The sequence below is a fragment of the Tiliqua scincoides genome, chromosome 5 (assembly GCF_035046505.1).
Source record: "Tiliqua scincoides isolate rTilSci1 chromosome 5, rTilSci1.hap2, whole genome shotgun sequence".
Lineage (NCBI taxonomy): Eukaryota > Metazoa > Chordata > Lepidosauria > Squamata > Scincidae > Tiliqua > Tiliqua scincoides.
Window position 1 is genome coordinate 127,991,417 of NC_089825.1, and position 70,235 is coordinate 128,061,651.

Here is a 70,235-nt window from a genome sequence, read left to right on the forward strand (position 1 = left end):
TGAGGCTAAGAGGCAAAGAAGGAAGGCCCATAGCCAGGGAGACAGACCAGGGACAGACTGCACTTGCTCCCAGTGTGGAAGGAATTGTCACTCCCGAATTGGCCTTTTCAGCCACACTAGACGCTGTTCCAGAACCACCTTTCAGAGCGCGATACCAGAGTCTTTTGAGACTGAAGGTTGCCAACATCAACTAGACTGTGGCTCAGTGGCGTAACTAAAGCATCTGACAGCCGGGGCAGGAAAATTGTTAACACTCCCCATTACCCATACCCCCCATAACACCCTCCCCCCAAAAATTTTAACATCACCATACCACATTTTAAAAACACACCCATACAACACCCCCATAGGCCTCTGAAAGGCTCTCTGACTTTTCACCGAGACTGAGCCTAAGAAGACCTCCTGGAGGTCTGCGAAAGGTACTTCTGGTTTTCGCTGAAAACCGGAAGTGACTCTTGGAGGCCTGCAAGACTCCCCCACAAGGCATGGTGCCCGGGGCAAAGTAGCCCTCCTTAGTTACACCACTGCTGGGGCTCTGAATTTGAGGTGCTTAGTACAAACAACAAGTGAGGGGCGGGGCTAAATTGATCCTGTTTTCACTAGAATGAGAATGCTGGGTTCACTAGACCTTTGGTTCCCTCTAGCAAGATTCCTTTCATGTCCTTATTTATCTAGCAGTATCTCCTGTACATAGCGGCACGCATCACCACTTTCACTCCTATAAGATGTGATCACATAACAGCTTAATACAGCATAATTGTTTAATATAACTTAAATATTTCTTTACCCAGCATGTAATTAATCTGCGGAACTCCTTGCCGCAGGATGTGGTGATAGCACTGTTACCCTGCACATGCCCAATCTCATCTGATCTTGGAAGGTAAGCAGGGTCAGGCCTGGTTAGTACTTGGATGGGAGACCGCCTGGGAATACCGGGTGCTGTAGGCTTATACCATGATCTCGGAAGCTAAAGCAGAGTCAGGCCTGGTTAGTACTTGGATGGGAGACCGCTTGGGAATACCGGGTGCTGTAGGCTTATACCATGATCTCGGAAGCTAAGCAGGGTCAGGCCTGGTTAGTACTTGGATGGAAGACCGCTTGGGAATACCGGGCGCTGTAGGCTTATACCATGATCTCGGAAGCTAAGCAGGGTCAGGCCTGGTCGGGACTTGGATGGGAGACCGCCTGGGAATACCGGGTGCTGTAGGCTTATACCAAAGTCTTTCAAGACTGAAGGTTGCCAACCATAGATACCTTTGAAAGGGAACTGGACAGATATATGGAGCAAAGTCCATCCTAGGTTACAGACCATGATGGATACGTGCAACCTCCTAGTTTGAGAAGTAAGCTACTTCTGAGTGTCAGATGCGAGGGAGAGGCTGCAGGATGCAGGGGTCTTCTTGTCTTGTGTGCTCCCTGAGTATCTGGTGGGCCACTGTGAGATACAGGAAGCTGGACTAGATGGGTCTCTGGCCTGATCCAGCAAGGCAATTGTTCTTATGACCCACCCCCAAAAAGATTCACTTTACCAGCCGCTTAAGCCTCTGTAGCTACAGTGTTGATTGGGCAGCAGTGCTCTCCCCTCCCCCAAGTTACAGGTTGTTTAACCCTCAATATTCATAGTCTAATCTGCCTTATCAGTTTCACAGCCCACCAAAAATTGGGTCATGACCTCACTGGTTGGCTACAGACTCACAGTTTGAGAACCACTGGCCTAATAGACACAGCCCTGTCTAGGAACCCTTGATGATGCTCTGAAAGAACAAGAGCCCCTCCTAGGTCAGACAGAAGGTCCACCTAGTCCAGCTTCCTGCCGTGGCCACCCAGATGCCTCCAGGAAGTCTCAAAGCAGGACATGAATGTTTAGCTCCTGGAGGTGGAAATAGCCAGCAGATACACAAGGGGACCCCATGGTTACATCAATCACCCGAGTGTACAATTCGCCCATTTGTAGGGGAGGTTCAGGCAGAAAGGTGAGGAGGAACCAGTAGCATAGCTAGAGGGGGGTACAAAGCACTAAGTTTTGCACAGTGCCTCTCCTCTGCTTGCAAAGCACTACATGTTGCACAGAGCCTCACCAGAGGCATGCAAGTGGCCCCCTCCTCTTTGGAGCCATTCAGGGCCTGCAATGTGGCCCAGAATGGCTCCAAAGGGGGGACCACTTGCACGTCTGCAGTGAGGCTCCATGCAACACATAGCGCTTTGCAAGCTTAGGGGAGGCGCCATGCAAACTTAGTGCTTTGCACCCCTCTAGCTACACTACTGAGAAGAACAATGTCCCTTTATCATGTTGAGCATAGGGGGGTTTTGCTCACCGTCTTCCAAGAGCCAACACTTAAATCTAAGAGGAATGTAGCTCCGGCCACAAGGATTGGGCTCCTCCTCCCCCCCACCTATCTGCCCCAGCTCCCAGAATTTAATTAATTAAGGGGAACTCCCCATTGAAAAATACATTGAACCAGCTCGGCATGATGCCAAGTGGTTTCAAATGCAGACATCATTAACTCTGGCAGAAAGCTAACAGCCTAATCACACACAAAAATTGTTTTCCATTTAAAACACATTAAAACATTGATCAACATCAACAAGATAATGAAGCTGAATTCCAGGGCAGTGTCTTTTTAACCAGCTTTTCTCACCATAACTTAAGAATGTCTTTAGAGCTGTGAAGGGGGTTATCTTTCGACCCTGGCAATGAATGTCACTCAAGACCTGGGATCCTCCTTTAGCACAGGCAGCTAACCCCATTCGCCTCCTCTTTTCCTCTAGGGCAGGTTACCAATTTCTGGGGAACGGTGAATATGTTTGTTAGCTACCCACATCTTCCAGATGACCTTATTATCCCCTCAGACAATCTGGTCTCTTCAGTCCACAACATTTTCCTTCCCTAGCCTCCCCCCAATAAGAATCCTAAGAATACCTAATAGAGTGGGGGTCCGGAAGCCTCAACATTCTGCGCCAATAGCTGCTTGGAATTAAAGACCCTCGCGAAAGGCTGTCTTGTCTTTTTGGGTTCTGGCAGCTTCTGAGGGAGGGGACAGGAGAGCACTGTAGGGCAGGGAGAAAAGGCAAAGAGGGTGTCCTGCACTTGTTAACCCTCATCATCAATAGGTGTTTGAAGAAGTCCCCCAGGCAAGAGGGATTGTTTGCTTACCTGATGAAGGAGAATCACCTGGAGAGAGAAAAGGGTGGACCTTACAAAGAGCCTCAGGCCTTTAAAATGTCAGGGATCCCTTCTGCCCCATTTGGTCAGCTCCTGTCTGAAGGTCTCTTATGCATCGTCAGTGGCAATGGCCTCATACCTTATGATGCCCAGGCCCGCTGGGATGGGGGAAATGGGCATTTTGACAAGCTGTCTAGGGTGGCAAGCATGGCTCGTGAAATATGTGTTGCTAAGTTTTGCAATGGGAGGAGTGATTCATATTTGCTTGGGCGTCCATAAATCGTGCCAGTAACGCCACTGCCCCCCCCATTGTCCCACCTGTCACCCACCCCCACGCCTCCCCAACACAATAGTGCTAATGACATTACCAGAGACTTTGTGTCCAGCAGGTGCACCAAATCAGACCCTTTAAAAATACCCTGTTTTACTCCATGCTTAAGGTAGTCCCATCTCTCCACCCCTTCCCCAACTCTGCGCATCGTGGGCCTGGTTTATGAGGCACAAGCAAACCTGGGGGGGGGATGTCTCCAATTTGGGGGTAGCTGAGATCAAAAGTGGGGTAAGAAGTTGGATATCAGGGCACTGGGTGAAGCTGAAGGCACACCAACAGATCTCAGGGCAGTTTGCTGAGATTCTGGGGTGGGGGGTAAGGGAAAAGAGCGAGGACTTGCAAGAGCAAAGGGGTGTATAAGTGGTGGAGGGACTGTAGGTCAAGGCAGAGGGGCCCTGTCTCGGCCGTATGGCTCCATTTTGCTCCCCCTGCCGGGAATGGCTCCAAAGGGAGGGGCCGCTTGCCCGCCTCGCTGAGGCTCTCTGCCAGACTGAGTGCTCCACCCCCCCTCCAGCTATGCCACCAGTCAATTGGGGGCAGCCATAACAGTTTGGAGGGGTCTGAGAGTCAGAACCGAGAAACACGAGAACATTTATGTGGGGTTGGTGGGTCGGCGGTTTAGAGTTGAAGGCTGTTGAGGAGAATCCACCAAGCAGGGGGTGGGACGCTGCTACAATGGTGGAGGAGCCACGGAGCCCAGATTCTGTCGCAAAAAGCATGTAGTGATTGCATAGATACATCACCCCACACACACAAGCACTCCCCCCCCCCCAAGTGCCTGGAATGTGTTCACCTCTTCCGGGATAACAGTTGTCCTCTTCTCTGGGTATCCACTTTATACTGACTAAGTGGACATTATGTTCAAGGAACAATGCCAAATTTAATTCCTCCCAGTGGCTCCTGCTTGCTTGCATGAGGAGACAAGGCCAGGCCACAAGATAATTAACTCTCCCCCCCCACCCCCGAAACTGTCCCTCGCTGCTTTTTGTCTCGATATAGAACGCACAGGATTCCAGAAAGCAGGGCCAAGGCTGGGAGCCGTCAACAGCAGCTGGGTGTGAAGAGGGAGATTTTCCAGAGACAAGAGAATGCAACACTCCCGGATGCCAGGCCGAGGGGCCCCCTCCCCATTTCTAGACCCCAGCTCCCACTCAGCTGGCCCAGGGGTCCCCCCACTGTCCCATCCTAGAGGTGGGCATTGGCGACAACGGCTCTTATTTGCCTAACAATTTGGGAGGCACAGGTCCATAAAGGTTGCAAGAATGTGCCCCCTCGCTAGACGTCTCCATCAGTGTGCCTAATCCCCTCTCTAAAACTGGCCACGAGCGTAGACAGCTTTGAAAGGGGATTAGACACATTTGTGGGAGAGAAGTTGAACCCTGGCCACGAGTCAGGGTGGCTTCATGCCACCATCATCTTGCTGGGGTACAGCAGTGGAGCAGGGCTCTCTTGTTTGCTGTCCATGGGCTTCCCTAGGGTATTTGGTTGGCCATAGTGGGAAAGGGATGCTAGACTAGATTGGCCCCCTTGGGCCTGATCCAGCATTCAGGCTCAGCCTAGGAGTGGTTCAAGGGCCTTGACCAGTTCCCAGGCTGGACAATTGCTCCTACCAAACTGTGCACCGGGGCTTGAATATGAGGGGTGAACTGTTTAATTACTCAGTGGTAAGGGAGGGGTATTCACTGCTGAAACAGAGACGCCTGCGTTGGCTCGGTCATGTTGTGAGAATGGATGATGGCTGGATCCCAAAGGATCTCCTCTATGGAGAACTCGTGCAAGGAAAGTGCCCTACAGGTAGACCACAGCTGCGATACAAGGACATCTGCAAGAGGGATCTGAAGGCCTTAGGAGTGGACCTCAACAGGTGGGAAACCCTGGCCTCTGAGCGGCCCGCTTGGAGGCAGGCTGTGCAGCATGGCCTTTCCCAGTTTGAAGAGGACACTTGGCCAACAGTCTGAGGCAAAGAGGCAAAGAAGGAAGGCCCATAGCCAGGGAGACAGACCAGGGACAGACTGCACTTGCTCCCAGTGTGGAAGGGATTGTCACTCCTGAATCGGCCTTTTCAGCTACACTAGACGCTGTTCCAGAACCACCACTCAGAGTGCGATACCATAGTCTTTCGAGACTGAAGGTTGCCAACATAAAAAAGGGAGGGGTGCTCTGTACATGCCCTGAGATCAGCTTGTTTTTCTGATGACATTGTTTGGACCATGGTATTGGAAAGAGCCAGCGCCATGATTGAAAATGAAACCCAAGGTTCACTGGAGGTTCCAGCGTGAGGACGTCCCATAGCTTAATCACATCTTTGATTGCTAGGAATAGTCCTCAGTGAACCTCATGTTTGAGACCAAAGGTTGGCAGGCTTTGGGCTATAAGAACATCTTAATTTCTTCCTTGAACCTCAAGGTCCACCAGCTGGAGCCAATGGCTGCCTATGCCCTGTGAGATGCTCACGGGTCATGGAGGTCTGCACCGAATGCACAATGGAAAAAGCTTCAGAAGCTTCCAGTTATCTTATCTTGAGCTGCAAACTAATGTGTGCCGATGCAGTCACAGGCTTAACAATGCATTGCTAAGACAACACAACCAATTTTGCACATGGTGGTAGAATCACTGAATAGACACGATGCTGAAAACAGAGAATCCGAATGAATTTCTGGGTTACAAATGCAATCAGCAAATCAGACCCTGGCACATCTCACCAAATACAACACCACAGCAGAAGATGAACAAAGCATATACAAAGTGCACAGTGGCATAGCTAGAGGGGGTACAAAGCACTAAATTTTACAAGGAGCCTCACCATGGGGTGCAAACAGCCCTTCCCCTTCAGAGCCATTCTGGACAGTGGGAGCAAATTTTCAAATTCGCCTTCAAATAAAGTTAATTTGCCTCCATTTTGCTCCCACCACCCAGAATGGCTCTGAAGGGGAGGGGGCCATTCGCACACTGCGGTGAGGATTCCTGCAAAACTTAGTGCTTTGCACCCCCTCTAGCTACGCCACTGAAAAAGCATTGCCATCACCCCACTGTGACAAAGTTCCCCTTAGTTCTGTCACTGAACTGCAGTTCTCAGTTTTCTTTAGAGAAGACATCCATGTTAAACCAGTTTCCAAATGGGTTTAAATTCATAGTATAAACGCAAATCTGATTCTACGTACACAGTTTTTCCTGGAGGTAAGGTGGGGAACTGGATGTGTTCTTTTGCTTATGGCTGCCGTAACAGCTGAGAATTCTTTTCAATGGTATGCATATGCTTACTATTATTGTTGTTTAATTTTAAAACTACTCCTTCCTCTTCACATGGAGAATCCACGGTGACGCTCCGTCAACATCAATAAAACAGTAAAACAGTGGGCAATCAAACCGCAACTGAGAGCAAAATAACTCTGGGCCTAAAGAAGTTCCCTGAACATGTGCAATGTACCCTTTCCTTACGTCTGAATCACAGCAGTCTGTCCGTCCCCCCAGAACCTGGGAACTGGGTGATGAGGTTTGTTGACCCAAAGTTTATTAAGCCTCAGATACATCCTGCGCTTTAAAAAAAAACAACCAAATTGTTCCCCGTAAAAAGCTGAATTCTGTGATCAGACTGAATTGTGTCAAATGTCTGCTGCTAGCCCTGGAGAGAATCAAGGAGCATGTCCACCGTGGGATCCCCTTACTTTGCTACCCTCTGAGGAACTGTTGACATCTTTAGCCTGTATTGGTGAGGGCTAGAAACTTGCAAAAGATGAGGTTCTCCATTTCCATGTCCAGATCCAGACTATGCAGAAGCCCACAGATTTCACATTTTAGAAATTAAGCTCTACAGCCGTGTGACCCCCCTTTCCCATTCAGCACCCTAATCGAGCCACTGCCTTTCTCCCCTACTCAAAGACCCCGTCTAACATAAGAACATAAGAAGAGCCCTGCTGGTTGGCAACCTTCAGTCTCGAAAAACTATGGTATAAGCCTACAGCACCCGGTATTCCCAGGCGGTCTCCCATCCAAGTACTAACCAGGCCTGACCCTGCTTAGCTTCCGAGATCATGGTATAAGCCTACAGCACCCAGTATTCCCAGGCGGTCTCCCATCCAAGTACTAACCAGGCCTGACCCTGCTTAGCTTCCGAGATCATGGTATAAGCCTACAGCACCCGGTATTCCCAGGCGGTCTCCCATCCAAGTACTAACCAGGCCTGACCCTGCTTAGCTTCCCAGATCATGGTATAAGCCTACAGCACCCAGTATTCCCAGGCGGTCTCCCATCCAAGTACTAACCAGGCCTGACCCTGCTTAGCTTCCCAGATCATGGTATAAGCCTACAGCACCCGGTATTCCCAGGCGGTCTCCCATCCAAGTACTAACCAGGCCTGACCCTGCTTAGCTTCCGAGATCGGGCAAGTGCAGGTTAACAGAGCCCTGCTGGAACAAGCCAAAGGCCCATCTAGTCCTGCTTTTTGTATCTTACAGTGGTCCCCCAAACGCTTCAGGGAGCACACAAGACAACAAGACACAACCTGTGTCTAAACAGCATCTTGGCTGTTGCTTCCCCCAGCCTTGCTGGCTCCCCTTTGGAGCGGCTTTCCCTACCCTGGGCGATAACAAAAGAGGCGTCCGGAGAAATGCTCTGGAAACAACCCAGTGACACAAACAAAGCAGGTGTTAATCTCCAAACCCCGACAAGACCGCAAACCCCCCCCCCCTTCCTGCTTAATCCTACCCCTGGGCTCATCCTGGCCCCAGCACCTGTCCCTATTCTCCATCCCTCCTGCAGCCGGTGGACAATAGCAGCTGAGAATCAGCACCGGTCCAAAGGCCTTGAGAGGTGTGAAGTTCCAGGGACATGGCTCATTCCAGCCCCCTCCATCGCTGAGTGCCCTCGCAAGGCCTCGTCCCCTTAAACAACCCTCTGGTCCAGTCAAGGTCAGAGAAGGTGAGAATGGTGGCTTGGTTTGGGTCTAGGGAGATGGCACATTCCAGCATTCCCCCCCCCCCAGCATCCACTGAGTGCCATGCCTTGAGACAACTGAAGTGAAGGCACTCAACGCTGGACAGTTCCATGAATGAACTCCTTGGACAAATTATTATGTTTGCAAATTCTACAAAACATGTTGGTTGGGGGGGGGGCAAGGAGCATCCCCCTCCTCCTTTAGTGTTCCTGTTCTTGTTTTATAAGCAAAACCTTTCCTCCTCCAGCTATCCCCACCAACCAATACATTTAAAAAGCTGGACGGTCACTTACGGCCTGATGAAGAACTCTGTAAAACTCTGCAGTTTGCTCTGTTGGCACCAATGCAAGTTTGCCTCCGTTTTGCTCCCCCTGCCTGGAATGGTTCCAGAAGGGAGGGGCCACTTGCATACTACAGTGAGGCTTCCTGCAAAACTTAGTGCTTTGCTCCCCCTCTAGGTATGCCACTGGCAAGAAGTCCTCTTACTCTGGAGTGGCAAGAAGTCCTCTATGCTTCCATTCTCATGACTCATTCAACCATCTGTACTCTCACCTTTCACCTTTGTCATATCTGTTGCATCCAGATGTGAGCCTCTTCTAGAATGTTGCACACAGAGAGAGCACAGGTGTCTATACCCCAGAAATGTCTGTATTGCTTTCACAAGGACAGCCTTATGTACGCAACTGCCTTATGTAACAAAAACTGGATTTCTTTGACTCAAAACTGACCAATGAGACTGATTGTTCCAAGAGCCAATGAGGTGTTGTTATGACACAGCAGGGAACCAGTAAGGTGTTAGTATGAGTCAGCTCTCATTTCCACCTATCAGATCTAATACTAGAACTCTGATTCAGTTGTGCGAGTGTCATCAAGTTGGCCACTAATTTTTTGTTGGTTACTGACTGGTTGGGTGACCTGCACTGGTATATATTCAAATGAATGAATGAAATTAATGAGTAATTAAGTGCAGTAATGCCACTGCACTTGTTGTTGTTGTTGTTGTTGGCAACCTTCAGTCTCGAAAGACTCTGGTATCGCGCTCTGAAAGGTGGTTCTGGAACAGCGTCTAGTGTGGCTGAAAAGGCCAATTCGGGAGTGACAATCCCTTCCACGCCGGGAGCAAGTGCAGTCTGTCCCTGGTCTGTCTCCCTGGCTATGGGCCTTCCTTCTTTGCCTCTTTGCCTCAGACTGTTGGCCAAGTGTCTCTTCAAACTGGGAAAGGCCATGCTGCACAGCCTGCCTCCAAGCGGGCCGCTCAGAGGCCAGGGTTTCCCACTTGTTGAGGTCCACTCCTAAGGCCTTCAGATCCATTGTGCATATGATATAGTAATTTATTCTGCATGGTTTGGGACAGGAGGAGGTCTGTCATGGGGGTGATGCACTGAGCTTCACGACAGCCGATGCAAAGCTTCGTGCCAGGGGCAGCCCAGATCCTTGGTGCCTGAGGCAGTACTCCGAATGCCTCTCCTTTGACCCAGCAAGTGCCTCCACTGCTCCTTGTCTCACTCCTCCTCCTCCTCAGAATGAGGGCAGCTATAATGAAATGTCTGCCCCTCCCTTATTTTTGGACATTTCTAGTTCCCAGAGCCCCTTTAGGAAGATGTAGCCGCCCCCCCCCCATAGAGACTGCCTGGCTTCATAGATATGGGATGCTCCTCTGAGGTCCTGTGTTCGAAACCTCGTTCCCAAACTATCACATGAGCAGAATGTGGATTGATCTGGTCTGGTGCCTGCTGAATGCAGCAACTTCTAGCCGGCCCTCTTGCTGAGACTGGTGTGTGCCCACTGACTGACCGGCCACGCCCACCTGTCTGCATAGAGGGGAGGGATGGAGCAGCCAGGTGGTTCCCACTCACCGTCTCAGGTCACCCCAAGATCATCAAACCCAGGCTTCTTAGGACGCCTGGGTGTGTTCTGCAGCGTCTGCCATTGGAACCAACTGCTGGTTTATGGGAGGCACAAACCAGTACAAGGCCGGCACTCCAGGGACAACTTAAGTAGCAACAGGGTGGCATTCCTAGCAAGACACATTCAGGGAATTAATTTTGTTTTGTTTGCTTTTACCACTCCAAGCCAACCAGCAGATGTCCCCATTGTGGCGACCCCTTCAGGTTTTGGATGCCTTTCTCTTAAGAAGCTCCCCCTCCTGGGCACTACTAGTTACTGCATCCAATTTTGTCAAGCTCTTTCTTCGGGTCGATCCAGTCAATTCCAGCAGCCTTCTCGCCAGCCTGCTTGTTAAGATCAACCCACCCCTTTCTCGTTTTGTTTAATTGCTTTTTCTTTTGGGGTTTTAATAAGGTGACTATTTTGGACACCCTGCCTGCCTAGTCAATGTTCACAGCAAGCAATTGGGTCTTCAGTAAGAACCTCTGGGTCCTGTGCTCTCTTGGGAGGAGAGAGTTTTCCCAGGGGGTCTTTCTTCTACCTCGCATCCTCAGTCTGAGATGATGGCAGTGGATATCTACCAGTTCCACTTCCCACTCACTCACTGATCTAGTAACAAGTGGCATTGTGCGGGGGTGCAGACCACTCTGGGTGACACACTCAGGATGGGTGACACACCACTACAGGTATTTTCAAACAATACAAGCTTGTTCTATATGGTTCAATGAAGAATTTAATGCAGAATGCAATGCAACAATTTGTAATGAAATATCTCTGTTCTAGCAAAGGTTATGGCCAAATAACCGGAAAAGGAAAACAAAACACAACTGCCTTATGTAACAAGAATGTGGACTTACTTAACTCAAAACTGACCAATGAGACTGATTGTTCTGAGAGCCAATGAGGTGTGATTATGACTCAACAGGGAACCAATAATTTTTCAGGTATTTATATACCGCCTTTCTTTGGTCTTTATTCAAGACGGTTTACATAGGCAGGCTTATTTAAATCCCCGTAGGGATTTTTACAATTGAAAGAAGGCTCTATCTTTCAAGAGCCACAACAATTCAGATGTTTCTTTCTGATCTGGCCTCCATCCTCCCACGCTCAGAGCAGATGGAATAGCTCAGCTTCAGCTTGTCAGCTGCTTCAAGGTCGCACTGTGCCAGTGACCTCGAAATGGCGACCTTGTGGATGTTATCTTCAAGCAAACAGAGGCTCTACCCTCTAGACCAGACCTCCTGCCCAATAAGGTGTCAGTATGAATCAGTTCTCATTTCCATGTGCCAGAGCTAATACTAGAACTCCTATTCAGTTGTGTGAGTGTCATCAGGTTGGCCAGTGGTTGTTTTGTTGGTTACTGATTTGTTGGGTGACCTGCACTGTTGTATAGTAAATTAAATAAAAGGAAGTTAGTAGGGGTTGCACCACTCCTAGTGATGACAGTGCATTTAGGATGTACATCACTACCCACTCTGCCAAAGATCTCCAGCAGCTCATGGATCGTTTTAGCAAGGCCTGCCAAGATTTTGGACTGACAATCAGCCTGAAGAAAACACAGGTCATGGTTCAGGATGTGGACCTCCCTGCATTACAATCTCTGCACATGAACTGGAGGTTGTCCATGACTTTTTGTACCTTGGCTCAACGATCTCCGACACTCTTTCTCTCGATACTGAGCTAAACAAACGCATTGGTAAAGCAGCTACCACGTTTTCCAGGCTCACAAAGAGAGTCTGGTCCAACAACAAGCTGACGGAACATACCAAGATCCAGGTCTACAGAGCTTGCGTCCTGAGTACACTTCTGTACTGCAGTGAGTCATGGACTCTTCACTCACAACAGGAGAGGAAACTGAATGCTTTCCACATGCGCTGCCTCCGACGTATTCTCAGCATCACCTGGCAGGACAAAGTTCCAAACAACACAGTCCTGGAACGTGCTGGAATCCCTAGCATGTATGCACTACTGAAACAGAGACGCCTGCGTTGGCTCGGTCATGTCGTGAGAATGGATGATGGCCGGATCCCAAAGGATCTCCTCTATGGAGAACTCGTGCAAGGAAAGCGCCCTACAGGTAGACCACAGCTGCGATACAAGGACATCTGCAAGAGGGATCTGAAGGCCTTAGGAGTGGACCTCAGCAAGTGGGAAACCCTGGCCTCTGAGCGGCCCGCTTGGAGGCAGGCTGTGCAGCATGGCCTCTCCCAGCTTGAAGAGACACTTGGCCAACAGACTGAGGCTAAGAGGCAAAGAAGGAAGGCCCATAGCCAGGGAGACAGACCAGGGACAGACTGCACTTGCTCCCGGCGTGGAAGGGATTGTCACTCCCGGATTGGCCTTTTCAGCCACACTAGACGCTGTTCCAGAACCACCTTTCAGAGCATGATACCAGAGTCTTTCGAGACTGAAGGTTGCCAACTACTATTGTAATTTATGCTGAATGGTCTGGTATGGGAGGAGCTCCATCATGGGGTAATGCAACGAGCTCTTGCGCCAGGTGACACAAACCCAGGTGATACCTCTGCTAGTAAATCAGTGGAGAGTAGGAAGGAGTCACTGAGTACGAACCTCTAGGCGCTATTCCCCTTGGTCAGCATCCACCTTCCCTAACAGCCCACCACCATCTGCCACTTGCTGCCTCTGCTCTTTCTCCCACTTTCTGGACTGGAAACATAAGAGCAAAGGAAGAGGCGGGTGGAGCAGAAAAGGAACTGTGGAGGAGAGAATGGTGTGCCTGATCTTTGCTAGCCCACCACTCTCCTCTCTTCTGCCCTTTCTCTTCTGCCCCACCCCCCTCTTCCTTTTCAGGAGGTCTGGTCTAGAGGGTTGAGCCTCCATTTGCCTGAAGATAACATCCGAAGGTCGCCAGTTCGAGGCCGAGCTATTCCATTTGCTCTGAGCGTGGGAGGATGGAGGCCAGAATGTGAAGCCAGATCAAGAAAGGAACACCTGAAAGTTGTGGTTTCTTGAAAGATAGAAACCTTCTTTCAAATTGTAAAAATCCCTACGGGGATTTAAATTAGCCTGCCTATGTAAACCGCCTTGAATAAAGTCTAAGGAGAAATCTGAGGACCAAGAAAGGCGGTATAGAAATACCTGTATTATTATTTATTATTTTCAATCCAAGGAATGGGAGAAGCTGGATAGCACAGACCAGGGCAACCTCTGCCCCCGTGCAACCTGAAGGCAGTGGTGTAGCAAAGGCATCTGGTATCCGGGGGCACTTTTTTTTGGTGAAAACTGGAAGCGCCTTTCTAAGGCCTCCAGGAGGCCTCTGAGGCCTGGGGAGGCTGCATGCAGCCTCTCTGAGTGGCCAACTGCTTTTTTTCCTGCCTCGGGTCCACCACTGGAGATGCGGATTGGCATCCCCTCAAGGTATGGTACCCGCCAGGCAATGTCCCCCCCATGTCCCCCCTTAGTTACATGACTCCAGCAGGCTCCCAATTTTGCCACCCCTGTGAGCCTGCACCTTGCCTCTGGTGGAGAACGGAAGAGGGGAAGGAGGTGTCCCCTTCCTGCTTCCCTCAGCTTAGGTCAAGCTGCCCTTGGCACAAAGCCTCCATCCTCTGCGCCACTCCTGTTTCAAATGGTTAGGAAGAGCACAGCATGCTGGGAAGCCCGAGACGAGCTCGAGGTAAGCGAAGCTCCGTGGGCAGGCTCCGGATCACCCCTCCCTACCCACCTGGTGCTTTTATAAGCATCCAGGTGGGTAGGGCAAGGCAATCTGCGACTGCAGCAACACTGGAGAGAGAAGGGGGCTGCAGCTGGGGCACAATCCTCTTTCAACTTGCTCTCGGAGCACCTCCTAGTGTTGCAGGGTAGAGAGGACAGCGGACTGATTGAAGGGGCTCATCAGTTCCCCTTGGAGAGAAAGGCAGGGTGAAAATGCAATCAATCACTCAATCGGAGCTAGGACAGTAATCCTTCAGGTGTCAGCCTGGCAGATTCAGGTTCAAATCCCCCCTCAGCCATGAAGCATCCTGGGTGACCTTGGGCCAGTCCCCGTCTCTCAGCCTCACCTACCTCACAGGGTTGTTGTGAGGACAAAAAGAGGGAAGGAACCACGTACACCACCCTGAACTCCTTGGAGGAAGAGTGGTTTGTATAAAAATGTGAAAAATAAAGTCCAGCTTAGATGGTGAGTTTGAGTCTTGCTTTCGAACCAGTGTCGTGTGATGGCCAAGGGAGTGAGTAGTCACCTCAGGGTCAAGCATACCCGTGGAGAGGGTCTTGTTATGTTTTCTTTTAAAGTAGTAGCTGCGAATGGAGGAACTTAGATCAGGACCACAGCACTGGGGGAGAGGGGTTTAACCCTCCCCTCCCTTGCCCTGCAGGAAATCAGACAAGTGGGACAGGGAGACTTTAACCCTTGAAAAACTGTAGGAGATTCTATCCGCAGATTTCCACCCGCACCACATCTAGGCTGGCTTCCCGCCATCATGGATTCTTGATCCGACGGCCTCCTTAGGCAAGATGTCTCTCCAAGCCTAAACAACTCCTGCCCACCCGTTCGCAATGTGGAAATAATATTGACCTGTCTGATGGGGTTGTTGTATGGATTGCAGAGGTAATGTCTGTGAAGTGGCTGCATTACTCTGACAAGGTCAGCACACAGAAGCACCCTGACAACTGTTATTTATTTTGTGGCACCGTTACCTGCCTCCACGGTCTGGCCAGCCAGCCCTCTCTTCTTCCTCCCTTGAGCTTCTCAAGCACCACTCATCTTCTCTGCTGTTCTTATCAAGCAAAGATATTCCTGGTTTTCTCTCCGGTTGGCACAGGACTCTTCCCTCTTCCTCCCCCTCTTGTGCCGTCTGATCTCCCGTCCAGTTCAAATGCTTTCTCCATTCTGCACAGTCTTCGGCGCACGGCCTGCATTCCCTTCCTTTGTTGAATTTTAGACTGCAATCTCCTTGGGGCAGGGGCCTGTCCTCTTGTACTTTGCAATGTGCCATGCACATCTATGGCATGATATTGATGAAGGATATTCATCATTCCACCCTCCCTGCATCCCCGTCTAGCATCTCTCCACCCCCCCCCCCCAAGAAACCCACAAGCTGTCATTCTGGCTCAGTTCCCCTCCGCTTATCTGCCACCCTCCAAGTGTGTGTCCACCTCCCCCCCTCCCCCGTGGAATGTGCCTCTCCTCTGAGAAGCAAGGGATTGGGGGTGGGGGGAGAACAGATGAAGGGATGAGAAGGCGCTCCATTCATGGTCAGGCTGGTCCTCTGCTGAGCCATCTCTCCGCTTCCTTGTCATCGTATCACTCACAGCTGTGATGGGCCTGGAGGAGGGGGAGCCTGGGATGGGGGGGGGTGATGCTATTTTGGATGGAAGAATATAAAGGGAGGGGGATTGAAAAAAGGCTCAGATCACTTGGACTTCGGACTGAGCTACCTGCCTTCCTGGAGTGAGAGATGGGGGCAATGTATAATTTGAGGGAGGTGATAGGGGCAAGTAGAGTAGTGGGCTGGAGGGGAGAAATTAATGGGGGTTTTGAAGGACTTTGGGGGCAGGGTTAGGATGCAAGGGTTAGAGAAATGTTCTTCAGCCAAGGCTGGGCTGCAGATATAGCTTCCTTTGGGCAGAGAGGTGGATAATATTTCCAATTCTTTCTTGAATGAGTTGGCACAAGTTTGATTTCAGGTTGTAGAGCTGTCTTTCTGGAATCAGCAACATTGCACCGACATTTCTGGGGTGGCAGAAGCTTCTGTGTGCAATATCTCTGCTGCATGTTTACGGATGTTGTGGACGTGACATGGATACATTGGGGCTGGAGAAATAGAAGGATTTAGAGGACAACTTGTCCTGGGTGAACTGATCAGCTTTGGACATGCCCGATCTTGTATGATCTTGGAAGCTAAGCAGGGTCAGGCCTGGTTGGTACTTGGATGGGAGACCGCTTGGGAATACCGGGTGCTGCAGGCTTATACCATGATCTCGGAAGCTAAGCAGGGTCAGGCCTGGTTAGTACTTGGATGGGAGACTGCCTGGGAATACCGGGTGCTGTAGGCTTGTACCATAGTCTTTCGAGACTGAAGGTTGAAAACCATTTTTCATCAAGCCAGAAAGGGGGATAGGCAGCATTTTAAAAAAACAAAACCATTGGTTGTTAAGGGTGAGATGAGGAAGGAAAAACTTCATGGAATAAGCATGCCCCAAGGAAAGAGGACATCGCAAGGTGGGGGGGGGGGAATGGAGGAGATTTTCTGTTGAGAAGGAATAGGTATTTCTGGTATGGAGGGGGCAGTGCTGCTGGAGGAAGCTACAGAGGAAGGAGTGGGAGAAGCAGACAAAGGGGGGTCAGTCACAACTTGGATTCCTGAGGTGCATTTTGGGGTGCACCGTGAGAAGGGGTCTAGCAAGGGCTAGTCAATGGGGCTAAACAAAGAGTGGAGGGCAATGAGGTGAGGAGAGGGCAGGGAGGGAAGCTATTTGTGGCCAGGGGCAGAAAAGTCTGGGGGGGAGGTGAAAACCACCAAGAATGGGACTCACAGGGGGGAGGAAATAAACCTTCTTATTCTCCCCTAGCTGCCCCCTGCTAACGGAGGGTTGAGACCCCACCCCAACATCTTTTCACAATTATGTCAGGACTTTCCAGAGAGGCAGCTGTCCGTCCTGAACGCCGCACCCTCCTTGGGGCCGGCAGCCGTTTCCAGCTGGCTATTCCCCCTGCCCCCCCCCCGCCCCGGTGTCGATAACTGATTCCTTGGTTCTGCCACATTCATGACACCCTTATAGGAATACTTAGCATTTTTGCAGAGCTTCTGAGTGTGCAAAGCACTTCGCAGGTGTGAGTTTGATGTAGCCCTTAGAACCACCCTGGAATGCAGGCCAAGATTATTATCCCCATGTTGCAGCTGGGGAAGACTGAGGCTGACAGGGGCAGCTGCCTAAGGCCCCCTCATGACGATTCACGCCAGAGGCCAGGTTCACACCGGAGAGGTCCAAATTTGCAGCTCAGCCTTCCAGCCAGCCTTCTACTAGATCCAGACTCCCTCCTTTTTCCTACCCCCTTCTTTTCTCTGTCTCTCTAGATCTTTTGCTGCTTTTCTCCTCTGAGGCTCTAACAGGTAGGAGGAACCCCCCCCCCCCCATGTGAGAGTGGTGGCAGATTGGGAAGGGGAGGTTGGCAATGCAGCATTTGGGGTTTCATTCTTCCAGCTAGTGGGTAGCAAAATGGAAGTCCCCAGGGCTGGGGTTGGGGGGTAATGGTAGACTGGTGGGAGCCAAGAACGTTTCTTGCTTGGCATGGCTGGGAGTTGGCACGGGGAGGTCCTGGCGTTACTGATGCTGCTGCACTGAGCGGAGAGGGGGAGGCTCCCTCCCAAGGCGAGTGTAACTCACTCATGTCTTCCTGGCTACCTGTTGCACAGAATGGGAGATGCCCACATGGCTGAGTTTGGTGCCGCAGCCTCCTACCTCCGCAAGTCGGACAAGGAGCGTCTGGAGGCCCAGACCCGGATCTTCGACATCCGCACCGAGTGTTTCGTGCCCGACGAGAAAGAAGAGTTTGTCAAGGGCAAAGTGCTGAGCCGCGAGGGAGGAACGGTCACTGTGCAAACCGAGAGTGGCAAGGTCTGTTGTGGGCAGCTAAGTGGGCAGAGCAGGGGTCAGAGGTCAAGGAGGGGAGAGAGGGACAGAAAGCGAGGTTGGGGCCAATGAGCACCAACAGGCACAAAGGTCAAAGGGGAGCGGATAAGGAGGGCCCTGTACTTCTCTGTCTCTGTGGGGAGTGCTGCTGTGGACGCATCCTGCCATATTCCTTCCTCCCCATCCACAGACAGTGACGGTGAAGGAGGCCGATGTCCACCAGCAGAACCCGCCCAAGTTCGACAAGATCGAGGACATGGCCATGCTGACCTTCCTGCACGAGCCGGCTGTCCTGTACAACCTGAAGGAGCGCTACGCGGCCTGGATGATCTACGTAAGTCAGGGGGCACCCCTCGGACCTTCTCCCAAGGAGGTCAGGCCAAAGTGCGTGGCTCTCCCCTGGCCCCGGCTGCCCTTAGCTTCACAAACAACCTCCTGAGGAGGGCTGGGCCGAAAGAGAGCAACTGGGGCAAAGTTGCCCTGTGAACTTCATGACTGGGTCACGGTGTCAGCCAAGCCACGGCTGAGCAGCCACGCTCCTTAGTGCCGCCACTGGCGCAGGTTCCACTGGCTGAGGAAGCCTGCTCTGGCCACAACCCCAGGCTGGCTTCTCAGTGTCACAGAGGGTGGCCCTTTGCCTCTTCGCCTCAGCCTTTCTCCCAGTCAGACGTTTGCTCCTGCGCTCTGTTTCCCTTCCCCAGACGTACTCTGGTCTCTTCTGTGTGACTGTCAACCCTTACAAATGGCTTCCGGTCTACAACGCTGAGGTTGTGGCTGCCTACCGGGGCAAGAAGCGGAGCGAAGCCCCTCCCCACATCTTCTCCATCTCTGACAACGCGTACCAATACATGCTGACGGGTAGGAAGACCTCGCAGCTCTTTTTCTTGTCTTTCTTCTGAGTCCCCCAGATCCCTACACTCTGGGGAGTGGGAGTTGGAAGCTGGCTCCGCAACAGAAGCCACTATACCCTCATTCTCTCCTCCTGGGAATTTGCCTTTGGTGTGGGTCTAGGGCAGGGTTGGCTCATCCGTGAGGCCAACTGAAGTGGTTGTCTCAGGCAGTAGATTTGGTAGGGGGGGACTCTCCTCTGTCCACAGGCCTGCTCCTGTTTCTCTTCTGCTCTCTGAATTGTAAAAGGGAGGAGGGAGAGAGGAGGAGGAGATGTGAAAGAGATTGCTGAGCTCAGGCGTTGGGGAGTAGAGGAACAGAGACTGGCACTTCATTGGGTAAGGGCAGCAGCATCTGGCATGCTGCCTCAGGCATCAGGTGGTCTTGGGCCAGCCCTAGTTCGGTTCACACGCACCTGGGTGGTTCTGTCACCACCTCATTCTGCTGCAGCAGTGGACCAGATCCTAGAGATGGTCCATTTGCACATCCAATGACGCCTGCGTTGGCTCGGTCATGTCGTGAGAATGGATGATGGCCGGATCCCAAAGGATCTCCTCTATGGAGAACTCGTGCAGGGATAGCACCCTACAGGTAGACCACAGCTGCGATACAAGGACATCTGCAAGAGGGATCTGAAGGCCTTAGGAGTGGACCTCAACAAGTGGGAAACCCTGGCCTCTGAGCGGCCCGCTTGGAGGCAGGCTGTGCAGCATGGCCTTTCCCAGTTTGAAGAGACACTTGGCCAACAGTCTGAGGCTAAGAGGCGAAGAAGGAAGGCCCATAGCCAGGGAGACAGACCAGGGACAGACTGCACTTGCTCCTGGTGTGGAAGGGATTGTCACTCCCGAATCGGCCTTTTCAGCCACACTAGACGCTGTTCCAGAGCCACCTTTCAGAGCGCGATACCAGAGTCTTTTGAGACTGAAGGTTGCCAACTACTGCATGCAATGAGTTAACGTCCATGTGTGAACCCTGTCGTATGAGCGTATACATAGAAAGGGCGAATAGGAAAGACAGGCACAGAGCTGGTTGGAAGGTAGCTTTTGTACACCGCGAGGGTTCTATACGTATGTTGCGGCCCTTCCCACTCGCAGCTAAGTTGCCGTCGATGCCCAGAATTGCTCCAACAGCAAGTGGGAGGGGCTACTTGCACAGCGCATTGTGGCACCTGCAATACTAAACCCCCCCCCCGTAGTTACACTACATTAGGAATGGCATCTCCATGTTCAGAAGAAGCCCATCTCTGAGTACCAACCAGGCACTAGGGAGAAAGAACAGGGTGCAGCTCTCACCAGCTTCCTTTGTACAGGATCATTTTGACGCTCTGGCAAGTTGTAGAAAGGGAGTCAGGCTAGGTGAGCCTTTGGTCTGCTCCCGTATGGCTGTCCTTACATCTTCCTTTTCCTTTCAGACCGCGAGAACCAGTCTGTCCTCATCACGTAAGCACCAAAACACATTTTACATGTTTACAATTTGAGATGTTCTCGTGGTCAACGTGGTGTTTCTCAGCCACCACACGCCCCTGCCACCTACTGCCGCTTTCTTCCCCACCACCCGATTCTCTTTCTCATTCCAGCGGAGAATCCGGCGCAGGGAAGACGGTGAACACCAAGCGGGTGATCCAGTACTTTGCCAGCATCGCTGCCATTGGGGACCGCAAGAAAGAGACAGCAAACAGCAGCAAGGTCCTTGCCGTTATTCATGGTTTTGCATGTTCAGGAAGTGCAGACCAGCTCCGGGCCTGTTTCTCTTCCATGTCTAGAGTTTGGCTGCTGACACTGGGGGTGGGGGGTGGCGGGGGAGCTCAGCCAGCCAACCAGCCCCTTCCTCCTCCTCACCCCTAAGCAAGAGAATTAGCAGCTGCGCTGGAGGCAGCCGTTCCTTCCGCAGATGGTTCGAGACAGCCTCTTGCTGTCTGCCAGAGATTATTTGAGTGGGCAAGGCAGGGTCGTGTGCAGTTCGGCGCAAAAACAAACCATCAGGCCAACTTGCTATTCTTGCATTCCAAAAATGCTGCCCAGCTGCCCAAAGGGGAGAAGGAAATCAGAATGCAATGACCAGATTTGAACCAGTGACTCCTTGAGGCACGGCTCAGTCTCTCCGCCACTCTGCTGTGGCAGCTCTTGACTTCGCTAGATGCGGCCGGACAATGAACTGGGCAAGTCATCCAGGGGCCCGATCCTGCTCAGGCACCTTCCCTGTCAGAAATTTCATGAGGTCCAATACGAGAAACTGATTTCACTGCTCTCCCTGCTCAAATGGTGGCAAGGAAGGAGGCCCGTAATGGCATCCACAAGCACCCTCTCCTTGACTCTCTCCTATCTGGTGTGCTCCCTGGGGCATTTGGTGGGCCGCTGAGAGATACAGGAAGCTGGACTAGATGGGCCTATGGCCTGATCCAGTGGGGCTGTTCTTATGTTCTTAACTACAATTCCCAGGAGGCCTTGCAGGACTCTTGTTATCTGGTGTGCTCCCTGGGGCATTTGGTGGGTCGCTGTGAGATACAGGAAGCTGGACTAGATGGGCCATGGCCCGATCCAGTGGGGCTGTTCTTATGTTCTTAAACTACAATTCCCAGGAGGCCTTGCAGGTCTCTTGTTATCTGGTGTGCTCCCTGGGGCATTTGGTGGGCCGCTGTGAGATACAGGAAACTGGACGAGATCGGCCTCTGGCCTGATCCAGTGGGGCTGTTCTCATGTTCTTAACTACAATTCCCAGGAAGCCTTGCAGGACTCTTGTTATCTGGTGTGCTCCCTGGGGCATTTGGTGGGCCGCTGCGAGATACAGGAAGCTGGACTAGATGGGCCTATGGCCTGATCCAGTGGGGCTGTTCTTAATTTCTTATGACCCTCCCCCATTTGTAGCCAAATCGTGGACCCCACATAGCCTTCTAAACACAGTAGCCGGGGGGGGGGGGGGGGACACACACCACAAAAGATGCCCAAACTTTCTCAGCCCCATTCTGTAATCTGAGCGTTGATTATCCTCCTACTTCTAACCTTTGCAGCTTTAAGGTCTAGAAACTGTGCAGTTTAAAAAAACATGAAAACTGTAATTATAGGATAGTGATTCCCATATACAGCATCAATTTTCTGTGCTTGTAATCCCAGGATGCACAAAACCCTGGTTTAGGGGAATCATGATGTAAAGGCAACAACAAAGTCCATCAGGTTGGGCCACCTCTACTCAGAAAATCTGGTTAGTACTTCCTGAAGAGCCATTGGTTCTAACAATTTGCTCCTCCTGCAGGGGACACTGGAAGATCAAATCATCCAGGCCAACCCTGCCTTGGAGGCCTTCGGAAATGCCAAAACCTTGCGGAACGACAACTCGTCTCGATTTGTGAGTACTCCCAGGAGTCTGTCTGGGGTAAAAGATACCTGTGGAAGCCCAATCTGGGGCTGTGTCTAGTATGGGTTAATACTTGGGGGAAGTCTCCGATACGCTCAGATTTGGGGCCTATAAATTATCAAACGCCCTGCTCGACTGTAATTAACTCTTTTACTGCTGTTGCTACATTTCTATCCCATCCTTTCTGCCTCCAAGGAGTTCGCAGCGATATTTTAACCACACAAAAACCCTTTGTGGTAGGCTAAGTGGTAATCGCCCAATGTCACTCACAGACGAGTGGAGGATTTGAATCCGGCTCTCACCAAGTCCAATATACATTCACATCCTTCTGTTATCTATTTAGGGTAAATTCATCCGAATCCATTTTGGGGCAACAGGAAAATTGGCATCTGCCGACATAGAAACCTGTAAGTAAAGCTGAGAACAGAAATGTGCCTATCATGTCATTTCCTCATCTCTGCTCATCAGCTTGCACACTGCACAGCTGTTGTACCCTGCCCCGAAGGGCAGCGCCAGTTGGTGGACAGGGGTGGGTCTGTCCAGTGCCACTGAGACCAAATAAGCAAGGCACTGAAAGGTGGAAGGCTCTGAGGGCAGGACTACCCCTTGCATGCTCCAGCTGGAGGGCAGAGAGGTCTTAAAGGAGTATCTTGCTCTGCCCCTTGGTTCCACTGTATGCCTGCCTTTGCTAGCACCAAAGCACAGACTTGGGAATATGAGGTTCTGGGTGTTGGTGAGGCCTGTTTGGGGCTCTGGCTTTGGGTATGCTGCGGTTTGGGGCTCCTGTGTCTTTGGCTCAGAGCGGTCCTGGCTGGTGGGCTCCAGAGTGAGATTAAGGCCTAGAGCAGGGCTAGAGCTGGTTCATCTCACCTGGCTGGTTCCTGCTCCTCCAGGTTGTTAAATTCTGAGCTCAGGGCAGGGGCCATGACATTTCTTCCCCTTATTCCCCTACTGTATTTCACAGCCCAATACACAATGGACACTAAATCTTCCTGTTCTAAATGACTTTATGGCTTCTGTTGCATGCTTTTCATACATCTTCCCTCCTTGCATCCAACTCTTGCACTCACTCTTCTAGATCTCCTGGAGAAATCCCGTGTAATTTTCCAGCTCAAAGCCGAGAGAAACTACCATATCTTCTACCAGATCCTGTCCAATAAGAAGCCAGAGCTTCTGGGTGAGTCAAGACATGGAGACACTGTAGTTTCTGCTGGCTTGTGAGCAGAGAGGTTAGCCAACTGGAGAAAAAGCTTTACTCCCATTCAGAGGTAGGGGACCTCCAGAGGAAGGAAGGAAGGAACCAACAGTTGAATGAATGAATGAATGAATGAATGAACTCCCTTCAAGGGGTGAAGGTGGGGTGTGAGGTTCAATCCCTGGTTGTCCTTTTGAACACCCCCAATAAAACTGCATGCTATACCACTCTTTTTGCCAATACAACAGGCCCCAAAGTGTGCTGCCTTTTCTCCCAGCATCCAGCCCTTCTAGACATCTACTTCTGGGGAGTTTAATGTCACACCCACACCTCTGACCCACTCCTCTGTTCAGGAGGAGGAGGAGGAGGTGGGTCAGAGGTGTGGGTGTGACATTAAACACAACTTTTTTTTCCCCCAACCAATCTTTTTTTCCCCCCAACCAATTTCCAAACAGACTTGCTACTGGTCACCAACAATCCCTACGACTACAGCTACGTCTCCCAAGGAGAGGTGACTGTGGCTTCCATTGACGACTCCGAGGAGCTGCTGGCTACAGATGTGAGTGGTCTTATGAGTATATAGCAGGCACATTGTCTGATCCTATGCAGATTTACCCAGGCTGAGTTCAGTGGACTGGTTGGTTGGTTGGCAACCTTCAGTCTCGAAAGACTATGGTATAAGCCTACAGCACCCGGTATTCCCAGGTGGTCTCCCATCCAAGTACTTACCAGGCCTGACCCTGCTTAGCTTCTGACATCAGATGAGATTGGGCATGTGCAGACCCATGTAAATGAACACAGAATTAAAACCTTTCTAAAAAATGTGTGGAGAATAGGAATAAGAGTAGAGCAACTGGAGGGGGCAGATGTGGGGGAGGAGAAAGTCCCCCACATCTTTCAGGGCAGTGATAAAAGTCCAGTCCTAGGAAGTGCACAAAAGGCAGGCCAACCTCCCTGGGCCATGTAGATCTTTTGTCTCAGCTCCCCTCCTTTCTCTGTCACTGGGCCACTCTAGGGAACTGGACTGCAAGCCAATGATGGCCTTGAGCCCCATCAGGGATACAGCCCTGAGAGTTAGGTGGTTGTGTCTCTGTGTTTGCCCATGCTACTGGCAGCCCAGAGGAAACAGTGGGCACCCAAAGCTGAGGGAACCAAGCTGAGATCCACCCTCCGTGACTTTTGCACTCTCCCCTCTGATCTGCCTACAGAGTGCCTTTGACGTTCTGGGTTTCACCGCAGAGGAGAAAGTCGGGGTGTACAAGCTGACGGGTGCCATCATGCACTACGGCAACATGAAGTTCAAGCAGAAGCAGCGGGAGGAACAGGCGGAGCCCGACGGGACGGAGGGTGAGAAAAAACCGATGAACCTGGTGGCGAGGAGGGGGCTAGAGAGGTCTGTTGGGTGAAGGGGCCAAAGAGAAGGCAGGGAGGGGAGCCGTTGGTGGTCCAAGGGAGACTTCTGGAGTCCTCTCTAGTTTTCATAGCTAAGATCAGACACAAGCCTGACTTGAGATGCCACTTTGGTGTGCCTACCAAGATGGGAGTGAGAGCTGCAGGGGGCAGTCCAGAATTTGGGCAGTCCGGGCCAGCCTTTGGTGCTCCCTTCCCTGCTGGCAAGAGGGAAACCTACTGCCCCTCCATCACAGTCACGTTAAAATCGTGGCTCTCACTATCATTTCCTGGGGGCAGCTCTCACTTCTGCTCTGAGGGAGGGAAAAAAGGAGCAATAGGATGAAAAGGTCCCTCTCCAAACAATTGAACTGCAGCTCCAGTCTTCTCCGGCCTTCGTGCTGGCACCTGCTAGGCATACGTCCCCTTCTCTTTTTTTTCCAGACGCAGATAAATCTGCCTACTTGATGGGCCTGAACTCGGCTGACCTCCTAAAGGGGCTCTGCCACCCGCGGGTGAAGGTTGGCAACGAGTACGTCACCAAGGGGCAAAATGTCCAGCAGGTGAGAAGCTTTGCCCGTGGGCAGCATCGAACCTGGGACAATCATTCACCTCCCTTCCCTTGAATCACCTGCAGAACAGCAGAAATTTAAACTAATAGAGTTTTTCTCAGGTGGGAGTTGCAGTGGTAGTGAAAGCCGCCCCTGTTGACTTTCTCCCACCACGTGGCTATTGAAGAGCCTGTTTCCTCTTGCAAAGAGAGAGAGCCCTAGAGACTTAATGGCACTTGAGGGCATCTATTCGTGTCCAAATCTGCAGGCTGAGTAGAGATCTAGGGCTGATTCTGACGGTGCTGGCCTCTTAGTTTGCATCAGTCCAGACCTCCAAAACCTAACGGACGCTGAACTTTCAAGGGTACTTCCTCAATGCTTAGTTTCTAGCTGTTGGCCTTGCCAAGTGGAGGTGTGGGAGCTGGGAGTAGATTTTCTTTTTAAATGCTTTTAGAACTAAGGCGATCTTCTCTTTGCAGTCTTAAAAAGTGCTAGAAGCTTTTAAAAAATGCTCAGCAGGTATGAGGATTGCAGACCATGAAAATTATGTCCCATCCCATCCCCTAAAGTGTCACATCCCTGAGGCCTTTGGTAAATGTGACATGGGCTGGCCCATCCACAGGGCCTGATGAGGCAGTCACTTCAGACAGCAGGTTGGTGGGGTGCCCCCACCTCCCATCAGCCCATTCACTGCCACTGCTTCTTCTCCCCACACTCCTTGGATTGGAAAAGGAAGAGGGGGACAGAGTGGTAGAGGATGTGTGGAGGAGAGGAGAGCGGTGGCCTAGAACATCTCTCTTTTGTGGCCGAGCAGGAATTTGAACCCAGGTCTCCCAAGGCAGTGCAGAGCTTGAACATCTATTCCATGCAACCTCAGGCTTTCCTCTGAGCTGATGCCTTCTTCCTTTGTTTTGTCTCCTTGAATAACAATCGATGGGGGCTTGCTTGGCCCTTTTGCCCCTGCTCAGGTGTACTACTCCATCGGGGCGCTGGCTAAGTCTGTGTACGAGAAAATGTTCAGCTGGATGGTGGTTCGAATCAACAACTCTTTGGAGACCAAGCAGCCTCGGCAATATTTCATTGGGGTGCTGGACATTGCAGGGTTTGAGATCTTCGATGTAAGTGAATTCCTGCAGTTTTGGAGGGAGTAGGGGGTGGGCATTGGGTTTGGCCAGTGACTCCCTTCTGCTAAGAGGGCTGGTCTCTCTCATGAGGAGCTCCCTTCTGCGAATGGAGGGAGGCGCTCCCTATGAAACTAAGACAGGTGGTCTCTGCTGGGAGGCTGCATCACACGGGGTCTTGACCTCATTTTTTCCCCACCCGCCCCCAGTTCAACAGTTTTGAGCAGCTCTGCATCAACTTCACCAACGAGAAGCTGCAGCAGTTCTTCAACCACCACATGTTCGTGCTGGAGCAGGAGGAGTACAAGAAGGAGGGCATTGAGTGGGAGTTCATCGACTTTGGGATGGACCTGCAAGCCTGCATTGACCTCATTGAGAAGGTATCGTCACGGGCACTCCCCAGGCAGCAGGAATAGTCAACATTTGAAGAAAAGTGAGCTTCCTGAGAGGAGCTGGTGGGCCCGGTCCAGACGTCTGCTTGTTGACTGCCAACTGCAATTTGGCAATGGAGAGTGCTCTCCTGAGCTGACATGTTCCTCCTGCTTTGCAATAGCCACTGGTCTTCAGGGCATTTGAACTGCTGTAGCCACAATTACCGCTAATCATAGCTGGCTGTAGAGATTCAAACCAGAATCTAGCCTGGATTCCAGTCTGTGATTTGTGAACATGATGTGGTCTGCTGCAATGGTCGCTGTGTTGCTTCAGGTGTCACAATAGTAAAAAGTAGTTATTGCTATCCAGGAAAGGGGGGCGTGTGCATCATGGGGGAGGGGGAGGGGAAGATAACAGCCTAGTCACACTGACTGTTGTCAAACTGTCGTCTGGTGATCAGTAGCATGATTGTTGAAGTGGGTCCTCCTGTCACTGACATAATCCTTTTTTTATAAGTGAATGTACAGATTGAAAAGGGTGGTAGGGAGAGGGTTGGCCCATAACCATGACCTCCTGGTGCCCTAGGTAACTTGCCAAAGGCCAACTTCTTCTCCTCCAGCTTCTTAGATTGGAAAGAAAGAGTAGGAAGAGGACGTGCAAAGGAGAGGAGTGTGATGGGCTGGAGCGTAGGAGACCCTGTCCTTTCCTCCTTGTTCCTTCCACTCCATCGCCCTCTTCCTTTTCTCAAAGCTCTCCAGGCAGCTTCTCTGCTCTTTCCTTTCCCTGAGGCTGGGAAATCATGGTCTAATCATGGTTGTGCTTTTCCTCTTTGCCTTCCCGGGCAGCCACTGGGCATCATGTCCATCCTGGAGGAAGAATGCATGTTCCCCAAAGCCTCCGACATGACCTTCAAGGCCAAGCTGTTTGACAACCACCTGGGCAAGTCGGCCAACTTTGGGAAGCCCCGGAACGCCAAAGGCAAGCCGGAGGCCCACTTCTCACTCAACCATTATGCAGGCACCGTGGACTACAACATCCTGGGGTGGCTGCAGAAGAACAAAGACCCACTCAATGAGACAGTGGTGGGCCTCTACCAGAAGTCCTCCCTCAAGCTCCTGGCGACCCTTTTCTCCAGCTATGCTAGTGCTGAGAGTGGTAAGAAGGGGCCAAGGGAGAGGGTAGAGAAGGATGTGGGGAGATGGGTGCAGCAAGGGAGGGAGACGATCCAGCCTCTCACTTAGATAGCCCTTCAAAGGCATTTAGCCAAATTAATGGTCTGTTGCTGGCATAATGACTAAACGGAGCCTCTGTGTTCAGAAACAGCAGCCATTTCAGTTGCCAAGGGATGAAAGGTGAAAAAAGGGCTGTTGTTTTTGTTCCTCACTTATGGTCAAGGACAAAACTTCACATATAGGCTGATGGTTTCTGAGCTGTCTGTGACAGATTAGGAGAGAGATCTTGGGGTGGTGGTGGACAGGTCGATGAAAGTGTCGACCCAATGTGCGGCGGCAGTGAAGAAGGCCAATTCTATGCTTGGGATCATCAGAAAAGGTATTGAGAACAAAATGGCTCATATTATAATGCCATTGTACAAATCGATGATAAGGCCACACCTGGAGTATTGTGTCCAGTTCTGGTCGCCACATCTCAAAAAAGACATAGTGGAAATGGAAAAGGTGCAAAGAGAGTGACTAAGATGATTACTGGGCTGGGGCACCTTCCTTACGAGGAAAGGCTATGGCATTTGGGCCTCTTCAGCCTAGAAAAGAGACGCCTGAGGGGGGACATGATTGAGACATACAAAATTATGCAGGGGATGGACAGAGTGGATAGGGAGATGCTCTTTACACTCTCACATAATACCAGAACCAGGGGACATCCACTAAAATGGAGTGTTGGGAGGGTTAGGACAGACAAAAGAAAATATTTCTTTACTCAGCGTGTGGTTGGTCTGTGGAACTCCTTGCCACAGGATGTGGTGACGGCATCTGGCCTGGATGTCTTTAAAAGGGGATTGGACAAGTTTCTGGAGGAAAAATCCATTACGGGTTACAAGCCATGATGTGCAACCTCCTGATTTTAGAAATGGGCTATGTCAGATGCAAGGGAGGGCACCAGGATGCAGGTCTCTTGTTATCTGGTGTGCTCCCTGGGGCATTTGGTGGGCCGCTGTAAGATACAGGAAGCTTGGACTAGATGGGCCTGTGGCCTGATCCAGTGGGGCTGTTTTTATGTTCTTACGTTCTTGTGTTCTTATGACATGCGGTGGGTGGGGAGATGGGTGAGGCAGAGTCTCCCCACCAGATTCCTAAGTGCTGCCTCCATGTGAGGTGTGCAAACACATACAACCCACCTGCACAGCACGTGGGTTGCGAGTGCTTGCAAACCTCTCGTGGTGACAGTGCTTTTTGAAGGACTCCAGAGTCACCTGTGCTGGCTGGTATTCATCATCTCAGCTGTGAACAGCCCTGTGTCACTGTCCCTAGGTGGAGATGGAGGGAAGGGGAAAGGGGCCAAGAAGAAAGGGTCATCTTTCCAGACCGTCTCGGCGCTTCATCGGGTAAGAGATGAAAGCCCTCAGAACCAGGAGGGAGGTTGCTCACTCCAACAAGCGAGCAGGAACCCCAGTTTTCAGGGCTGTGTCTCCCAATGGAGAGGGGCACCCTGGGAAGGCAAACTTGAAGAGCAAAGAGGAAATGCTGTGGGTGATTCACAGGGGCTCAACCTGGAAAACACAGCCTCAGACACAGGAGCTGCCACTCCTGTCTCCAGGACCAGCTTTTTAGGCAGCAAAGGCATCTGGTGAGGCCTCTAGTGTTGAGGATGGAGGGAATAAACAGCAATTGGACTGCTAACTTTTGTTATCTCCCCTTATCTCGGGTAGGAGAATCTGAACAAGTTGATGGCCAATCTGAAAACCACCCACCCCCACTTTGTGCGATGCATCATCCCCAATGAAAGGAAGGCACCTGGTAAGGAAATTGGGATTGCAGTGCTAGGAGGGAGAGGCCTGTGATGTACAGCATCTAACTCAAGGGTAAAGGCATGTCTAGTTCTGTGTCAGGGCCACCACAGGATGCAATGCGTGCCCCGTTGGTACGGCTGCATCAGCACTGGAAAGTTGGATAGGATTGGGTCCACAGTCTCTAACTACATCTAGCTAGGAAATACAGTTCCTATTGCTAGCTACTTATGCTGTCCCAGGAATCCCAGTCCCTGCACCTACTGGAAATTATGAGGCTATATGTTCCATGAACCAGCATTAAATTTCATGGTGGAAGCATTGGATGTGATCCAGGAGGGAAGAGAGGACAGGCTTTTAAAAAGGCTGGTGCCTCTCTCTCTCTCTGCACTTTCCCAGGCGTGATGGACAACCCTTTGGTCATGCACCAGCTGCGCTGTAACGGGGTCCTGGAGGGGATCCGCATCTGCCGGAAGGGATTCCCCAACCGCATCCTCTATGGCGACTTCAGGCAAAGGTAGGACTGCTCTCCAGCTTTGGGGATCACCTTAACCCCTTTTCTCCATGTTGGTCTGCCATAATCTGTAACAGCGACTGGAGAATATTTCTACCAGCACAATTATTTATAAATGTGTATAGGTGCTTTACTTAGAGTTGCAAAGATAGGTCTCTGCCCCCCAGAGCTTGCAATCTGGATGCTGAGATGAGAGGCAACGAAAGGGGAGAGAAGGTACCTGGAGAACAGGAAGTGGTTTCAATTATGAGTTATGTTGTTCATTATTATTCCAAGGTCTCTTTTTAGGCTGTGGTACTGGGGGAACAATAGATGAGCCTTAATAGATAATCAACTGCTCTTGTAAATGCTTGGAGTCATTCCGACATCAGGACAGGTGCTTCCTCTGTCTGGTCTGGAGAGGAGGATTTTGAGGAGCGGTTCTTGGATTCCCCGTTGCAGCTGGTTTCTTAGACCTAGAACGGCCTGCTAGCGTGCTTACTTCTGTGCCCCTGTAAAATAGGCACAGGCTGTGCTTTGCGCAGTAAACTGAATATTCCAAAGGCACTACGGTGGCATGACTATGCTCTGTCCTCCATGGGTCACACAATTTCCAAAGGTTCTCCTCTGCTTCCTGTTGCGTTCAGTCCAACTAATATAACTTCTAAGTGGGGCAGAGCCTGAATTCCTTTGGTTTAAACCAGGGGTGTCCAAAGTTTTTGGCAGGAGGGCCACATCGTCTCTCTGACACTGTGTCGGGGGCCAGGGAAAAAAAGAATTAATTTACATTTAAAATTTGAATAAATTTACGTAAGTATACATAAATGAATATATTACAGATGAACTTATATGAAAGAATGAAAGTCTTGCAATAGCTCAAGGCCTATAAAAGGCCTTGAACAAAGCAAGGCTGGCCTTTCCTTTGCTGCTGCTACTGCATCACAGACGTGAAACAACAAGCAGTGGAGGGAGCCCTCATCCCACACAGCTCACGTGAGAGGTCAAACAGTCTCCCTCAAGCTGAGAGCAGTTGCATCGGGCCAGTGTGGGCTCCAACAAATCTCCAGAGGGCCAGAGGCGCATTGGAGACTGGGGGCTCCCTGAGGGCCGCATTGAGAGGCCTCGAGGGCCGCAAGTGGCCCCAGGGCCGGGGTTTGGGCACCCCTGGTTTAAACCTCATGCATTCAACAGCTTTAGGATGGAGCCATGTGGGTGACGTACATATGAGCCCTCAAGGAAGACCCTTGTGGCGTTGGCAGAGGCGTTTTAACAGGATTAAATGGGAGGGAGAGAAGACTGGTGCGTGCTTCCCTGAGTTCCTTAAATGAAGTGCTGATTGTAAATTGAAAATACCCAGAATGCAATTGTTCACTTGCCACCAGGTACCGTATCCTGAACCCAGCTGCCATCCCTGAGGGTCAGTTCATCGACAGCCGCAAGGGAGCAGAGAAGCTCTTGGGCTGCCTCGATATCGACCACAGCCAGTACAAATTCGGCCACACCAAGGTGAGGGAGGCAGAGCCCCTGTGTGCCTATTGGGAGTGGCAAAAGGCCACTGCTGTGACTTCTTGTAGCGGATTCAGAGACTGCATGTGTTTCTTGAAGGGCACATTCACACTGTACAGACTCAGGGACCCTCAGCAACAGTATTCCTAGAGGGGGGGGACTCAGGTTGTCTTCTGGAGAATGCTGAGCACCCTTACACACCTGTAGTCCAATTTCAGTTTGGATGAAAAGGCCACAGTGGTTCAAGTGGCATAAAACCAAAAGAGGTTGGTGGTGTAGAGGCCCAAGAGTTTGGGAACAGGCTGATGTTCCTCATATCCTGCTTGTTTTTGCTTCTGGTTTTGAAAAGGCCTCTCTTTTTTTTGCGAGGATAGGCAGTTTGGGCAGCTTAAAGATGGCTGCCACATGTGCCTTTAGCAGATACCTCACAGACAGAAATCCAACAGGGGTAGCTTTTCTCAGCATGGAGATTCACATGGAAGCTCTGGGCTTGCCTCACAGACAGAAATTCAACAGGAGATGCACACAGGGGGCTGTGGGCTTGAGCAAGCCAGTTTATAAAGACCTACCAAGGGCCTACCAAGAGAGCCCTCGAGGCAAGGCAGGCTATAAAGATTTACGTTTTGTTATTTTTTGCAAAGGCACCAGAGGTCCTCACCTCTTTTTCTCTCCATGCAGGTGTTCTTCAAGGCTGGATTGTTGGGCCACCTGGAGGAGATGCGGGATGAGCGCCTTTCTCGCATCATCACCCGCATCCAGGCACAGTCTCGGGGCCAGCTCATGCGCATTGAGTTCAAGAAGATCCTGGAGCGCCGGTGAGGCACAAGAGGATTGGGGGAACTCTTTGAGATGGGGGGAGGCAAGTGGTCTCAGTGAAGGCAGAGGGCAAGATTCATAGTAAAGAAAGACCTATTCTTGGATGCTATTACTGCAGCTGGTGGACTATGCGTTTTCTAAGCAGAGTGATGGTTAACAGCCCAGGTTGGTGGTTGCACTTTCTTCAAGGGCATGGGTCTCCAAACCCTGACCTGTGGGCCAAATCCAGTCCTCTGGAGGCTTTTAACTGGCCCGTGTGGTTAATAATAATAATAATACAGGTATTTATATACCACCTTTCTTGGTCTTTATTCAAGACTTTATTCAAGGCGGTTTACATAGGCAGGCTTATTTAAATCCCCATAGGGATTTTTACAATTGAAAGAAGGTTTTTTCTTTCAAGAACCACAACATTCAGGTGTTTCATTCTGATCTGGTTTCACATTCTGGCCTCCATCCTCCCACGCTCAGAGCAGATGGAATAGCTCGCAGATGGAATAGCTCGGCTTCAGCTTGTCAGCTGCTTCAAGGTCGCACGGTGCCGGTGGCCTCGAACTGGCGACCTTGTGGATGTTATCTTCGGCAAATGGAGGCTCTACCCTCTAGACCAGACCTCCTGCCCTGGTTCCCAGCTTCTCGGGCGAAAAATAGCTTCTGTTTCTCCCAGCATGGTATACATCACGTTCAACCACTAGAGGTGCTGAATTGAATGGAATGAATGAATTCCACACCATTACATTCAAGACTTCTAGTAGCTGAATGTGGTATATACCCATGATTTTCAATCCTTTTTCAAAATCCATTTCCCCCTCTCCTGTGCAAGTCAGTGTTGCCCTCTGTTCCTCTCCCCCTTCCACACCCAACTACATCCACTCCTTCTCCTTCTCCTCTCACTCCCTGGACTGGAAAACGGAGAGGTTGACACAGCAGAAGAAGAAGTGTGGGTTTGAGGAGAAGGGTGGGTTAGAGGTCTCCAGGGAGTAGGAGGAGCGCAGGCCGATCCATCACTGGGTGTTTGTGTTTGGCAGGCCACCTCAGGCGCCATAATGAATCTTTGGTTTGACCCTGCAAGGCCGTTGTGCTGCCCCTTGAACTTCTCACTGTTCAGGGAAATGAGGAGTATCTAACAACGTAGACGTGAATTTAGACTACAAAACATGGCTGTGTTTTGATGAGCATTTGTGATGTTCTTATCTTTTAGATACACCCTTATAATCTTTGCAGTCCAAAGAGATACTCTTTTCTTAGCGAAAGGTTCTGTGCATTTGCCTGCAGGCAGAGTTCCAGTGGCGTAGCTAGACTGGGTGCAAAGCACTAAGTTTTGCAAAGAGCCTTGCCACATCCATTCTGGGCAGGGGAGTAAAACGGGGGTGTCCCCTCTAGCTACACCACTGCATCGTTCTTCGACTCTTCATGCATAATACAAACAAAACCTCGTGAAATGAATGGGTGACAGGAGAGGATGAGGATGTATTTTTCCCCCCAAGGATTAAACTCACCTGTTTTTCTGCAGGGATGCCCTGCTGGTGATCCAGTGGAACATCCGTGCTTTCATGGGGGTGAAGAACTGGCCTTGGATGAAGCTCTTCTTCAAGATCAAGCCCCTGCTGAAGAGTGCAGAGACCGAGAAGGAGATGCAAGTGAGACTCTGGATGAGGAGGGGAGAGAGATCTAGATCTGGGAGAAAGCCAGAAGGCTTATGACAAAGCCTGTTTATTTCTGAACCTTTAACCTCATGTCTACAAAATCAAGGTGGTTAGATTAGTCATTTAAACACCTTTTGATGAGCTAAAAAGATGCTCCTGATAAATTGGATAGCAGATTTAAAACAAACACTTTTTTTTTTTTAAAAAGGGCTACTTGCAACATCATACAGGCCGCATCTTAGAAGAGGCATTCCTGCTGTTCCCTCTCATGCAGGAAAGAATGCCTCTTCTAAAACAGTTCAGACACAGTTTGGGACAGCCTTGCCCGTTCATTCAGCTGATCATATCAACTGGGTCCTTCTACTAGAACTAAACGGTTGGCACTCTAGGCCTGACCATTTGTTCTGTCCTCTGCAGACAATGAAGGAGGAATTTGGGAGGTTGAAGGAAGCTCTGGAGAAGTCGGAGGCCCGCAGGAAGGAATTGGAGGAAAAGATGGTTTCTCTGCTGCAGGAGAAGAATGACCTTCAACTGCAAGTCCAGGCTGTAAGTGTGTTCCCACACCCATATTCCTCTCACTGTCCCTGTTGACAAGCCCTGTTCCGAAGCACTCTTTCCTCTTCACCCACAGGAGCAAGACAATCTGAATGACGCCGAGGAACGCTGTGATCAGCTGATCAAGAACAAGATCCAGCTGGAGGCCAAGGTGAAAGAGCTGAATGAGCGCCTGGAGGATGAGGAGGAGATGAATGCCGAACTCACGGCAAAGAAGCGGAAGCTGGAGGACGAGTGCTCAGAGCTGAAGAAGGACATCGACGACTTGGAGCTGACCCTGGCAAAAGTGGAAAAAGAGAAGCATGCAACAGAGAATAAGGTGTGCAGAGAGCAGCTTGCATTGGCAAGAGAAACCAAAGCCCATTCAGGATGGGCTTGGTTAGTGCCAGGAATCAGGAAGCTGAGTGGCATCTTTTTGGTTGGAGTGTATTGAGGGTTAAAGATCGGCTAGATTGGGGGTCATCTCAATTAAATTGCATTGAGTCTCTTGAAACCCCTTAATCGTGCTGAGAACTATCAAGATTGGCTGGTGTGGTTGAGGCAAGTATTGGTAGAGTGCATTCTATTGTGTTTGGGTAGAGTTGTGTGTCTTCAGAGTTAGGTGGGTTGAATTTTGATTATTTGGGGGGTGGGGTGTCTTGAGTGTCTTTTACCTTGTCTTTAAATGAGCAGTCACATGAGTGCCAGCACAATCCCATGCATGTCCACTCAGAAGTAAGCCTCATTTATTGCAATGGGACTTACTCCCAGGTCAGTGTATAGGATTGCAGCCTGACAGAGTTGGGGGCTGAGTTCTCATAAAGCCAGAGGAAAAAAGCACACAGGCCTAACTGAGCTATTTGAGCATGGCTGAGTTGGACGGAAAACTCATGAAAAAGTGTTTTTTTTAAAAGCAGTGTCATCATCATCATCATCATCCTCTGTGTGTTCCCATTCATTTCCACCCTGTGCTAAATGGGCATGAGTGTTGGCAAAATTTTAAGACCTTCCATCAGGATCTGTATGTATATTCAGGGTTCTGCCATCTCATCATTCCTCATGTCTTGGAATTTGGTCTCCTATCAGGTGAAAAACCTCACTGAGGAAATGGCTGGTCTGGATGAGATCATTGCCAAGCTTACCAAGGAGAAGAAATCCCTGCAGGAGGCCCACCAACAAGCCCTGGATGACCTACAAGTGGAGGAAGACAAAGTCAACACGCTCACCAAAGCTAAACTGAAGTTGGAACAGCAGACAGATGATGTAAGTGAGGAACCAAAACCTGGAATACTCAACAGTATGGACGTCAGAAGCACCTTCCTGCTGAGTCAGACATTGGTTTACCCAGCACAATACTGCCTCTTCTGACTGTAGTAGCAGCCCTCCAAAGCAGCCCTCCTCAGGAAGAAAGAAGCAGAAGAACAAAGCTTTTCTGCAGTGATGTAGCTAGAGGGGGTGCAAAGCACTGAGTTTTGCAGGGAGCCTCACCACAGCATGAGAGCAGCCCCCCCCTCCAGAGCCATTTGTGACCAGGAATGGCTCTGAAAGGGAGGGGCTGCTTGTATGCTGTACTTCGCACCCCCGCTAGCTATGCCACTGCTTTCCCACCTTTGCTATTTAGCACCCACAAGAGATGTGCTCTGCCACTGAACTATGATAACAGTTCATAACATAATAAGTGCTGGTGGCATATTACACAATCCACAGTGGGAGAAAGTATTTGTGAATAACACCCAGTTCTCCCTGTTTCCTCCCTTCTTTCCAAAACAGCTGGAAGGTTCCCTGGAACAGGAGAGAAAAATCCGAATGGATCTGGAAAGGGCCAAGAGGAAGCTTGAGGGAGACTTGAAGCTGACGCAGGAGAACATCATGGACCTAGAGAATGACAAACAGCAGCTGGAAGAGAAACTGAAAAAGTAGGAAAGCTTATCCTCATCTGGCAGACTGGAGAAAGGGGGCTGGCAGACAGGACAGCACAGGAAGATGGCAAAGGAGTGAGGGGTACATCCTGTACTGTCTCCTAGTGCAGTCCAGGAAAAAAATGGCCAAGTAGAAACAGCTCCTGGCAAGTCAATCTAAAGATCTAATCTAATATTCGAATTTCTGAGGTTTCTGCAGACTTGATTCAGCCTCTGGGAGCTGTGAGGTGGTTTCAGTACATGCACACAAACACTGTGACGTGCTCAATATTTTATCTCCATTTATTTCCTTTTAGTCCAAGGTGTGCCAAAGACACACATTTGAGCATGTGTACCTGGTACCTTCCTGGAGAGCAAGGGCAAGACCAGTAACATGGCTATTTACAGGATTGACGGCAGCAGTGGCGTAGCTAAAGGGGGCAGGGGGTACATTACCCTGGGTACCATGAGGGCATATCTTATGAATGAATATCTTGCTTTTTTTTTCTTTACTTTTGATACTTTTGACTAGACCTCAGTATAGTATAGCATTGCCTGACCTTGAACTGTGGACATCTTCTAATGGACTCCTACGATGTTGTCGTTGAACAGAGTTCCTCCTGGGGCTTGTGCTTGCTGTCCCTTTGACCACAAATTCATTCTGGTGGTGGCCCAGTGAGCAAGGAAGCCTTCTGGGGGAAACCCTGCAGAGCTGAGTGGGACAAAGAGAGGAGGCATTCACTTCTCGAAATTCCCTTGCCAGGAAGGAGTTTGACATCAACCAGCAGAACAGCAAGATTGAAGATGAACAAGCCCTTGCCTCGCAGCTGCAGAAGAAACTGAAGGAACTGCAGGTAGGTGCCTCTCCTCTCCAGTAGCCACCTGCTATACTTCTGGGCCTTCTGGGCCCTAGACATGCTCTAGAATGGCCATGTGCTCTAGTTCTGTCATGAAGGGGCCTCCCTTTGTTCTAGATTAACCCTGGGAACCAATTCAAGAATGTTCTTCTTCTCTAAAATTCCAGCCCCTGGAATGTCAATTCTAGTACAGCCCATTTCTGCAGAATTTTCCTACCTCTTGGAACATCCTTATCTATTCTGGAATTTCCCTCAGCCTTGGGAATTCCCATTCTAGAACAGTCCCCTCCTCTACAGCAGACCTTCCCCAGCCCTGTGAGTTTCCATACTAGAAGAGCCCTCTAAAAATTTTTTGACTTGAGACTTTCCATGCCACTACTACTACTGCATAATGGAACCACTGAGCATTCTGGCTGCAAACCCAGAAACCAGAGAGCTACCCAGACAACTTGGGGACAAAGTAAATGCCAGTATTGTCAAATGTCCTGAGGAGTTCAGTTGTAGACTGTGCGGCTACAGAGACATTAATGTGCTGGATGGATTGCAGAAACTGCTTCCTCTCTCTGTGAGCAGGCACGGATTGAGGAGCTGGAAGAGGAGCTGGAGGCCGAGCGCACGGCCCGGGCCAAAGTGGAGAAGCAGCGCTCCGACCTCTCGCGGGAGCTGGAGGAGATCAGTGAGCGGCTGGAGGAGGCGGGTGGAGCCACCTCAGTGCAAATTGAGATGAACAAGAAGCGGGAGGCCGAGTTCCAGAAGATGCGGCGTGACCTGGAGGAGGCCACGCTCCATCACGAGGCCACGGCGGCAGCTCTGCGCAAGAAGCACGCCGACTCGGTGGCGGAGCTGGGGGAGCAGATCGACAACCTGCAGCGGGTCAAGCAGAAGCTGGAGAAGGAGAAGAGCGAGCTCAAGCTGGAGGTGGACGACGTGGGCTCCAACATGGAGCAGTTGCTGAAAGCCAAGGTACCACACTGTGGTGGAGCAGGAGTCAGGCAAGCTGCTCAGAAGCCAGGGCAGTCTGTCTCTCTTTGTGCGTCTGACTAATTGTGATGAGTTTGTTCACTGGTACTGTCCCCCCCTGAGGGCATTCAACCAGAAGTGAGCTGGAAGGTGTCAGGACAATAGCTTGTAGAGACAAAACTGAGCCAAGGCAGCCTTCAGGGATTCCTCTCTGGGACTGGCTCAGGGCATTTGGGAGGCTGCGGGACAAGAAGCTGGTCCCAGTGGGCCCCTTTAGCCAGTTAGGGACAGATGTGGTGGGATGTGTAAACAGAGGGATATTTGTAGAGTGTATGCGTAATGTCCAAAGACAACAAGGTCCCTGGACGTGCATGTTGGGGGGGGGGCACATCTTTGCATGTGTCTCTAGAGCAGCTGTGTTAACAGGGAGCATGCCCACGCAAGGAAGCCAAGCCACATGGCAAATGCCGTAATGAATACAAGTTTGGCATATTTCACTTGACTGTGGAAAACTAACAAGCTTGGTTCAGACTAGAAGGGCAGTGCGTGTGCTTTGAGGCAGGGACGTGCAGTGGGTGTGGAGGCAGGTGAGGCAGAGCCTCCCCACCTTTGAAAAGCGCCACTGCCATGTGGGTGCTTGGACGCTTCACACGGCAGTGGCAATTTTCAACGGACTCGGGTGGGGAGGCTCTGCCTCACCTGTCTCACCTGCCTCCCCACCCACCTTACATCCCTGCTTCCAGGTTTTCTTTAGATGTCTCAGACTTGCTGGCCGCTGGCCCTGGTCTGTTCCGAGTCACCTCACTTCCATCCTCCCTCCCTTTCCGTTCTCTGCCGGCAGGTGAATCTGGAGAAGATGTGTCGCACAACAGAGGACCAATCCGCAGACTATAGGGCCAAGCTTGAGGAGACCCAGAGGACCCTCAATGACACCAACACCCAGAGGGCCAAACTCCAGGCAGAAAACGGTACCACATCACTGCCCCTCTCGCCTCCTCTTCCTTAGAGCTATCCTTGGGGTGAAACCCAGAGACGCACTAATTCTCTTTAACTTACGGGATTATTCTTCTGCTTCCTGCCCTCAGGAGAACTGACCCGTCAGCTTGAAGAGAAAGAGGCTCTCATTTCTCAGCTGACTCGAGGGAAACAGTCGTACACACAACAAATGGAGGATTTGAAGAGGCAGTTAGAAGAGGAGGCCAAGGTAACAGAATCGCTTGGCAGCTGAGAGTGGGAAGGGGTGACGGGAGAGGCGGTGAGGAGAGGAAACTCAGCCAGGCGCCTGCATGCCTCTTCATTGCTCAGGCCAAGAATGCTCTGGCCCACGCGCTCCAGTCCGCCCGCCATGACTGCGACCTGCTGCGGGAGCAGTACGAGGAGGAGACGGAGGCGAAAGCGGAGCTCCAGCGCCTGCTCTCCAAGGCCAACTCCGAGGTGGCCCAGTGGAGAACCAAGTATGAGACTGACGCCATCCAGCGGACAGAGGAACTGGAGGAGGCCAAGTAAGTGAGGGGGCCCGGAGGTCAGGCCTACCTGAGCTGAGCTAGGAGCGGTTCAACCAGCAGACCTGGCATGACCCAGACTGCTATTCTGGAGCGGCCTCTGAGCCCGAGGACCAAAGCAAGGATCGGCAAGAACCAGAATCCTCTGAGCCTCTCAGACCAAAAATCTAGACCTGGCATCAAGATGCTGGCAAAAGGGCAGAGTTGATCACATATCTCCTCTAGTCACTTGGGTCTTTGGACAGTTCCTGAACAGCAAGCCAGTTTTCATGCGAATGCCTTCTTTGGCCAGCACTCTGGGGTAATGTGAGGCCCGCTGACAGAGTTACCACCCTTCCTCCAAAGAGTTCAGGATGGTGTTACATAGCTGCTTCCCTCCTTTTGTCCTCGCAACAGCCTGGTGAGGTGGTGAGGCTGAGAGACAGCAACTGTCGCAAAGCTTCACCCAGGAAGTTCAAGTGAGGATTTGAACCCAGACCTCCCAGATCCAAGTCCAACTCCTGAACCACGACACCATGCATTGCAGACTTGAGCCTTGAAGCTTACTCATTCTTCTGTCCCATATAAAAATGCCCACTGCTTTCCAATCCGCCTCCCTGACACACACATCCCACAAGCCCCTTCACACACCCCCGCCCCGGACAACACTCTTCATAGGTGCTTCCTCTAACGGCAAAGCTTTTGGCTCGGGTTATATTTCAAAATGGCAGCGTATAAGACGAGCAAAAAGTTTGTTGGTTGGAGGACAAATCCCCACTAAAAAGGCATCAAGGTAGGTGAGCAGGAAAGCCGAACCGGAGGGGGGGGGCCTGGCCGTTGTGGGGTGGGAGATGCTTCTCTGTGTTTGCTGGGCTAGGAGGACAAGGGCAGGCCACACACAGTTCGCAGCCCTGTTGAATAGCGACCAGTGGCATAGCCGTGAGGGGGCAGCACAGTAAGCACTGTGGGCGCCTCAACATGCTGGGTAAGCAGCCCCTCCCACTTGCCATCAGAGCCAATCCCGGCAGCAACAGCAACGTAGCTCCAATGGTAAGTGGGCGGAGCCACTTATACAGCATGTTGTGGCACCTGCAGTGCTTATCGCACCACCGCCCCCCCATAGCTATGCCACTGCCTCACTCAGTACGCCAGGAACTCCTGATGAAGCGTGGAACTGGTTTCCTGGCTCTGCCGTGGCAGCCCTTTGCCCTGGCGTCCCTCCTCTTCTCCATCCAGGGTGGGACGGGAGGGTTGCTTTGTCCCCTGAGGAAGTGGGTCCTCTTCTACGGGAAGTGACTCGCTGTGCCCTCCCCCTCGGTGTGCCAGGAAGAAGCTGGCGCAGCGGCTGCAGGACGCCGAGGAGGCCGTGGAGGCAGTGAACGCCAAGTGCTCCTCCCTGGAGAAGACCAAGCACCGCCTGCAGAATGAGATCGAGGACCTCATGGTGGACGTGGAGCGCTCAAATGCGGCCGCGGCGGCCCTGGACAAGAAGCAGAGGAACTTTGACAAGGTGGGGACGCAGAGAGAAAAGAAATTGGAAGCACATTGTGTATATAATATATTATTATTATTTATTATTATTATTTTATTAATTTGTACCCCGCCTTTTTGCCCAACGGGCACACAAGGCGGCTTACAACATTTTAAAAAAAAAATACAACATTAAAAACAATTAACGACAATTTACATAATTAAAAAAAAATCTAAAAACAAACAAACCCCGCGGATTTTCATATAAAAGCAAGAACGCCAGCCAGCCTGTCAACAATTAAAAGCTTTTTGAAATAAAAGGGTCTTCAGTCCACGCCGAAACGTTAGCAACGAGGGAGCAGTTCTCAGTTCTAAGGGGAGGGTATTCCACAGTTCGGGGGCTACCACCGAGAAGGCCCTCTTCCTGACCGCCACCCCTCTCACATCTCTTAGTGGCGGCACTTAGTCAAAAGGGCCCCCCAGATGATCTAAGAGCACGGGCAGGATTGATAGTGCAAGCCCCAGGTTCCTCCTAAGGTACCAAGGAGCCTCTAGTACTTTCTAAGGACACCATCAGCACCAAGGTAAAGAGTTTACCTTGCTTTACAACTGTCATTTATGAGATCCAGCATTGGTCAGAACGTCGCTAAGTGACTCACCCCTTTAGTACAATTTTTGGAATTATATAAAAGTTTCTAAAAACGGACAGGAAATGGATGGATATTCAAGTAAATGTTCTGCAGCCCCAGTGATTTCCCCCCCTTCCTTCTTCCTTCCATCATACCCTCAGATCCTCTCTGAGTGGAAGCAAAAGTATGAGGAGTCCCAGGCAGAGCTGGAAGCCTCTCAGAAGGAGTCCCGGGGACTCAGCACCGAACTCTTCAAGCTGAAGAACGCCTACGAGGAGTCGCTGGAGCACCTCGAAACCTTAAGGAGGGAGAACAAGAACTTGCAGGGTGAGTTAGTGGCTTGGCACAGAACGCCGCCCATCAGTGGCAGCTACTTGCGGACTGAACCTGGTTCCCAGCAGGTTCTGAAGCAAGTCTCCTGAACAGAAGAAACTTTCCCCAACAGCTCAGTAACGTTCGCATCCCGAACCAGGTCCCAGGTACCAAAGTGACTTGTCCTTTGGTGGGCTCCAAGCTGCTCTAAAGTACGGTTATTTAGCATGTCAAGGAATCCGGTCTCTCTTTCATGACCAGGGCACAAATTGACCCAGGGCACAAGCCTAACCAGGTCTACTCAGAAGTAAGTCCTATTGTGTTCAATGGGACTTACTCCCAGGAAAGTTAGGTTAGGATTGCAGCCCCAGTGGATATGAGAAGAATTGAAGTCCCCCCATGATTACAACCCTGTCTCTCTTTGGTGCCTTCCCAGTTTGTTTCCTCATTTCAAGGTCCCTTTGCTCCAGTGGACGATAGCATGCCCCCACTATTAGATCGCTCCTCAAGCCTGGTAATTTAACCCACAGTGATTCCATGGAGGAGTCAGACCCCCCATCAATCTCTACTCTGGCTTCCACCCCTTCTTTGACATAGATGGGCCACCTCCAACACGCCCCTCCCTCTGCCTCCCATATAGCCTGGGATTGCGGTATCCCACTGGTTCTCCGCATTCCACCAGCTTTCCGTTATGCCCACTGTGCTTTCCCTAGCCACCAAACATTTTAATTATTTAAAAGATTCCTACCTCACGTTTCCTATCCGAAGGTGACTTACACAATCCATGCTAAAATATACAATATATGAGACAATAAATAAAATCATCAGCAGCGATAAATAGAACCGTTCAGGGGACAACTATTTACACCAAAGCATAACATTATTATGTTCTTCCACCTTTGCTTGGAGGCTTCGAGCATTTGCATACAAGCCCCTGTATTCAGGGCCAGCCAAGAAGGGCTGCTTGTTTGCTCCTTTATCCCTGCAGCCTCTTAGACTGAACTGGCTGTCTTGCCCCCTTGATGCTTCCACTCCTAATTCCTACTCCGTCATTACATTGTGGTTCTCCAACCTCTCCACTCTCATTCCGTAGGGATGAGAAGTCGTGAACCAAACGCCACCTATCAACTTTCCCCCCCAAGAATCAGCTTAAAAGCTGCTCTGCCACCTTTTAAATGTTACGCACCAGCAGTCTGGTTCCATTCTGGTTCAAGTGAGGCCCATCCCTTTTGAAAGGGCACAGCTTGCCCCGAAACGTTCTCCCCAGTGGCTAACGAATCTAAACCCCTCCTCCCGGCACCACTGTCTCATCCTCGCATTGAGACCCCTGAGCTCCCCCTGCCTAGTGGCCCTGCATATGGAACAGGTAGCACTCCTGAGAACGCTACCTTTGGGGTCCTGGCTTTGAGCTTCCTACTTGGCAGCCTACATTTGGCCTCTAGGACCTCCCAGCTACATTTCCCCACGTCCTTGGTGCTGACATGCACCACAACTGCTACCTCCTCCCAGCACTCTCTACTGGCCCATCAGACAAGACAGGATGTCTGCAAGATGTCGCACTAGGCAGGCAAGTCATCAAGCAGTCCTCACATCAATCACAGACCCCCCTCTCTATGTTCTTGACCATCGAATCACACACTACAAGAAGCCCCCGACCACCCGTCCTCCGAGGAGTGTCCTTAGTGTGACTAAACACGGGCCCGCCACCTGAAGAAGGGGTCCCCCATGGGAACTGTTTCCTTCTGTTCCAGAAGGACATCCTCCAGCCTGAGACTTCCTACCCCGGCAGCTAAGGAGCTGCCTGCCTGAGGGTGGGACAATTCCAGCACGTCCCCTGAAGTCTCCCTGTGGTCCCTCTCTGCCTGCCTCTGCTTCTCCAAATTGATGACAAAGACTTCAAGGGAGCAGACCTACACCTTGAGACCCTGGAGCTCCTGGCACTGAGGGCACACCCATGACTTATGCCCCCATGGTATATAGTCAGGGCTTTTTTTCTAATGGAACATGGGGGGAAGGAGTTCCGGCACCTTTTTGCAGGGGCCCCTCCCCTTCAGAGGCATTCCAGGAGGGGGGGGTAGCAAAACAGAGGCATTCACTGGGTGGGTGCTGGGGGGTGCAGTGTGGGCGGGCACCTGGCCCCTGCCTGACTGCACAACAACCCCCTCCTGCCCCATCCCCAAGCTCTCACCTGAGACCAGCCCACCTCCCCTCCCCCCGCGCTCTGCTTCCCCGCACAGCTTCCAAGCCGGTGGAGGGCGCGGGGGACATGTGCCAACACTGAGGAGGAGGACGGACAGCCAGCCAGACAGGGAGATGGGCTGCAGCAGCCAAGGAATGCCCAGGTACTGGCTTGGTAGAGGAGGAGGGGAAGGAAGCTGGCTGGTGCAGCCCCTGTGCCAATCTGCAGCACGAGCCTAGGCATGTCTACCCAGAAGTAAGTCTCATTGTGCTCAGTAGGGCTTGTTCCTGGGAAAGGGTGCATAGCCTTGCAGCCTGAGAGCCCAAGCCTATGCATGTCATTGTGTTCAACGGGGCTTACTCCCAGGAAAGTGTCATAGCCTTGCAGCCTGAGTAGACAGGCAGAGGAAGGGCTCTGAGGCTGCAGTCCTCTCCACACTTTCCTGGGAGGAAGCCCCACTGCCTCTACTGGGACTGACTTCTGAGGAGACAGGCAGAGGAGAGGCTCTGAGGCTGCAGTCCTCTCCACAGTAAGCCCCATTCACTAAAGTGGACTTCTGAGTAGACATGCATAGGATTGGGCTCTTAGGCTGCAATCCTAGGCACTTTCCTGGGAGTAAGCTCCATTGACTAGAATGAGACTTACTTCAGAGTAGACATACCTAGGATTGGGCTCTTAATCCTGACAGAGATATATATCTGCAACCATTTTCACATGCTAAGGGCAGGTGAAAAGGGATTCTACATGTGTACAACGTGCTGTCCAGCCTTGCCAGAGATCCTCCTCATCCTTCCCCCACAAGCATGCCCTCCGCCAGCCAGCGTTTGCAGCTCCTCTCCAGCAATGCAAAGCAGCTGCTCAGGGCAGCTGAGAACATACAATTGCATGCCAAGCACCTTCCCAAAGACACAGAGTATTCCGATACCTGAATTAAACCATATTTAATCGCTTGTTTGCAAATGTAGCTATTTCTATGTGCACCTAAGGACCCCTCTCATGTAAGAATTCCTTTTTTGTTCTTACTCCCACAGTTGCTTAGAGTAATTTTACTACATGGAACTCATGTAAGCCATTTTTTGGAATCCATTCACTGCTTCCTCTCCTCGAAGTAGTGCCACACTACATACTACACACTACAAGTGCACCTGTACAGTATTTTCCTTTGTAGAAAAAGTAGCTAGGGGGAAGGGGATGTGGAGATTGACAGCTCAATCCTATGCATGTCTACTCAGAAGTAAGTTCATCTTTAGGGGGGAAGCACATAAAAATATTTTATTTCTCCAATAAAAAATGGTTTATAAATAAATAAATAAAAGATTAACAAGTTGTGAGTTCCTGCACCTTTTTTTTTTTTTTTTTTACAAAAAAAGCACTGTATATAGTCATAGATGTGACACTCAGTGCAAAACACTGGATAACCCCAACTCTGCTGTTGGCTGTCTGACTGCATAACTGTATATTCTGGTACTTTGCTGCCCCTCTTCTCAAGGGAAGAACAGTGTTTGGGGCTCTGACTTCCTCACCCTGCTGGTGAACTCACAGAGATGCTTAACTTACTTACTTGGGCTCAATGAGGCACTGCATCCCAGGAGGCCACTCACAGCTTATGAAGAGGCATTTGGTAGCTGGCCCTTTATACTCTTAGCTAGCTACCCTGCTGGCTGAATATAAAGGGCTGACCTGGAGGGTGGAATCTGTAAGGACCAGCAAGATAAGAGATGGCGGACGCAAGCAAAGACTTCCACAGTGCTTCACAGCACGCACTGCATCAACTAAAAGGATAAGTAGATATACTGATTGGCCCACTGCCTGGGAACCTGCCCTTCCTAGAGCCTTGCCCTGTTTATTCCATTTAATTTGAACTGAATTTAAACTGAACCACTTTAGCAAATCTTAAACACCAAAGTTAAAATCCTGTTTGCATTTTAAACATTAAAATGTGCTTTCCCCACTTTTTAAAAATCCTCCTTCTCTTTGTTTTTGGAGAGGCTCTTAGTCTCTAGTAGACAGTAGTCCCAAGTAAATTGGTCCTACTTAGAGTAGACCTGATTTAAGCCTGTTTTATTTGGAGTAGACCTGTTTTTGACTTGAGCTGTAATTCTCTTCTGAATCAGCTCACAGACCTCACCCCCCCTGTTCAGTTTCTGCCTTGTTTTCTTACTACTGCTGTTTAGGTCTGTACTTATTTATATTTATTTAAATGAATTTATATAGTGGGATAAATATCACACCTAGCTCCTGTGTCCCAAATAACTAGACCTTCAAAATCCCCTCCTCAGGTTTGAGTAAATTCTAACTTTTAGGAAGAACTTAGGTTTATGTTTAAAATGGATTTAAATAAAGTAGGGGGGAGAGTGGCTTTCCCCCCTTCTTTTATCCTCCTCTGTTCAGTTTGTTTTCCAAGTACCTCTGCCTTGGTTTCTTGCTCTTGAGTAGACTCTGCTCCTACTTAGAACTGACCTGTGTAGGGCTGTTTAGTCTTGAGCTCAAACAATTGGCTCCCTGTCCCGTTTCTGCCTTTATTATTGCATTTGCACCTATTTAGTTCAAAGGAGTAAATATATTTCCCCACCTAACTTCTGTGCCCTGGTTACTGGACCTTCCAAAATCCCCCTACTCAGGTTAGATTGAGTTCTAACTTTAAGGTAAAGTAGATTTAAGATTGTACAATTGAGAGAGTACTGTATACTTACCTTCACCTTCTCCCTTCACCTTGGCCTTCTCCTTCTCCCTCCTGATTCTTTCCTCCCCCACAGAGGAGATTGCAGACCTCACTGAACAGCTGGGTGAGGGGACCAAAAACCTGCATGAGCTGGAGAAGGTGCGCAAACAGCTGGAAGCCGAGAAAATGGAGTTACAGACAGCCCTGGAAGAAGCAGAGGTGAGGCTTCTGCCCTTATCCCCACCACAATTCCCTTCTTCCCTGGTTTACCCTTTCTAAGTGCCTTCATGCCCGGACCGTGATTTCAAGTCTGACTGCCACATTACCCTCTCAAATAACCCTGTCCATTGAAAATATTTCACTAGAGATTCCTTATTCAAAGGAGTGCTCTGCCATGAGGCAGACTGAGGTGGCTGATTTTAATTGAATTTATCCTTGCTACCAGGTTGCCCAATTATTTGGGGCCAGCTTTGCCTAACTGGCTCTGCAGAGAAACACATTCCCATAATCCTGGATGGGAGAGGCAACGTTAAGCAAGCTCGAAGCTGGTTGAAAAATACAGTGTGGGCTGTGGCTCATAAAATTATGCATGATTACAGTTACCAGATACTGTACAGGGGGAACAGAGTGCCTATACCTTTAACCATTGTATAGACGAGGGGATTTTGGTAGGTGCAGCTCAGCATGGAAGGGTTTGAAAAGCTGCACCTGCCAAAATCCCCTAATCTATACAATGGTTAAAGGTATAGGCACTCTGTCCCCTTTTGTATCTTGCAACCACATTCATGATGTGGAGAAAGTGGATAGTGATAAGTGTTCTACGCTCCCACAATGCTACAACCTGGGGTCATTTGTTGACACTGAGAACAGGCTCAGGACAGATAAGACAACATTCATCTTCATGCAATCTATAGTTAAGTAACGGAGTTCTCTGGCTCAGGATGTGGTGATGGCCACTGGTTTATATGGCTTCTCATGGAGGAGGTCTATCCCTGACTATTCGCCATGATGGCTAAATATAGCTCCATTTTCAGGGGCAGTGTCCCTTTGACTACTGGTTGCTGGGGGCAGAGGACAGTTGTCCCCATGGTTTGCTTATAGGGTTCCTGGTGGTCCCTAGGAAAAACAGAATGCTGGGGTTGATCTTTGGTCTGAGCCATCAGGGCCTTTCTCACGTTCTCTTATACAGGCATCCCTGGAGCATGAAGAAGGCAAGATCCTCCGGTCCCAGCTGGAGTTCAACCAAATCAAAGCTGACATTGAGCGGAGGCTGGCAGAGAAGGATGAGGAGTTAGAGCAGGCCAAACGAAACCACCTGAGGGTGATGGACTCGCTGCAGGCTTCCCTGGACGCTGAGACCCGCAGCCGCAACGAGGCACTGAGGGTGAAGAAGAAGATGGAGGGCGACCTCAATGAGATGGAGATCCAGCTCAGCCAGGCCAATCGGGTGGCAGCTGAGGCCCAGAAGCACCTCAAGGTTGCTCATGCCCAACTCAAGGTAATGAGGCTTGAGGCCTTCGCCCACCCACCCTGCCTCAGTGAGCTGCAGTTCAAGAGGGTGAGGTGGAGGTTCACGCAACCATCCTGATGTGGTGACAGGGTGGTTGCAAGGAACACTGTACTCACCTGAGATCAACCCTTCTTCAGTGGCTTACTAAGGCTTGGAACAAGTCAGTGCTAGATCTGCATATGTTTGGTTGCTCAGGACAGCCAGATCCAACTGGACGATGCCCTACGAGCCAATGAAGACTTGAAGGAGAACATTGCCATTGTGGAGAGGAGAAATTCCCTGCTGCAGGCTGAGCTTGAGGAGCTGCGCAGCGTGGTGGAGCAGACCGAGCGTGGCCGGAAACTGGCCGAGCAGGAGTTGATTGAGGCCAGCGAGAGGGTCCAGCTCCTCCACTCCCAGGTGAGACATCCTCCCAGCGCTCAGGAGATCCTTAATGTGTCGCTTTTAGTCAGAGTTCTGTGACTTTTTAATGTCGCCCCAATCCCTTCACATGCATGAGGAAGTCGTCTGCAAAGCAGCTGCATTCAGCAGGCCAGTAGTGGTGCTCTTCCACAGGCTGAGGCTGTTAGATGATCACTTGCCTGGGGCCTTACAGGTAGTTGATGACCTTTGTGGACAGAAGATCCCAGGTCCAATCCAGTGGCATAGCTGGAAGGTGTGCTGCCCCAGGGAACAGTTGCCAGGGTCACCCCCTGACCCCATGGCCCTCCAAATGAGACCAGCGCTGTACTCCAGTCACCAGATCCTGTGGCAAGGAGTGCCACAGACTAATTATATAGTGGGTAAAGGAATGTTTTCTTTTGTCTATTCAAACTCTCCCAACACTTAATTTTAGACTTCTGCTTTAATCCACTGTGCCACATAAGAACATAAGAACCATCAGGCCACAGGCCCATCTAGTCCAGCTTCCTGTATCTCACAGCGGCCCACCAAATGTCCCAGGGAGCACACCAGATAACAAGAGAACTCATCCTGGTGCCCTCCCTTGCATCTGGCATTCTGACATAACCCATTTCTAAAATCAGGAGGTTGCACATACACATCAAGGCTTGTACCCCATAATGGATTTTTCCTCCAGAAACTTGTCCAATCCCCTTTTAAAGGCTTCCAGGCCAGATGCCATCACCACATCCTGTGGCAAGGAGTTGCACAGACCAACCACACGTTGAGTAAAGAAATATTTTCTCTTGTCTGTTCTAACTCTCCCAACACTCAACTTTAGAGGATGTCCCCTGGTTCTGGTGTTATGTGAGAGACACCTGGTTCTGGTGTTATGTGTGCCACACCAACTGCTCATATTTTTTTCCTGTTGGCACTTTGATCTAGGGTTTCTAACTCCTGTCTTTATGCAGAACACCAGCCTCATCAACCAGAAAAAGAAGATGGAGACGGACCTGTCCCAACTTCAGTCGGAGGTGGAGGAGGCCGTGCAGGAGTGCAGGAATGCAGAGGAGAAGGCCAAAAAGGCCATCACTGATGTGAGTGAAAATGTGGCCGTGGAACCAGTGGCTGCAGCTGATGGCAAAGCTCCACCCCTGAGGGAGCTGCCCAGCCCTTCCAATGCCCACCCTCACCCCTCTCCCTCTGTCCTTCCTGGAACAGCTCAGAAAAGCGTACTGGACAGGACATTGGGCAGGGCGATTCTCAAGCAGTTCCTCCTCCTGGCTCAACATTTGCTTGCAAAACTTCAAATTTATATTCTCCTTAGTTTTTTACCCGTAGCGTTTGCTGTTATGGATGTTGCAGGGTTTAGAGGAGGAAAGAAGGCAATGGGGAAAAGTTTTGAAACTGATGTATAGATGTGTGTTGTTGTCATCTTCCCCCCCCCCCACACACACACCTCTAACTCTCTCCCTCCAAGCTGCTTTGGGTGGGACCACAAGGAGATATCGTCTCAGCAAGGTGCCTGGTGGGCTGCATCCAAAACCGGAGGTGGAGAGATCCAGCTGTCACTCCAGCTAGGCCGGAGGCCAGTGTGTCCCTCCCCTCCTCTTTAGGTAGCATTTGTGACCCAAAGCAGCAATGAAAGGGTTGCTGGCACTTGCAAAATGTGCTCACCCCATAGATGAGCTGTTCTTTTGAGGCGAAGGTTTGGCGGGGCCTGGTGGACAGGGATTGACCTTTGGGCTCAGCTGATGATGCTGAAGCAAGCCAGTATGGCAGTCTCGTTGGCACCCTCGAACCACAGAACTCAGTCCGCCAGGCTTGCAGTGAGTGCCGGCAGCTCAGGCAGTGAGGCCCCAGAGCCCATCTGCTGAGGGTCCTGGTCTGAGACCGCCACTCACTCAAGCGTCATACACAAAGTGTGGCAGCAAAGGAGTTGTGGGGGAAACTGGGAGCTAGATTGATTGGCAAGCCACTTGGAGTGTAAGACTTGGCCTCTCACCACTCAAAACGATGCTTGCTTGCAAAATAAGGGGCTGTCTTGAGGCACATGACACTTATTCCCTCCAGAAGGGCAGTTGCGTTCAGCAGAACTAACATGGGCATATCCCAGAATTCTCCTTATGAAATGGCCACCTGCAATTTAGTACCGAAAGGCATTCTGGGAAGGAAGGGCATCCCTTAATAACATGCACTGTGTGTGGCATAGCAAGGGTAGCACAAGGATATGGAATAAAGCTGTGGCAATTTAAGGGGAAGGCCTGGGCTGCTGATGCTTCTGTGGAAATCAATTTTTCTTGGTTTCTTTTTAATTTTGTATTTCTGCTTCTTAAAAATGTTGCTAGGATACTTTAATTGTTGATATTGGGTTTCAAGGGGGTTAGTCTTCCTTGTTCACTTCTCAGTGCAAACAGGAGTTAAATCACTTGATGGGCCTGCCAGTCCCAAATAATTCTCTCTAAACCTTGACCTGAGTGTCTCTGTTGTGTCTCTGAATGCGGCAGGCAGCCATGATGGCAGAGGAGCTGAAGAAGGAGCAGGACACCAGCGCACACCTGGAGCGGATGAAGAAGAACATGGAGCAGACCATCAAGGACTTGCAGCTGAGGCTGGACGAGGCAGAGCAGCTGGCCCTGAAGGGGGGCAAGAAGCAGCTCCAGAAGCTGGAGGCCCGAGTGCGGGAGCTGGAGAACGAGCTGGAGGTGGAGCAGAAGCACAATGCAGAGAATATCAAGGGTGCACGCAAGTGCGAGCGGCGCATCAAGGAGCTCACCTACCAGGTAATTGTTCAGCTCTAGGATGAGAATGTGGCCTGCATTATCTGTGCCCAGGCATAGAGTCTCAAGGAACTATAGCAACCATCCTGACCCCTAAAAGTAGCAGTGATAGATGTAGAAGCTGTAGTGATCACAGGAGAGTGGCAGAAGGACAGCAGGCAAGTGCTGGGTGTGTGTATACACACATTTGCTTCTTTCTGACGCTTATATCCTACCTTGGGATGGTGTATATGGAATTTCCAGGCAGTTCCCCATCCAGGCATTTGACCAGACCCAGACTTGCTTAGCTGCAGCAAGGTTGCTGTGTTGTATACCTTCAGATCATGCCATCCTGTGACCTGATGGTGTGGTGGTGGTGGTGATTAATATTAATATTAATATTATTAATAACAATAACAATAACTTTATTTTTACCCCACCTTTCTCCCCGAAGGGACTCAAGGCGGCTTACAAACGACATTAAAAAACATAATTTACATAACATAAATTTAAACAAATTTACAAAACATAATTTACACAAAGATAAAAACATAACATATAATAAAAACAGTAGTCAGATAAGCAAAAAAATAACCAGGTAAAAGAGCATAGCGCAGTAAATTAGAAAAGGATCAGGCCTGTAACCAGATGTTTAAAGAGATATTAAAAGATGTTAAAAAGATATTTAAAAAGATATGATCTGAAGGCTTCCTGTGGTAGGCTTCCTTAACGCTGACTCTTGAAAGAATCCGGACAAAATTCTGGACAAAGTCAATTTCTGGCAGAAGTTCAGAATTCAGTTTCTAAGTTCACTCTATCCTGTTTCACTTCTGAAAGACAATTTTGTGATACCCTTCTAAAAGGGTGAGGATTTCCTTCTCATCCTTCCCATTTTTCCTTAACTTCAGACTGAGGAAGACAAGAAAAACTTGCTGAGACTTCAAGATCTGGTGGACAAGCTGCAGCTGAAAGTCAAAGCCTACAAGAGACAGGCCGAAGAAGCTGTGAGTTCCTAGTCTCTGCCACAATTTTTGCACTGCCCCTTGTCAAAAACTATCATTGCAGGGAATCGAGCTCTAAAGTCAAATCGCAGCCTTTGCACATTCAGATTGGTTTTGGTGAATTCATCTGTCAGGTGATTCATCTGTCATCTGTCATCAACCTGCTATGCCCTTAGCTGCTTTACAAGATAAAGCTTTGCTAAACCTGAGCAACAAAGTAGTTTTGACTTAAGAGCCAATAAGCAAGCTTTGCAAGATCTTAAGCTGCTTTGTATGGTTGAACTCTTCTAAACCTGAGTTGCTAAGCCCTCATAGGCTTCTCTTGTAATGTTTATACAACCCTTCTTTTGAAACCATGGTGGGCAGGTATTTCACCAGAGGTGGTAATCGTGTATGGTTCTTGCCTCAGTTTCCTCTAAGTGGAACAACAGCCTCCTGCCTTTTTGCTCTTCCACCATGGCAGTGCCCTGTCACTCATCTAGACCCTTCCTCAACTGTGAGGCAAGCGTCCAAAAAACCCACAGGTTTAATGAGTATCCCCTTCCTGTCCGGCTTCCACTCTCTCTCCCCTAGGAGGAGCAGGCCAACACCAACCTGGCCAAGTTCCGGAAGGTTCAGCACGAGCTGGATGAGGCTGAGGAACGGGCGGACATTGCTGAGTCCCAAGTCAACAAGCTAAAGGCCAAGAGCCGTGATGTGGGAGGAAAGGTGAGTGTTGGAGCGTCGAGGGAGAAAGCCTGGGAATACTTATGGAATATCACAGAGGGAGAATCGTCAGCTACCACCAAGAGGGAGAGCGCTTGGCCATGGCTGTCTTCCTCTTTGTCGGGTCTCCATCACTCTTCCCCACCTCAGCTGCCTCAGTTTTTCTTTTCATGTCTCTCCTTTTCCTACAGAAAGCTTCTGTCCCAAATGTTTTCCCCCTCATGCACTTAGTGTCCTCTTCCCCCCCCCCCTTTGGCTCACTTGTCCTCTCAAAATGCAGACTGATTGACTTCCTTCCATGGCTTCTCTTGTTTCCATGCTAACTATTGCTTGTTCAGCCCTAGCTGACCCTGCCCCTCCCAGCCAGTAGCCCCCCCATGACAATTTCTATCTAGCCACCACCAAGCCTCCTCCACCCACCTGCTTCAGACTCCCTCCCACCTGATGTCCAGTCCCCCTGTGAGCCCTCAACTTCCACAGTTTGGTTGTGTGGGGGCTGTAATTACTCTGTACTGAAATGGCCTCTACGTATGCTCAGAGACACAAGTATTCACAAGTAGTGTGCAACTATTTTTGAATATTGCAGGAGTGCACCAAAAGGGGATGGAATTTTGATTATTTCACAGGTGCTAGTTAATAGGTGGCTGCCACAGCCAGGTTTTCTCCAACATGCTGGAAACTTCCAGAATCATTGTGGGTTCCCTTCCCCCCCAAAAAATTCCTAAGACAGAAATATGTATGAATTTCATGGCAGCAAGGCAATTTCAGATCCTCACTACCTTGCTTAAAATATTACAGTGCTCTTCACTCTCCCTTTCTTTACCCTGCACATGCCTGATCTTGTCTGATCTTGGAAGCTAAGCAGGGTCAGGCTTGGCTAGTACTTGGATGGGAGACCACCTGGCAACACCGGTTGCTGTAGGCTTATACCATAGTCTTTTGAGACTGAAGGTGGCCAACCATTTTACTTCTGTTCTCTTTCTCTTCATCTCTGTCATCATTTCCTTTCTCCTTCTCCATTCCAGAAACTTCATGATGAAGAGTGAGGTGGTTTGGAATCCCCAGCTAAGCTGAAGCTGCTTCTCTATTCATCCTGGTCCCCTTTTTCTGAATAGAATGTAGCATGAATATAGTATACTGAATAAAGTTGAACAGCACACTTTAATCCTTGATTTGCCTCCTTCTAAAGGATTTCCCTTTTAAAAAGGGAAAGAGGGGGGACCCGGGAAACTATAGGCCGGTCAGCCTAACATCCATACCTGGTAAGATGGTGGAATGCCTCATCAAAGATAGGATCTCAAAACACATAGACGAACAGGCCTTGCTGAGGGAGAGTCAGCATGGCTTCTGTAAGGGTAAGTCTTGCCTCACAAACCTTATAGAATTCTTTGAAAAGGTCAACAGGCATGTGGATGCGGGAGAACCCGTGGACATTATATATCTGGACTTTCAGAAGGCGTTTGACACGGTCCCTCACCAAAGGCTACTTAAAAACTCCACAGTCAGGGAATTAGAGGACAGGTCCTCTCGTGGATTGAGAACTGGTTGGAGGCCAGGAAGCAGAGAGTGGGTGTCAATGGGCAATTTTCACAATGGAGAGAGGTGAAAAGCGGTGTGCCCCAAGGATCTGTCCTGGGACCGGTGCTTTTCAACCTCTTCATAAATGACCTGGAGACAGGGTTGAGCAGTGAAGTGGCTAAGTTTGCAGACAACACCAAACTTTTCCGAGTGGTAAAGACCAGAAGTGATTGTGAGGAGCTCCAGAAGGATCTCTCCAGACTGGCAGAATGGGCAGCAAAATGGCAGATGCGCTTCAATGTCAGTAAGTGTAAAGTCATGCACATTGGGGCAAAAAATCAAAACTTTAGATATAGGCTGATGGGTTCTGAGCTGTCTGTGACAGATCAGGAGAGAGATCTTGGGGTGGTGGTGGACAGGTCGATGAAAGTGTCGACCCAATGTGCGGCGGCAGTGAAGAAGGCCAATTCTATGCTTGGGATCATTAGGAAGGGTATTGAGAACAAAACGGCTAGTATTATAATGCCATTGTACAAATCTATGGTAAGGCCACACCTGGAGTATTGTGTCCAGTTCTGGTCGCCGCATCTCAAAAAAGACATAGTGGAAATGGAAAAGGTGCAAAAGAGAGTGACTAAGATGATTACGGGGCTGGGGCACCTTCCTTATGAGGAAAGGCTACGGCGTTTGGGCCTCTTCAGCCTAGAAAAGAGACGCTTGAGGGGGGACATGATTGAGACATACAAAATTATGCAGGGGATGGACAGAGTGGATAGGGAGATGCTCTTTACACTCTCACATAATACCAGAACCAGGGGACATCCACTAAAATTGAGTGTTGGGCGGGTTAGGACAGACAAAAGAAAATATTTCTTTACTCAGCGCGTGGTCGGTCTGTGGAACTCCTTGCCACAGGATGTGGTGCTGGCGTCTAGCCTAGACACCTTTAAAAGGGAATTGGACGGGTTTCTGGAGGAAAAATCCATTATGGGGTACAAGCCATGATGTGTATGCGCAACCTCCTGATTTTAGGAATGGGTTAAGTCAGAATGCCAGATGCAAGAGAGGGCACCAGGATGAGGTCTCTTGTTATCTGGTGTGCTCCCTGGGGCATTTGGTGGGCCGCTGTGAGATACAGGAAGCTGGACTAGATGGGCCTATGGCCTGATCCAGTGGGGCTGTTCTTATGTTCTTATGATCTGCACAGAGAGGGCTGCCACCCTGTCTTTTAACTAATTCATGGCAGGCAGACATTCAACTGGGAAAGACTGTGAATGTCTGCCTGGCATACAACTAAATTCACAGTATCCCTGCCAGAAAAACATGATAGCAACTCTAAGAACCAGTGATTTTTTTTTTTTAATCTTTAAAGAGGCCATTTAAGCATTTCTGCCCAACATTGCATATACGCAACAGGGACCAAATGTGTACACCTGTGGGCTGGACAAAATGGGTTAATTCTATGCATCTTATCTTTTTCCAAGCACTTCCTGCAGAGGCAGAGGTTCCCAATGGTCAGACTAAACCTTGACATGCAAAGTTTGCTTCTGTCTCCACCAGGATTTATTTTCCATAGTGCAGCACACCCTAGTGGGCAGTGTGGGAAATCACAGCCAGTATCTGATTTTTTTTTTTTAAGAAGTCAGTTTGGAATAAAGAGTAAATCTTTCACCATCACCCACCCCCTCTAGCCTCATGGGCACTCCCTCATTCTTGGGGGGAGATGTCAACAGTCAGCCATGTTAGGCCAAAGGCCCATGTCCATCAGAAGGCCAACCTGCCTAGACCAAGCCCATTACTGTCTGTGCCAGTGGCAGTTGTCTTATCCATGTACCACTGGGAGTTGGGGTGGGGGAGACACCCTGTGGGACCCTAAGTGAAAGGCATTGTCCCAGGGCCCCCAGCACTGCTTCTTAGGCTCCAAATAGGAGCCTAATGGCCAAATGGACCTTTTCCTCCATCTCTGAGCAGATTGAACGCCACTCACTTTCCTTCCAACACCTCCCTCTCTCTGTTCCCCCTTTTCATTTGCCCACCTCCATCCAGCCTTCCAGGACTCCTCTTGCCATCAGGCTCACGTAGTCTCTGTTGGGAAAGGCCTCAATGCTAAAAATGATGTGCAAATGCATTCCTGCATTTGTGTTTATGCATTCCCTCCCCAAGACACATACCTGTGCAAGCATGCTTGTTTACGTGTCCTCACATTCAATCATATGCAGTTACCGAGCTCCAAATATTTTCCTCACTCACAGGGCCTTAGTTATGCACACTTTTAATGTTCATGTGATGTACCCACATGCGTGATTCACCTTCATCACCACTGTTGTGTCATCATTCTCCCGTAAGCACTCACACTTTCACCCGACAAATTTGTTGAGGCACTTGAATGAGTGGATGTGCAAACCCCACATACAATCATATTCACCATGCACTGTCACTCTTATGCACATGCACTACTTCACATAGTCACATTCATGCATTGATGAGTAGACCCAAAAGTACAGGTATATATATACATGCTCATATAGGCAAGCCTCGTTCATACAGCCATAGCCTCAGTGACCCATGCATACAAATCTCCTGCTTATACCTGGACATAAATGCCACCATAACACATTAAAAGCACCTTTAATCTTGTCTCTCCAGCAAGTTAATAACAAAACCCCACAAGCCCAAACATCTCCCCTACAAACTCCAGTTTCATGGGGGAAGCAGGGAAAGCACAGAAAGAGGCTCTCTTAACTCTTTCTGAGTGTGCAAAATACAAACTAATTACCTGGTTCTTACAACAACCCTGGTGACTACTATTATCCCCATAGTGCAGATGAGGAAGACTGAGGCTGAAAGCCTTGCCAAAGATGGCCTAGTCGTGAATTCATGGTAGAGGCCAGGTTCCAACAGGGGAAGTTTTAACTTGCAGCTCAGTCTTTTGGCCACAACTCCATAACAGATCCCTTCTCTCCTAGAGTAATATAGCACACAGTGGGCCTTGGCTCTCGTGGAGGCTGGGATGGGATGACTGAAGGCATAGCCCACTGGGCTGGTATAATGCTGGTATAATGCAGGACTTTGAAACAAGATGGAGAAGCACTGTTGGATCTTGGGATGGGAGGGAGGTTAGATGTGGGATGTGGCAGAGGCTACAGGGGTGGGAGTCGGGAGTGACTTGTGCGATAGGGGAGCTGCAGCAGCTCCATGTGTGATGCTTTTGTCCACAGCAGGGCTTCTCAGCCAAGATCTGGGTCTGTAGAAGAAGAAAAAAAAGCACAAAGGTCATTTTCCACCATGGGGCAGTTTTGAGGAGGCCATCAAAGGATGGTTAACAGTCTAATACAGTGGTTCTCAAACTTTTTGGCACCAGGACCCACTGGAAGTGATGCCACGGCTGGGAGTGACATCAAACAGGAAAACCCATATGATCAAATCAAGTAAATTAAAAGTTTGCAATAAGTTTAAAAACTTGTTTAAAATAAAGAGCCCTCCTAACTCTCCCAAGCAGCTGCTGATCTGTTTTAAAAACATTCCCCAGACATTCCAAAGGCTGCAAATCCTATCCACCCTTACCTGGGAGTAAGCCCCATTGACTATCATTGTTAAAAACATATACATAGTAGCCTGTAAAAAGTACAGGTCCGTAAAATTTCCCCAGATGCGGTCACATACCACGGTAGCATCAAGTCTAATAGATTAAAAATAAAATACACATTGAAATGAATGGGGCCCACCTGAAGTTAGCTTGCGACCCACCTGGTGGGCCCCAACCCACAGTTTGAAAATCGTTGGTATTACATTTTTGCCACTCACGATGGACGTACATCCTGTTAGAAGGTACTAGGACCTGCCCAGTCCCAGGCTGCACTCACCCTGGTCTGATCCCATTTCGACTCTGTATGTTTTGTAGGCATCAAAGCAGAAAACGGCAATAAGGATCAGGCTGAAGACCTGGTGAGAGACAAGAGCAGGGCTGGGAACCACATGAATGGGAAATGGGGTATGGGCCCAGATTGGCAGTCGGGAAGGGGGATGCAAAACATCCCACCTCGGAGGGCTTCTCCAAGCTGGGGGCCTTGAGAGACAACCCTTCCGTCTAGACTTGCCATCCAGTTAATCCCAAATCAGGTCATTTCCAGGAAAGGCAGGAGCCCCAGTTGTGGAGGTGGACCTGGTCAAGCACGATCGATCGGAGGGCATCAACTCACAAAAGCAGACACAGCAGACCCTTCGTGACTAGCGGCAATGACTGCGAAGGCCACGACGATGAAGACAATGGCCGCGCTGATGCAGCGAAGGAAGTCCTGGGGGGGGAAGGTAAAAAGGTCACTGATGCCCGTGTTGTGGGGGGAAGAAGCCACTGAGACAGGCACCAGAGAGCGGCTGGTTGCCTGATGCTGCAACACAGTTCTGGAATCCAGGGCTCAAACCAGGCAGATGCCAGGAGTTTAGGAGCTCCTGGGCACCCAGCAGCATAGCCAGAGGGGGGACATATGGCGAGCACCTGCACATTGCCATTGCTGCCCCACTTACGCAGCGCCTTGCGGTGCCTGCAATATTTACTGTGCCATCTCCCCTCTGGCTACTCTTCTGCTAGTACCCCAGAGGCTTCTGCGATGCCTCAGCATCCTAAAGGGGCTGGAGAAACATTCAAAGCCAGCAGCCTGGTTTGCCCAGTTGTGGTGGCATTTATCGTCTGAGCATCTTCTTCTTCACCAACTCACCAGTAAACACAGGAACTGGCTCTGCGCCAGCTCACTATATGCAGGAAATTTCCAGGAGCAGGAAATTCAAGTGGCTCACGTATCCCCCCTCCCCTATGCATATGCCCAGGTCAAGATCACCCAACGCTTCATGGCAATTCTTGCTAAGAACGAAACTATTAAGATACAAAGCTGTCTATCAAATATTGGAATTATCAGTGCTTTGCTTTTAATCCTTGCATGTTGCATATTTTGCAACCTTTTAATACATTCTTGTATTTTTCATTGACCCCTTTCCCTGGTCTCTCTACCTTTGGGTGTGAATCTTTTCCCAGTTTAAAGGGGAAAGGGTGGGGAGCTTGCTGCTGGTCACTAATCACTAGGCACTGTGCCCGTCTACCCCTACAGGTGGCCATTAGGGGCTTCACTGTCAGCAACAGAATGGCATGAAAGGGAAGAGGAGCGCTACACACCAGGCAGGGCCAGTTGACCCGGGTCAGGCGTTCATGGTAACGGGTCGCTCGCAGCCCCAGGAACGCCAGGGTCACCAACACTTCCAGCAGAGCAGCACCCATGTAGGCCGAGATGGAGGCGGTCAGCAGCAAGAACACCAAGAAGCAGAGGCCCTGAGGGTGGGGTGGGGTGGGGAGCAAAGGAGTAGGGGGTGAGCACAGCTCTGCAGATATTCTTCCTAGCAGAGGTTCCTTGTGTGGAAACCCCCCCCCCTTGGGATGCACCTCACGCATTTTTCTTGCCTTTCCTGAAGCATCAGGATCAGAAACGCCACAGGGGTGTGGGCTGATTCTGCCTGTGCAAAAACAACACCTTCTTCATCTGGATTAACTCATCCAGTTTATTGCCACCTGGGTCAAGATCTGCAATCGCTGGTGCACATTCGAAATTGTCCCATGGAAACATGAACAGAAAGGCCACCTGTCCTGCAGGTAAGAAAGGGCTCCAAGGGAAAGGAATTCACCTGTGCTCAGCCCAGCAGACCTACAGCCACCTGTTACCCCTCACCCACCCCACCCCGCCAAAAGACTATAACAGGGAAGTGTGGTGGGTGGGGAGGCAGATGAGGCAGAGCCTCCCCACTGAAGTCCTCATGTGGGAGTTTGGGTCCCTCCTCTGGCCTCCCTCTGGTGAGGCGCCCAAGCACCCACAACCCACGCGCTCACATGGCGGCGGTGCTTTTCGAAGGATTCTGGTGGGGAGGCTCTGCCTCACCTGCCTCCCCACCCACCACATGTCCCTGTACTATAAATGTGAAGAGCGTGAGGCCCTCTCAAGTATTAACCCCTGCAGCACCTGACCACTTCCCATCATCTTTGAAATCACCCTCCCCCCTCCTTCGGTGATCCATTTGGAGTGAGGACTGGGGCCACCCATGCTTTTGCCCCAGAGGACCCTGAGAGAGGAAAAGAGGGAGTGGGGGGGGGGGCTGAGCAAGGAAGATAGTAGCAGAAAGAAAAGTAAGGAGAACCCCTGGAAGGATGAGTGAAGGGGATGGAGGGCAAGGAAAGCAGGAAGAGAAGGAGAAGAAAGAATGTTCAGTCCTTGCAATGAATTGATGGAAGGGGGGCAGGGAAGAGGCGAACCCCCAAATGGTGGCGTAGCTAGAGGGGGGCAAAGCACTAAGTTTTGCTTGCACAGCCCCTACCCTTTGGAGCCATTTCTGGTGGTGGTGGGCGCAAAACGGATAGCTTGGGAGGGGAAGAGTCCGCTTGCAGTTCGCGTTCGGGCCCCTGCAAAACTTAGTGCTTTGCCCCCCTCTAGCTACGCTACTGCCCCCCCCTCCAAGGAGAGAAAGCAGAAGATGAGCCAAGGGACCGGGGGGGGGGGTTGTGTGGGGTGGGGAAGGAAGGCTCAGGGGTGGGTTACCAGCTCTGCCCCCATCAGCACCCCCTTGGGGGAGCGCAGGAACTCCTTGTCCAACGCGAAGCCCTGCAGCCCCCCGGCCGCCTCTTCGTGCTCCCCCATGCTGCTGCCTCTGCCAGAGATCGCTGTCGCGGAGGGGGGGGGGGACACCAAGGAGAGATGAAAGAGGGCGTCTGTTCCAGCCCCACCTGGCACCCTGCCGGGTTTCCACGCGCGGGGGGAGGGGGGAGGAAGGAAGGGGGCTGGAGGAGGGAGAAGAAAGAAAGAAAGAAAGAAAGAAAGAAAGAAAGAAAGAAAGAAAGAAAATCGGGCTGGAGGAAGGCAGGAGGGACTGGGGGAGTACGCAGCTGGGGGGGCAAGGCTGGCTCTGCGATCAGCCCCAGCAAGGTCCCCTCTGTGGCCAGGGGGGCAGCAGCAGACGCGCCCTCTCCCCCCTCCCGCGGCCCTCTCCCTCCTCCGGCATCCCAGGACAATGAGGGCTTGTCCGGCAGGGCCAGGAGCAGCCGGCCCCGGGAGAACAAGGTCCCGATTGTCCGCCGGAGGAGGGAACGGGCCACGTTCTCCATCCCCGCCGTGGCCAGCGCAGCCGATGCTGCCCAGCGTGGGAGGAGAAGAGCGGGACGGTCCCAGGCTGTGATGCCGCAAAGAGCCGGCAGGGGGCGCCGGGGAGCAGCACCCGGGCAGGAGGACACCGCTGTAGTGCCACGTTCTCCCAGCAGGGGTCGCTGCATCAAGGAGACTTTGCACCTCTTGGCATTTATTTCTGTGAAACTTTTATTATTATTATTATTACTGAGAATGGACAATAAAATACTGAATCTGGATTCTTCGGTTCCTTGAGACAGCAGGGAATGGGATACAGCCGTAGCAAGGAATGGCAAGGGAGTGGCAGACCAAAGCAACATAAGAACAGCCCCACTGGATCAGGCCATAGGCCCATCTAGTCCAGCTTCCTGTATCTCACAGCGGCCCACCAGATGCCCCAGGGAGCGCACCAGATAACAAGGGACCTCAACCTGGTGCCCTCCCTTGCATCTGGCCTCCTGACATAACCCATTTCTAAAATCAGGAGGTTGCGCATACACATCATGGCTCGTACCCCGTAATGGATTTTTCCTCCAGAAACTTGTCCAATCCCCTTTTAAACCCTCGTGCTTGAAGATAGGAGGTGCTTGGTGTGGGGGCCACAATGGGTGCAGTTCCCTTCCCAAACCCCCAGGACTGGCCTCCATCCCCAGCTGGCTACTGAAGAGTTTAACAGGATTTCCAGGAATTTCCACTGTGTCTGAATATAGTAGCTTCAGTCAAAGATGGACAAACAATTATACCCATCGCAAGATTCTCGAATTCCCTGTTCCCCAAATTATAAAGCCGCAATCCCTCCACCATGATTAATGTATAATCACAGTAAGCCGTCTTGAGCTTGTATTATCATGGAAAATCAGGGTAGAAATCACTAAAAGCAACACTTACTCCATCAAATTTCTTTGACCTCTGCTTTCCTTCCCCCCAAAATTTCTTTTCTAGGGTTTGCTTATTACAGTATTTATATACCACCTTTCTCAATACACTCCAGACGGTTTACATAGGCAGGCTGAACATTTTACAATGGGATCTTTACAAGGCTTCACCCCACAACTCAGTCCCAAGGATCCGAATGAGAATCCAAAGTTCTAATCTAATTTGTCTGTTTACCAAGTCTACAATACAAGTCACACCCCTTCATGCCAATGTGCTTCAGGTTCTTGTCTGCATTACAAGCACTATCTGGGTTCAGCCACATAAGGACATTTTTAAAAAGCCTTGCTGGTTCAGCCCACAGGCCACCCAGTCCAGGTGGCCAGCCAGGTGCCTCTGGGAAGCACTTCTGACATCCTTCTAAGTACCCTTGGGAAATGCAGTCCTGTAACAGTGCAAGGGATTATTGAGAGAAATTGCAATATCTTAATTCCCCCACCCCCCAAAAAAATTGGTCCTCGGTGACTCTTGAAAGAGGTCATGACACCGAAACGAATTCAGCTGAAACTCTGCATATGCTCAGAAATACTATGTCCTCTATTACTGTGACTGCTCTCTAGATTCTCTTCCAGATTCAAAGTCACCCAAACCGAGCCACATGACATCATGATATTGGCAAAATGCACGCTTGGATAACACTGAGAGGCCCATGGTGTACGGTGTCTAGACTTGCCACCACTCCAGGCCACTCTCTTGACCCCCAAGCCCTATCTGTCATGGCGAGCTGCCAGGCATGCACAAGACACATTCACAGGAATTGACTTTGGTTCCAGGTAGTACCCGTCGGCAGAACAAGACTTCCGGTAGAAGACGAGGGTATGGAACTCGATGGGAACAGAATTTCCTTTCACCTCCAGCCTGGTGTAAATTCTGGGACTGTTGCTTTGCTTGGACAGGGAGACACAGTGACTGCAGCTGCAATAGGCCTGAAGAAGGTATTCGGGATAGCGATTGGGCTCCCAGTCCAACCTGAGAAAGCGACAGAAATGCAGAGTTTTTCTGTGCGGTTGAATCCATCATCAGATCATTTTAAGCTGTTCTGTTGCAAAGGCCTAGTACCAAAATTTCAATATAAGTGACTTTTTTAAGCGGAAGAAAAGATGTTTAAAAGCCCTGCTGGATAACTTCAAAGGGCCATTGACTCCAGCACCCTGCCTGCTACAGTGGTCAGCCAAGTGTCTCTGGGAAGTCCACAAGCAGGACCTGAAGGGCACAGTCTTCCCCAAGCACCCGATGTTCAAAGATACACAGTTCCTGCATGTGAAGGTTCAACATAGCGATGGATAGAGCTTGCCTCCAGGAATCTGTTCACCCCCCCCCCTTTTTACGGGCAGCATTGGGAGAGACTTAACCTATTTCTGCCAGCCTACAGGTGTACACATTTTATCCCTGTTGCATTTACGCAACTTTGGGCAGAAATGGCTTAAAAAAGTGCAGAGGGGAAGAGCTTGGCTTAGCTCAGCTGGACAAAGCCCCAGCCTCTCAAGGGTGAGACTAATACTATTCATTCCTGCAAGTAAAATACATAAGAAGAGCCCTGCTGGATCAGGCCAAAGGCCCATGTAGTCCAACTTTCTGCATCACATAGTGACCCCCCAAATGCTTCTGGGAGTACACATGACAACAAGAGACCTGTATCCTGTTGCCACTCACTCTTTGCATCTGTCATTCAGAGGTAGCCTACTTCAAGAACCAGGAGCTTGCATGATATACCCATCACAGCTTATAACCTGTGATGAACTTTTCTTCTAGAAATCTGTCCAATCCCCTTTTAAAGGCATTCAGGCCAGACGCCATCATCACCTCTTGTTGCAAGGAGTTCCACAGACTAATCATACACTGGATAAATAAATCTTTTCTTTCGTCTGTTCCAACTCTCCCAACACTCAATTTTAGTGGATGTCCCCCTGGTTCTGGGGACAATACCACCTAACGGTTCTTGGGTTTTTCTCCTATTTCAGATTCTGGAATATAGAACGGTTGGATAGTGAAAACAGTTTATTCCAATAAATGGCTATTGTACAATGGGCAGATGGTGGACTAATCCTATCATTTGAAGCTGAAGAAAGAAGAAAAGGAAAACACCAGTGGAAATTTAGAGGCAGCACTGAGTTGGATGGGTAATCAGATGCCCTGTCTTGGTGTCCCTGTGAGGTCCCCAGAAGGCACCTGGGCATTACCACTGCCCCCAGGCTCAGGGGCCAGCCCATCCAGGTGGGCTCTTCCTCAGGTCCAGTGGGCCTGCAGTTGCTGTCTGTCCAGTTGCCAGCCCGCTCAGGACAATTAAAGACTCACTGCCACCCCCCCCCCTTACCGGTATCTCCATGGTGAGACAGAGCGCAGGCCACGTTCTCCTTCGGATGATGCCCAGCACTCTGTGGCAGTCTGGGTGTCTGGAGGAGTCTGGGAGAGTCTGGGACTGGTAATTCCGGCCACCAGCAATTTTCCAATACGGTCAGCTTCTTCCATGCTACAACACTTGGATTCAGTCAGGCAATGCAGAGCCTGGCAGGGCAGAAACGCCAAGAGGAAAGTGCATGCGGCAGCCTGCAAGAGAGAAGGGAGGGTGATGGCTGAAGTGGTGTGGTCCAAGAACAGCATCACCAGATTATTTTGCTCACCCTTAATCTGTCTCTGGCTGTGCTCTTCTCCTGATCTGCCTCCCTCCCAACTCCCTCATATAGCTTTTACTTCTGGAGATGACTGTAGCAAGAGTTGAGTCAAGCGGGCGAGCCAAATAGCCCGCATCACTTGGATGAAACTCCTTCCCAGCTACAGTGATCAGATGTATCACTTGGATGAAACTCTGATCCCAATACAGTGATCAGAATAACTGCCATGCCTTTGACAGCAGCACTAAACATCCGTCAGGCAGAAATTCAACTGGTGGTGCTTTTCTCAGTATTTTGTTCCTCCTTGGGAGACAAATTCTCACAAATTGGCAAGTGTCTGTGTGCCAGACACAGGTTGATCTGCAAATTGGATCTCACAGAAGCAGAGTCTGGAAATAAAGGTTGTAATATTAGAGGCTGGTACAGAGAACACACTCCATCTGGAGTCCTCTTGAAAAAGCCTGGGAAAGATTTAAAAGACATGAAAGAAGACAACTGAAGAGGCTGCGGATATAGAGAGTCTGAAGGAAGAAGGAAGTAAGTAGAGAGAGGGGATCTGTAAATGAAAAAGTGGCTCAGGAGGAAGTGTTGGTTATTTTCACCCAAGCAGTTCTGAGCCACTCCTTCCATTTGTACTAAGCTTGCCAATTTTTCAAACAGCCCCCCCCCCCAATAGCTGTGCATTTGATAGCAACTTCATCAGCTGGCATTAGGAGGGGGCAATGCTGATCTCCGTGACATGAAAAACTTCACATCCTGAGATCTGCACATTAAGCTGCTATTAAAGACACAAGAGCAGGATGAGTTGAGTTTCTAGGTCAGAAGGCAACCTACATTGTATGGTCAGTGCAGGGTAGAATGTGGAAGTGAGGTATTTTTAAGTGGACCGGCCATTGCAGTCATGGGAGGCTTTGCATCCCTCATCTTTCCAGAGGTCCTGCTTGCTCTTCCTCCTGCTACTACTTTCTTTGCTCAGACTCCCCAATCACCACACCCCCCTCTTTTCCTCTCTTCTGTTCATGTGCAAAAAGGTTCAAAGAAAGATACAAAGCATGGAGACGGAGGTGAACACAGATTAGCCTCTTTAGCACTAGCAAATTAATACGTAAGAACATAAGAACAGCCCCACTGGATCGGGCCATGGCCCATCTAGTCCAGCTTCCTGTATCTCACAGCAGCCCACCAAATGCCCCAGGGAGCACACCAGATAACAAGAGACCTGCAAGGCTTCCTGGGAATTGTAGTTAAGAACATAAGAACAGCCCCACTGGATCAGGCCATAGGCCCATCTAGTCCAGCTTCCTGTATCTCACAGCGGCCCACCAAATGCCCCCGGGAGCACACCAGATAACAAGAGACCTGCAAGGTTTCCTGGGAATTGTAGTTAAGAACATAAGAACAGCCCCACTGGATCAGGCCATAGGCCCATCTAGTCCAGCTTCCTGTATCTCACAGCGGCCCACCAAATGCCCCAAGGAGCACACTATCTCAGGGAGCACACCATCTCAGAAAGCAAACTGGTTTGCTTGCAGTGCCAGGAGCAGAATCTGAGAGCAAATTTTCCTGGCCCAGGCCCTGCCAACCCAAGCTGGAAGGAGCAGTCTCAGGACTTACCAGCTGAATCATGGCCATGTTGGGGATTCGCTGGGCAGAGAGTTCTTGTCTGTAGACACTGCTCAGGTGCCTGTCATGCCCTGGGTATCCCTATTTTATTGGAGGTTAGATTCCACCCATCACAAGCAATGCAAAACCTGTGGGTAGTGCCATTCCGCTGACAGACCGCAAGCTGGGGATGGATTTTGAATGTTGGAGATATGACGAGCAAATTGCAGCGTATGTTAGAACAGGGGGGCACAATTATAAGCGCTTTCACCAAAGGTCTCCCCAGTTATGAGATCATTTTTCAAATGATGGCCTTTCTCCAGCCATTATAGCAACTGGATTCAAGTTCCCCTACTCTTTTTTTTATTTATTTTTAACTCTGGTTTCAGCATTCCCATTTCACCCCTAGCCATGCAAGAGCTGGTACAGGAATTGAGACTGTGAGCTACGCTCTGGAAGCCCTCCACCCAGCTCTCACGTCAAGAACCAACTCTGATCTCTCTAGGATCATCAGACTGAAGGTCTAGGAAATCCATCCTGCTGCTAAAATATCCAAGACGCCTCTCCGCCATCACCTGGAGAGCACCCATTCTGATTCCTGGGGTCTCCAGGCCAATGGGGGTTGGGGAGACTGGCACCCCATTGTCCAGTCAGATGCTTCCGGGAAGCCCCAACTTGAGACTCCCTGCCCTCCTGCTCTGTTCATTTAGCAGTACTTTCTTCCCTTTGCCTCCCAGATAACCCAGGAGTCTTGGCTCAGGGCCCAGACATTATGCTAACTGTGTTGGGATTAATGTCCCTGGAGCAACCAGGCTGGTGTGTGAGCATAATATTGATCGGAGCAACCAGGCTGGTGTATGAACATAATATTGATCTCTCATGGGGTTTCCTTGTGGTTATGAAAACTCTGGTCAGGTTCCGTTTCAGAAATTTTTTTCCAGGCTTCACTGCACCAGAGGTGCATCCCAGAAGGCTCTCTGTGCCCACAGGGGCTTTTTCCTAGAAGACACCCACCCTGCCCCTGAGTCATCCAGGAAAATGAAAATCTAGACCAGGGGTGTCAGACATAAGGCCCGGGGGCCGGATGTGGCCCGTGGAAGCTTTTTATCTGGCCCTCAGGCACTGAGCAGCGCTGAGATGTTACTGCTGAAAGAGTAGCCCACATGAAAATTGGGCTCTCCCCTATCTTGAAATATGTCAAGGTTCGAGTATTTTCTCTTTTGCCATTTGTAGCTAATGAGTTCCTAAGTGAGAAAAAAGTGCTTATTTTTTGTTATCGCCTGTTTAATGACATCACTTCTTGCTTAATGACATCACTTCTTGCCTAATGACATCACTTCCAGCCCTCAGCAGGCATCAGGAATGCTATTCGGCCCTTTGAGTTTGACACCCCTGATCTAGACAATGGCTTGCCTTGCAAGTGGAGCTGGGGGAATGACCCCACTGAGTCACAACCCGTGTCCCAAAGCGGCTGGCGGGGCTGTGCACCTGAGTAGCCAAAGAACTGCCTGATCATGTTAAAGCAAGATGTGAAACTTAACACATGCACACACATGACTTCTCCTCTGCTCCTCTCCAGCCTCCAAAGTGCCCCCAATGTTTCACACTTTTTTTGGCCCACCGTTGGCTCTGTGCGAGGTTCCCCTGCTACCTTTCCCCTTTGACCGCCATCTTCCTCAGGTCCATACTGAGCAGAGACCAAAAGCCACATACAACAGAGGAACCCTCTTGCCACCTCTATGTAACAGGTTGAAGAGAGTCCCATGTAGTCCTATATTATTATTGATATGAATGTAAATATCAAGGGTGAGAAAAGTATGAGAAATGGAGAGGCGGGCAAAGACATCTGACTATACATTTTTGATCCAGATAAAGTATTATAAATGGGGGGGGGGAAGAGTCAACTTTTCAGTTCTTTGCTCCGACTGTGAGCATGAGACAGAAAAAATAAACATGATGAGTGGCATCATCAAGGATGCTTGGCCACTGTGGTGCACTGATAGGTGATTTCAGAATGCCAGATGCAAGGGAGGGCACCAGGATGAGGTCTCTTGTTATCTGGTGTGCTCCCTGGGGCATTTGGTGGGCCGCTGTGAGATACAGGAAGCTGGACTAGATGGGCCTATGGCCTGATCCAGTGGGGCTGTTCTTATGTTCTTATGTGCTTTTGGTGGATGGATAACATGGGATGAGTGACCACATGCTGGAAAGCCCCAAGGACTCTTGCAGTGAAACAGCAACTTTCAAATTGTTGGGATTTTGCCATATGCATGGAAACACCAAATGTCTTCAAAAAGTGAGAATTCCAAAAAGGAAGGGCAGTCCTATGAAACCCACAGGCAGGACACTTGTCAGTAATACTGTACAGTTATGATTCAGCAAAATGTAATGTATATGTCATGATAGTCGTAGTAGAGTCAGCAAAATACTGCACAGTCATGATTCAGCACCGTGACACAAGCAACAGTTCCGTCCCCATAAAATAAATGCCAAAGTGCTGATTCTGGTAGATAACACCCATCATAGATAACAACTCTTAATCATGAGTTTGCTCACCACTGGAGTTCGGTATCGTAAACATGCTGTAAAGCACATTTAGTGCACTGGGGAACTAGGGAGCGCTGGCACCGAGCCAGCGCCAAACAGCTCTGGGCCCAGCACCAGGAGGACACTGGCTGGGGGTAAGCGGCAACACTAAGTGGCAGTGCAACTTTTTGGGGTAGGGGAAGGAATTGGTGGAGGTTTCCTCCAACAGATCTTAATAATAATAATAATAATAATAATAATAATAACTTTATTTTTACCCCGCCTTTCTCCCCGAAGGGACTCAAGGCGGCTATCCTATCCTCTGTGTTGGGCTGAAAAGCCCAACACA

The 70,235-nt window shown here is 50.2% G+C and overlaps 2 protein-coding genes and 1 pseudogene across 2 annotated transcripts; 2 read left to right on the forward strand and 1 right to left on the reverse strand.

Moving 5' to 3' along the window:
- The first annotated feature begins 829 nt into the window (after positions 1-829).
- On the forward strand, positions 830-948 carry LOC136655089 (5S ribosomal RNA; annotated as a pseudogene).
- A 16,746-nt stretch (positions 949-17,694) lies between these two features.
- Positions 17,695-54,584, forward strand: LOC136651049 (myosin-6). Its single transcript, XM_066627119.1, has 39 exons — positions 17,695-17,895; positions 18,101-18,244; positions 18,612-18,768; positions 20,210-20,237; positions 20,375-20,483; positions 22,048-22,140; positions 22,493-22,556; positions 23,228-23,326; positions 23,800-23,903; positions 24,553-24,691; positions 25,178-25,296; positions 26,253-26,402; positions 26,615-26,785; positions 27,623-27,929; positions 29,264-29,337; positions 29,662-29,749; positions 30,139-30,256; positions 31,615-31,738; positions 32,417-32,553; positions 34,068-34,194; positions 34,618-34,746; positions 34,832-35,074; positions 35,821-35,997; positions 36,505-36,650; positions 37,396-37,486; positions 38,063-38,452; positions 39,291-39,417; positions 39,535-39,653; positions 39,755-39,951; positions 41,257-41,440; positions 42,191-42,356; positions 47,277-47,401; positions 48,372-48,680; positions 48,888-49,091; positions 50,045-50,170; positions 51,581-51,856; positions 52,741-52,836; positions 53,407-53,541; positions 54,564-54,584. The coding sequence occupies exons 1-39, from the start codon at positions 17,695-17,697 to the stop codon at positions 54,582-54,584; spliced, it is 5,814 nt and encodes a 1,937-aa protein (XP_066483216.1).
- Positions 54,585-63,853: 9,269 nt separating this feature from the next.
- On the reverse strand, positions 63,854-67,390 carry IL25 (interleukin 25). Its single transcript, XM_066630424.1, has 3 exons — positions 67,373-67,390; positions 65,461-65,651; positions 63,854-64,115 (listed from the first exon to the last, which is right to left on the reverse strand). Exons 1-3 carry the CDS (start codon positions 67,388-67,390, stop codon positions 63,854-63,856), a joined length of 471 nt encoding a protein of 156 aa, XP_066486521.1.
- Between the last annotated feature and the right edge of the window lie 2,845 nt (positions 67,391-70,235).

Coding starts and splice junctions, on each gene's coding strand:
- IL25 (XM_066630424.1), bottom strand. Junction 64,116..65,460: donor GTCTCACCATGGAGATACCG/GTAAGGGGGGGG, acceptor TCGCTTTCTCAG/GTTGGACTGGGAGCCCAATC.
- LOC136651049 (XM_066627119.1), top strand. CDS start 17,695: ATGGGAGATGCCCACATGGCTGAGTTTGGTGCCGCAGCCTCCTACCTC. Junction 25,297..26,252: donor AGGGGCAAAATGTCCAGCAG/GTGAGAAGCTTT, acceptor GCCCCTGCTCAG/GTGTACTACTCCATCGGGGC. Junction 26,786..27,622: donor GCATTGACCTCATTGAGAAG/GTATCGTCACGG, acceptor CTTCCCGGGCAG/CCACTGGGCATCATGTCCAT.